At 36.0% G+C, this 63,936-nt stretch overlaps 2 protein-coding genes across 5 annotated transcripts in view; one reads left to right on the top strand and one right to left on the bottom strand.

Moving 5' to 3' along the window:
* Positions 1 to 3,333: 3,333 nt before the first annotated feature.
* On the bottom strand, positions 3,334 to 30,418 carry HSPH1 (heat shock protein family H (Hsp110) member 1). 3 transcript variants are annotated; one of them, XM_074303537.1, is made up of 18 exons: positions 29,865 to 30,418; positions 27,244 to 27,301; positions 25,667 to 25,807; positions 24,427 to 24,549; positions 23,327 to 23,426; positions 20,817 to 20,950; positions 19,618 to 19,862; positions 18,430 to 18,658; positions 16,305 to 16,411; positions 15,905 to 16,038; positions 14,224 to 14,432; positions 12,551 to 12,682; positions 8,864 to 9,001; positions 7,627 to 7,752; positions 5,633 to 5,740; positions 5,414 to 5,533; positions 4,944 to 5,105; positions 3,334 to 4,249 (listed from the first exon to the last, which is right to left on the bottom strand). In XM_074303537.1, the coding sequence occupies exons 3-18, from the start codon at positions 25,691 to 25,693 to the stop codon at positions 4,046 to 4,048; spliced, it is 2,298 nt and encodes a 765-aa protein (XP_074159638.1). In that variant the 5' UTR covers positions 25,694 to 25,807; positions 27,244 to 27,301; positions 29,865 to 30,418; the 3' UTR covers positions 3,334 to 4,045. The 3 variants fall into 3 exon arrangements, with proteins under 3 accessions (XP_074159638.1, XP_074159636.1, XP_074159637.1); XM_074303535.1 differs by having other exon boundaries at positions 29,871 to 30,401; XM_074303536.1 differs by lacking the exon at positions 12,551 to 12,682 and having other exon boundaries at positions 29,871 to 30,401.
* A 20,878-nt stretch (positions 30,419 to 51,296) lies between these two features.
* B3GLCT (beta 3-glucosyltransferase) overlaps positions 51,297 to 63,936 on the top strand; it is a 135,984-nt gene continuing 123,344 nt past the window's right edge. The window contains exon 1 of one of the 2 annotated variants that reach the window (XM_074303539.1): positions 51,297 to 51,756. In XM_074303539.1, coding sequence (XP_074159640.1) covers positions 51,426 to 51,756 — 331 coding nt within the window. In that variant the 5' untranslated portion in view covers positions 51,297 to 51,425. The remainder of the gene's footprint in view (positions 51,757 to 63,936) is intronic. The other variant, XM_074303538.1, reaches the window with a different exon arrangement.

Raw genomic sequence — 63,936 nt, 5'->3', positions numbered from 1 at the left:
TAGTTAGACAATTAATGGGTAGAGTACTAGACCTGGAGTCCATTTAACCTATTTTCCTCAATTTCCGCATCTGCATAATGGGGGGATAATAGCAGCACCCATTACTTAGGGTTGTTGTGAGGATCAAATAAAATGATTGTAAAGTGCTTACCACAGTGCCGGGTAAATAGTAAGAGATACATATTTTTATGTTCTCATGTGACCAGGAAATCTCATTAAAGGAGACCTTTGTTGCTTTTAGGAGAAAATTAACCTCAATTGCCAGGAAATGGGAAACTGCACCTACCACATATGCATCCTTTCCCTCCTTTTTTGAAATAAAATGGGAGTGGGGGTGTAGGGGTCAGAAGGTATAGACTGTCAACTTTCTTGATATCATTCCAAAGAGCCTTCCATAGTGGCTGGATTGATTGACAGGTCCACCACTAGAGCCAGTGGCTGTGTCACTGAAGAGAAAGGAGTAATCAGAGATGTGGCTGGAGATGGTATCCATCCCCTCCTTCCCCTCTGATCTGGAGGACTGAACTTCCAAATGCCTTCCTTTACAAAGTGAAAAAGCCAGATTCCAATTCATTCCACTCTGCATCTGTTGCTCTGGTAGGTTTCAACCCCAGGTTTAATGCTCCCCCTATTTCTCTTTTTGAGTTTTTTCACCCTATTGGATTATAAAGTCTTTGAAGGCAGAAATGGTTTTTACTAATTGCATCCCCACCATTTAGCACAGTGCTTTACAATACATAGTAGATACTTGATAATTGTTTACTCAACTGTATTGAATTGGATGTGGAGGTAGAGTATTCAAAATTTGGCAACTGACAAGATGAACAAGAGTGAAAAATAATCTGGACACCAAGTTTGTGAACCTGATAACACTAATATGGTGCTAGGAGAATTTGGGGAAAGGATTGATTTTAAAGGAAAGGAGTACCTAGTACCCCAACCCTAAAATACTATAATTGCAGCAAATCTATTAGAAAGCCTGATGTTCAATAAAGGAACACATGTTACTGAAGAGTTTTCTATGACACATCCCTAGGATTTAATTTATGACAGTTTTAATCAGAATCAAGTCCTTACATCATGAAAGCAAGTTTCATGAGCCAAAACTATAAAAATAAGAGCCATGCCTTCCAATTGACATATAGTTAAATAATAGCAGGCAGTTTTCAGAAGAAATCAAAGCTACCAGTAGTAACATGAAAAAAATGTTCTAAATCACTACTGATCATTAGAAAAATGAAAGTTAGAACAACTCTGAGGAACAACCTCATACCTATCAAATTGGTTAAGAACAGAAAAGAAAAATGATAAATGCTACTAAGTGAAAAAACTGGGATTCTAATGACTGGTAGTGGAGTTGTGAAGTGATTCAACCATTTTGTAGTGCAATTTTTAACAATAATCAAAGGTCTATAAAACCAGATAGATCCTTTGACCCAGCAATACCACTATTAGGTTGATGGCTCAGAGATCAAAGGGAAAAACACCCTACTTCTATAAAAATGGCATTTCGTTTAGTGGTGGCAAAAAACTAGAAAAGGGACATCCATTAATTCCAGAATGGCTAAACAAGTTGTAATTTACATTTGTGATGGAGTATTATTGTGCTTTAAGAAATGACGTGCAGGATGCTTTCAGAAAAACCTGGACTTACATGAAATGATGTAAAGTGAAGTGAGCAGAACCAAGAGAACATTGTACATGGTGATGACTTAGCTATTCTGATAAAGACAAGTTATCTGCCTGATGAACTGAGTGCACATTGAAGCATATTTAAAAACAAAAAAAACAACTTTATTTTTCTTGTTTTATCCATTTTCTTTTGCCATGTAGCTAATATAAAAATGTTTTGCATGACTTCATATGTGAATCTGATATCAAATTGCCTTCTCAGGGTAGGGGAAAGGGCCAAAAAGGAGGAAGAGATTTTGGAACATGATCTTTTACAAATATCTGAAAAATGTACATAATTCAAAAATAAAAATATTAAGGAGAAAAGCAAATTTCAATTACACTTTCCATTGCAGCCCTTCATCCTTATACTTCATATCATCCATAGCCCTAGCTAAACGTATTCCTCATACAATATTTTCCCCCCAACAAGGCCATAAGCTGTCAGTCAAGTTTCTTGAGACCAAAGACAGTTGGTGTATATTCCTAGGACCTAACATATGTGCTAGGCACATATGGTAAGTGGATCTGACTTTTCTAATAAAACAATCTTACACATTCTGATGTTTTCTTCCTGTGCTGCCTCTTATTTTTTCAAACTTCAACTCAAAAGATAATTGCTTAGAGAGCAATCTTGCCCCCAGTCCTCTTAAAATCTGAACTGGCCCTTTTGCCTCTATTAGATATGCTAGATTATACTCATCTACTCTTTAATACCCTTCTCTTTCATTATTCTAGATTCCTTAAAGGGAAGAAAAAAATTAATTTTTAACCCCCAGAATACTGTCACATCTGACTTTTTGTTACCTCATTTGGGGTTTTCTTGGGAGTGGTTTGCCATTTCCATCTCCAGATTATTTTACAGATAAGGAACTGAGGCAAACAGAGCTGACTTGCCCAGGGTCATCAGCTAGTAAATATCCAAGACTGGATTTGAACTCATGAAAACAAGTCTTCCCGATTCTAAGCTTAAGGCACCAATTAGCTGAACAATATGCACTTTGAATACAACAGAGACTAATGTTTGTAGAACTGAATTGGGGCAGAAGAAAACAGGACAACTTTAGAAGACTTGGAATAAAAAGTTAAAATCTTCAGTTACTAAAGAACTAATGGGCTAGTCTCTATTGATTCAGGAATAACTACCTCAACAATAGAATATTTAATTTTTGGATTTGTTAGTAACTGTATTATTATTTGGTATTAAGCTTGTCTTCCTCTAATATCTTCTAGAAATGTTGAATTAATTCTATGTGGAGACCCTAACGGAATAAGTGAATACTTCAAATAATGTAAATATGAAATTACTAATTTTCTATTACCAGAGAATATTTTAGCTTTTTGTTGTTGTTTGTGTGTGGAAGGGAAGGAATGGTCGAACAAATAGGTCATCTTTTCGAAATTTATCTGTTTTTATAAGTAATAGTAGTAAACATAAAACTAATGCACCCTTTCCTCACCAGGTTGCTCATTTTACACTTTACACTCAGTGTTCAGTACTTACTTACAGATGCCATCTTGAATTAAAGAAACAGGTGCTATAACTGCTACAAATTGGAAAAAAAAAAAAAAAAGAAAAGGGTACTGGGGTTTCACAAGAGGTGGTTATATCTGTCCTATAAGCTTCTAGCTGTGTTTAAAAATAACCAACAAAGCCATTGGTTTAGAAATGACACCATTATATGAACTTTATTATTAAAGCTCAATAAATGCTTCACAATACCAGTTACAACAGGATCAACATTTTCTCCATTGGTAAATCTCCACAGGACAATGTACTGTTTAGCAAGAGATAAAATTTAAGTTTTTGTTCTGCATGCTACTAATACATTTCACTATCTTTTGTTTTACCCAATGAAATTTAAATAATAACAAAGAAAAAAGTCCTACCCTATTAAGACAGTTTATTTTGGAAAGTCTTCATGAAGTCAGATTTAACCATATTTACACACATACACACCCACACACATGCGGAAATGGAGGGTAAGATGCAAGAAAACTACCTTGGCAGAAACAAATGCTTAAAGATTTTTAGTCACAACCCTCTTGAATGAGCAGTACATTTTTTTTTTTTTCCAGAAGACAAAGTCAATTTTCATCCTTACTGATGCAAATGGTTAATACTGCACAGAAGCTTAGTATGAATTCACAATTCCACAGGAATCTGAAAGTTACCAAGGCAATTTTCCCTTTTAGGATCATAATGACTACAGACTTAAGCTTTGCATTTTTTCCATATAATACACAAAAAGTTTCTAAACATTCTTAAAAAAGAAAATATAAATAAGTCTCAGTATGTCTTAGAATTACATACTACGGCAAAAATATTTTCTTCATCATTTGTTGGTAGTGACCCTGCTTAACTCCAAGTGATTTAGTCCAAATCCATATGAATAGTGCTGTTGTCACTGGGATGACAGTCTCCGTTTTGATGCAGGCCTTCAGTATTCAGGTTGTTTTTTACTTCAAAACCTTCATTCTTATCCATGTTGGGGCCATTCAATGTTTTTTCCTGCTTGGGAGATTCTACTTTTGGTTTTGGTTGTGTTACAACTGGTTCACAAATATGGGATAATTCCTGAGGCAAAAAAAGAAAAAAAAGAAAACAAAACAAAAACAATAGTAGGTAAGCTCTGCTTCATGCCTCTTTGGAAAGACCTTTCTTTTCTATTTTCTAATTTCTCATCCAATGCCAATCCTACTAAAATGGAATTTTACATATTAAACTCTTGAATAAATTTTAGTTTTGCAGACTATTTTCACCACATCATTTTTCTGTACACTATGCAAGGAAAAGAAAGCAAGAGCTTGACTGCTTTCATTAAGGAGAAAACCAGTCTGCAGTGTTACTGGTAAGAATGTAGCAAGGAATTCAAGTTTTGGAGGGCAACTGAGAACACTGAAAGGTCCTGGATTAGAATCAAAATGTGGTAGAGATGGACCTAAAACCCAGACCACCCTTTCTGGCTCCATGGCCAGCTCTTTAAACACTGCATCACACTACCTGTTATTATTTAAGACTCTGTTTATTACATTGAATACTTTCTTTCCTTTTTTTTCTAGATGTAAGTGCTAAGGAGTAAGGAGTGCTCAGGCAGAGATAAGAAGACAGAAGGGCAGGTCCTCAGAGGCTCATTTGATAAAAGAAGTCTACTTCGTTGAGAATGGAGCTCCCTTTTCATGACCAGGGAGCTCCCTCTGGGGATACATCTCACAGATGGATATGTACTTAAGGTTTAGGGTAGAGAACAGGGTTACAAAGCCACTCTCACCTCTATCTTCATTTTTATTTCACTGCCACGTACAACAGGGTCCTGATCAAGGCTTCTTTTAGCCTGAGCATTCATGACATTATTCATCCACTCCATTGTTTCATTGACAGACTTTTCAACTTTCTTCATTTCTGATTCATCGATGTGGATATATTTCTCATCCTGAATAGTGAGCAAAATTGGTTACTCTATGTAATTAAAATGCTGAAAGTACACCTGAAATAAAGGGCACAGTTAATAAAGCACATGCAGTAAATTAAAGTATTTAAAGGAACATCAATTCCTTCCCAGTATAATTGGGTTTTGGGGCAAATTCTCAAGTGTGATTGATGGAGCAGGGGGAAGACAATCAAAATCCAAAGTACCCATTTTTTCCTTTGTTCTGAGGGGAATTTTGCTAGTTATGGAAGTTTCCCCATTGGCTCATTTGCTAATGTTAGTTTCTAGGCACTAAATGCAGAGGGACTCACTTTATTCCTGTAGTCGCCTGCTATTTTTGCATAGTGTTGCAGTCTCCGTCCCAATTCTTCAAACATTCTTGGTCGTTCCTCAGCTTCTTGAAACCTAATCTTAATTGGAGTGCCTAATTTCTAAGCCAAAACAAGACATGTGACAAACATTTCATTTATTCCAAAACTTATCTAAGTTTCATAAAACAAAAGAATAGTCCCCCTGCCCAGCTATCCTACCATTAACTGGTCCAACTTGTCAACATATGCTTGTTTGGCTTGGTCCTCTCCTTCCTCATACAGCCAGTCTTCAGTCTCTGTCAAGAGTTTCAGGAAATTTTGATGATCCTAAAAAATGAAAGTTGAGTATTGAGTCTAGGCATTCTTAATTCTTAAGAAGCATAGAAGTCGGTAAGTGTAGGTCTTGTTTTATGAAGTTGACTAAGCAGTATTGAGCTCTCTCTCACACACACACACACACACACACACAACAACTTTAGAAAGGAAGAGTGGGAACTAGGATGACTGATGTTCTGCCCTAGATATATGGAATTTTTCTTCATATGAAATGAGTTAGTATAAGAGTATTAAATGAATCACCACCAAATAACAGTAAAGTATATAGTATTTATTTGTTACACGTAAATTCTTCAAGAGGATTTAGAAGAATCATGATGATGCTTCTAATTAAGAGCCTGATAACACCATAACCTTGGGCTTTCAATTTTTCACCTGAAAAATTTGAGGAATCCAAGTAATTTATAAGTAGTCCAACATTACTACACTTGGCTCAAGGGATTTTATCACTAATTTCCTACTACAAGGCAGGTTGGAAGAAGAGACTAATAATTCTTCCCAATTTATATTTGCATATTGACACCTCAAAGTATTGTTTTCATTAAGCCTCACAATAAACAGCCTTATGAAGAATGTAAGTAATAATGATTGTACTACAGTACTTTAAAACATATCAATTCTACCTATCTTTAATTTTTTATTTTCCCTTCCTGAGGCAATGTGACTTGCCCAGGATCACACAGCCAGGAAGTGTTAAGTGTTTGAGGCCAGATTTGAACTGAGGTCTTCCTAACTTCAGGATTGGTGCTCTAGCCACTACATCAACTAGCTGCCCCCACTCATCTTTAATTAAGATCCACTAAGATTCAATATCTTGATTCTTAACCAATAAGTCTATCCACTAAGTTATATCTACTTCCTCTATGCTTCCAAACTCAATAGGTACTAGTACTTAAGAGATTGTTATGTTCAACTAAAGGAAACTTAAAGTGAACTGGAACCTAGGAATAGAGCTGAAATGCCCAACATTAGTTCCAGAAACATTCCAAGTCTTCCCATGATCTGTTTTAGACCCAGGCTTCCAATTTAAAAAGAAACCAAATGAATACTTGAGATATGAGTTGCTTAATAAGCATGTTATATGTTTATTTGTAGCTATTTTTTCAAATATTATTTCTCAGCTTCTTGAAACCTATTCTTAATTGGAATGCTTAATTTCTAAACCAAATGAGCTACATGATAACCCTTTCATTTATGATGCAAAACTTATAGAAGTTTTGTAAAACTAACCAATAGGCTCTATATCTAAGTGTGCTACCATATAACTAACTGGTCTAACCCATCAACTTATCAAATGCAGATATTTCTCTACTGACATCAAGATCAATCTATTTGATTGATAGATTAATTGAACCCATGGGAGCTGATGAAGAAATCCTAGAGAAAAAAAGAGCCCAGACCAGATTTGGAGGTATGTTTACCTTAGGAGTTAAGATACAAATGATGACACAGTCAGACTGAGAAATGGCAGTCAGAAATGAGAATCATGAAAAGCTTCCTTCTGTAGTATTTCTCTTCTGAATTGAATTTGGGGACATTAAAAAAACAAAACAAAAACAAACAAAAAAACTCAAAACCCTGAATCAAAAACCAAAACCAAAAATCCCTAGAAAATTGCCAATGACAAAAAACTATAGAATTCCAGTTTGTGATTTTAGTTTCTGGCAGTCAATGGGTATCAAGTGAGATAGGACTACTTATTATCAGTACTCCTTGCCATGAGTAAACAAACAATTCTGACTGATAAGTTTCAAATATATGGGGCTTTCAGTTTCTAGTAAGTTTAAGCTACACAGTGCTTTGCAGACCAGAAAACAAAATCTGACAGCCAAAAGACTATACCATCAGACATTTAATTGTTTAGACAATTACCTTACCTGTTCACATATGAACTTTTCATAGGGCCCAGATAGCTTATCCCTGAATTCATAGACATATTCTTCTACAGCATTTTTGGCATCATTCCTTTCTTTCTCAAGCTTGTCTTGCATGATCATCTTGCCCTGCAAAAAGAAATAAAATTTCTCAGATTTTCTGCTTATTAAACCTTGCTAAAAAGAGCCCAAATAGACTTACATTTTTAAAACTGACTGCATAATTATAAGTATCTAATATACTTCTGGTTTATGCCAGCCAACATACTTTGTTCTTCGGTTAGAAAAAACTATATAGGTGAATAACTTAATGACATTTCAAAACCATAGCAGTAGCTATCCTTCTTAATTAAGACAGCTATAAATAAACTTAATTCATGACCATGAAGAAAATAAGTACAACTATTTAATAACAAGACTTGTTATTCTACTTAAACAGTGACCTTCTCATCATCTTCAATAAACACTGTTGCAGCAAGAAGAAACACTAAATCTTCAAAAACTCTTATTTTAAACTATTGTAGTTTGATTTGAGATAAGACTTCAAAACCTGTAGCCATTCCAGCAGTCTCTTAGCATAAAATTTAATAATTAACTATCATGTTTGTCAAAATATCATCCACACCAGAGAAGGACTTTGTCATTTACTTTTCATACATGACTTCCAGCAAATCAACCTGTATCCCTTTGCAAGGAAGGGATTAAGCTTTCTCAGGTTCTTTGCTGATCAATTTGAGTCTAACGACACAATATTTTAAAAGACAAAGTTAGTAAAGTGCTTGACATACATTCTCATAACTCTGATGTAGGTATAACAGATTATTATCTTTATTTTGTTGACGAGAACACTGAAACTTAAGTTGAATGAGTCCAAAACCTAGCAATCTGAAACAAGGTTATCGTTAAAGTTTTTTTTTTTCTTTAAAGCCTCATCAAATGTGAGCAATACTTATCCATGCACAAGCAGTTCATATCAAATATATGCTTTAAGAAATTCTATCAAATATAAGAAAGTTTAATTGTGGATACTAGAAAATTTCATTAACATAGTAAGTACTGTTTTAGTTTAAGGGTCTGTTTGACTCACAATTGTGAGTCAAACAGACTAGTATTTACATATTTTGCTTGTATTGTTCAAATTAAAATAAACTTATTTGAATACACACACATGAAATCAAATAAATACATTAGCCATAATTAGATCTGTATAAAAAAAAAAAAAAAAAATTAAGACACTTACTTCTGTCTCAATATACATATTGAGAAGGTCTTTCCCCAACTGCCAGACCAAATTTGCTTCAATAGGAAGCTCAACATTCACCACCTTTATTTTAGGTTTTTTAGCTTCTGGAGGTTGATCTACTTTCTTTTCATTTGCCTTCAAGAGAGAAAATAATTCTTAAGTATTCCTTTAAAAAAATAATTCACAGACACATTTATAGAAATGAAATGGGACTCATCACTAACTGAGAAACCATCTCCAGCTTTAGTAAGGGTCATAATCATAGTCAGAGATAGGATAGTGTCTTATTGTTGAACTTTTGTACAACTACTAACAATCATGTATTCTAATGACTAACATACCTCATATTCAGAATTTTTCGTGTATCTACTTAAAATCTCTCCTACGATGCTTATGCTATCCTCCCAGAATTATGCCTCAGGCCCCTTATTTCTCCATCTTTGTGGCTCTTCTGTGATCTCTTCAAATTCTTAACATCCTTAGTTTAAGAAGAATGTGATAGTATTTCAAATGAAAATTTAATCAGAACTACTTACAATTATTACTTCTATATCCCAGCTAAAATTAGCTTATGTACAAAACTATGAAAGATCAGATCTGGATAATAACTAATGTGACTTTCTGGAATTTTGCCCTAAGGAAATAAATACTTAATGGAGATTTGAATATTTCTCATTTCAGCTACTTTGGCCTCCCCTCCTCTTCACAATTTAGCCAGCTTTGCAGTGACGAAAAGGTCATAAAATGGTCTGACTCAGTAGCTACCAAATTTGTTTTGTAAATAGATAGTTCAACCTAGAGTCAAAAATCCCTCTTCTACTTGTTTGCTGTCTATGCTTCTCCCCCACTACTAATTTAAGGGTATATATTTCCACATCCTGCAAGCAAGAGAACAATTTACAAAAATTCTGGCTCACCAACTAAATGCAAGGCAAGCTGATCAGGTAACAAATATGATACTCAAAGTAAGAGTAGAGTAGCTGGACCATAAGATATCATGGGATATGATGCAAAGGATATTAAGGAAATTTATAGATTAAAAGTACAGGATAAGATGGAAATTCATAGATCATCTGAGACAAGCCTGGTTAAGTTACAGAAGGGACTAAAGCCCAAAAAGTTGGGGACCAAAGAAAATTCACAAAGCTTATTAGCTAAGTTGGTTCTTAAACTGACCAAAATTATTTCTACTAAAAACTTCACTTCCTTTTGAAGCACTAGAAAATTTCAATAGCAAGTATTAGTATTTCTACTTAATGAACAGCTTATGAATGCTATAGCTTCTTCCAAGCAAAGAAGCAAATATGGCTAATGTAAAAACAGTCACCCTTTACTGACATCTGAGTTATTACAAGGATGCACAAGAGTGAATAAAGAACAAACTATTTCCCTGAGAGATTAAATTGTCTAATGGCTACCATGAACTGCAAAATGTTATCTAAATAAAGACGAGATATAGATGCTGACAAGAAACTATGTTTTGGCATTCCACTTGGACCAGGCAATCAACATCTCCCAAAAAGAATGTTATCTACAATTTGACCAGCCAGATAGCCATCATTAATACTGGTACTGTTTAGCTGTTGCTACCACTATTAATTACAGGAGAGAGAAGGAAGGTTAAACTGTTATTGAAAGGAGCAATGTTCTCCTGACATACAAAAAAAAAAAAAAAAAAAAAAACGACAATAAGAACATTTAAAGAAAACTAAAACTAAAAAAAAAAAAAAAAAAAAATGTGATCAGTGAGTGAAAGGTCAAGTCAGAGGAGTGACACAAAGATTAAGAAAAGAATGATTATTTCTACCCACAGCTCTAAAGATGGCATGAGGAATTATCTACATTTTTAATACCTCAAGTAGTATAAAGGATCATTTCAGGATCCTTTTTAAGAGTAGATGAAACACTGCTTCTGCTGTTTGGGATTAAACTGTCAAGAACAGGTATGACAAACCAACTTGAGGGAACTACTGCTACATAATGGAAAAAAAAAAAAATTGACAAAGTTACTGGATCTGACGGCACTACATTAAAGTAAGTTAGACTGAAAGGGCAAAGGTAATGCTTACATGTCTGCATATTTTAAGAGATTTAAAGATTTAAATGACATTTAAAGAGCAATAGTTTTAAGGTTTAAAAGAATCCATTTTGTACCTTAATAAGGAAAGAATGGCTAATATTTTATTATCATATAGGATATGAAAATTTGCTATTAGATAATTTCTAGAAGTGTGGCATAACATGTAGCAATCAATGAAAACTTGTGATAAGTATAGATATTGTCATCCCTTATCTAGCAGAATGGAGAAAGAAAAGCTATATAACGAGACGTAGCTCAATGTTTCCATATAGCTGTTTTTGATGCTTATCAATAGCCTGAAGAATTGAGAAAACTCCATAAACTTTGTTTACAAAAATAATGTCCCTGAAGCATATAAAGATGACTTTAATCATAACCTATAAGAGTGCCTCCAAGAACTTCATCAGAAAAACAAAATTGAAAACTATAAATGATTTTTACTACTATCAAAAAGCATATGGAAACAAGATCAAGACCACTACAAGGACCTCTCAGAGATAGATTTAAAAAGGTCTATACAAAGGAATGTTAGGCCTCTATATAACATGATTGTAAAACCTAGATTTAATACAGACAACTGAATAGCTTTAATTCTATTGATCAACCTTGTTTAACTGGGGATGGGATGGAGAAGGGAAGAAACTTATAACCAAACTCCAAAACTTGATTATAAAGATAAATGGACAGCAGAGATGATGGACATCCAAGATACTGTGATATCACAAGATGAAACATGGTAAGTAATTGAAGACTTGACATTGGAATCATTTTAAGATATTAACTGAAAGAAAGCCTGAAGCAATATGGTAGAAAATATGAAACATGCACCTGGGAAATAGCAGAATGTCAGGAAATTCTATTAAAAAAATGGAGTTACTTTCTTTTTGAATAAAAATTCTGGACAAATAAAAGCAAAAAAGCCTTTTAGAGGGACAGTTATTAAAAGACAAATTTCACATGCATTCAGTGCAAAAATGACAGAGTAGGAAGTTAGTTTTTAGTTCTACTTGCACATGCAGACCATTACCAACTGAATATATCAAATATTCTATTAGAAAATATTGAGAGGTGGCTGTATAAATGCAAACAACTTCATGGTGTTGCTGCTTATTATTATACATATAAATATAAAAATCTATATTATGGGGGAGGAAAGGACTGTTTTTAAAATATTTTGCTCATTATTAGTTCTTCATAGTTTTCTCAACACAATACAAAATGACTTTAGGAGAAAATATACTAAGAATCAATCTATCTACACATTTATTTTCTGCTAAATTAAAAAGGTAAAACTTAAAGTGATCAACTAAAAAAAGATAAACACACCTCAGGGACACATGCAATACAATTATTATCTATGTCTGTTGCCATCAAGAGTTAATATTCCAAGATAATGAATTAACTAATTTTCTACTATTAAATGGCAGCAAATCAAAGATTGCTTCAATTAAAAATTTTTGAAATTAAAGCAAAACATTGGATTGACTTAAGTGTTGCTAGTTGATAAAAAGTTAACATAAAAATCCTATGTAAGAATAAATTAACCTGATAATGCTTACACGGTGTAATATTGTCTAATGGAATGAACTAGAAGAATCACTCACTTTGTCAGCATCAGGGATTTTGTTTTCTTCAGAGGGAAGGTCAGGTGAAGGGGGACACTGTGGAGTTTGTTGACCATCAGTTTGTACCTGGGGCTGTGTTCCAGCGTCACTGTTGTCTTGCTGGATATTTTTCTGAAATGAAAGCCCAGGCACAAAGGATGTAGAAAGCATGTGTACTTGATTTTATTAAAGCTAAAGGGCATCAAAAGTCAGTACACTCAATCTGCTATACTGTAGGGGAAAAAAAGATGTCTGATCAAAGCAAGCTGAATACATATTTGAAACTGAGAAATTTCTAACCTGTAAAAAAAGTTGGTTGAAATTAACATAGCTGTTTTAAAAATTAGCAATGTGATGATGACAACCACCAAGTGTTAACAACATTATTTCAGAATCATACACAATTCTCCAAAATTCATAATGCCATGCTCTCAAAAGTGACAGCCCTTATTCTATGCTCTGGTCTCTGGTGTGGCTCTCATTGCTAATATTCAGAGTATATACAGCCAACTCTCAATTACATGGAGAGAATGCCTTCATCCTTGAAGTCTATAAATTATGCAGAGTCCTTTATTTTTCAACGTGGCCGTGAACACTCCACAAGGGTTACAAAAGCAGAGAGAGGCTATTTTGCTTAGTAGACAAAGCAAGGAAATGTCACTAAAAGTTTAGCAGGGAAGATTTTTGGACTTTTTATAGATAAAAGTCACCTTACATCACCAGATGATTGAGAGTTGGCTATAGCTTCTTTTGTTCTGAGGAAAGCTCCAAATCCTTATCTGTTAACCTACTTGTGACTCCCTTTCAATCATGTAGGCTTCAGCTAAAGCAATACATGATTCCTATCAACTTTACTAGGAGTCTAAAAGGCAGGGGAGAGCAAATTAAGGCCAAATATACCAATAGAGATGTTTAGAGCTAATGAAAGAATACCTGAAAAAAGATTGGTAAGTTTATCTCCTTTGATTGAAGCAACTGCTACTTGCCCAGTATCACTGAGAATTGATTTACGGTTTTAGTTTTGATATATGAGTTTCCCTAACCAAAATCAATTTGAAAATCCCTAATGAATATATTAATTAGTTGCTATGCTTTGGAATTTTTTCTCAACGTCATTACTGGCTATGCAGGCTATTATTCTGAGACTTATGTTACATACCCGTTCTTTGTCATTGTCATTCACAGTAAGTAATAAGTTATGCTTTTAAAAAAACTAGTGTTTAAAATCACAAAAAAAAAAAAAATTCATTCAGGAATATAAATGCCAGGGTTTTGTTTTTGTTTTTGTTTTTTTTCCATGCAGGGTGGTAGGGTAGAAAATCAGCTTTAATATTTATTAGACAATCAAATAGCTTTTTCTACATAGGTGAGGTAAGCAAAACAACATTCAATAAACACTAAATTATTTCAACCTGTGTCTAGCAGCATATGAAATTAACAAGATCTGGAATAATATTTAAATTAAAAACTCTCCATTGCTTTAGGTAATGGTTTAAAGATAAAAGACTAAGTAATAACTGTAAAATTATTATTTATTGCTACTTCTACTAAACTTTTATAGATTAGAATAAATTTTATTTTTAACTCCCTCCAACCCCATAAAGTGGGTCATATCACTGCAAATACTTCCTATACACCCCCCTCCCCCCCAATACCCATGTCCTCAAACTTACATCAACATCTGCATTTTCAGGTGGAGGTCGATTCTGATGCTCCGTATCTGTTTCAATGGAGGAACCTTCATTTTCTTCTGTTGGAATTTTCTCTACCATTGATGCAGTAGATATTGTAAAAATGCCATGTGTGTTGACACGTACTTTAACTTTAACTTTAGACTTCTCTCCATCTCTCTGAGCTGAAACATTTTGTACTACAAAGCGGCCTAAAACAGAGGAATACATTTGGAAGATTGACAAAGACTTGCAGTACTGATGTCACAAAAACTTTAGAAAGAGAAAACAGATACACACCAAATCTAACAGGCTACTCTTCTCCCCTGGCCTTCCATTACACTAGTGTTACATTTTTTTCCAGGCTTACTTGACACATCCTCTTCTTTTGGGAAAAAAAAAAAAAAAAAAAAAAAAAAAAAAAGCCTTCTTGAACTACTCTAGTAATTCAATTCCTACTCTCTTAAGTTATGCAGCACCTGCAAGTTGTATCAAACATTCTACAGCCTGGAATACACACTAATTACATTCTTTAAGGCTTTTTTGAATTGGTTGACCTATACTCATATCTTAAGTGGCTCCTAACTTCAAGGTCAATAATTTCTCTGTACTTCTTCCTAACCAGGGCAATAAAATAATTATATGAGTTAACATTGATATTGCACCTACTATGTGTTAATAGCTTTATAAACATCATCTCCTTTGATCTACCCAACAACTTTGGGAGGTAGGTGCTATGAATGTCCCCAATTTAGATAAGGGAACTGAGGCAAACAGAGGCTAAGTTCAGGATTACATAGCTAGTAAAGTGTCTCTTAGAAAGTAAGACTAACAAAAATTTAGATCAAATTCAGCATGTATATAATACTTTTAGGTCACTTCAAACACTACTGTAACTTCCACTACTGGATCTTTTAAAGAGTAATTTTAAATAATTATGATTAGTCAACTCTACTCCTTCCCTCTTTTTTTTTTTGATGAAAGTGTGGAAGATTTATAATTGAGAATAAAAATGTTAAAAGTAACTTTAAATTTTAATTGTCGTGGTGAACATTTCAAAGATAGCCACAAAAATAAAGTGATTACTGTTAAAAAAAACAAAACAAAAACAAAAAAAAAAAAAGATTATTATGGGTTTGGGATGTATATGACATCCCAAAAGTTTGGGGCAGGGGAGCAAATTCTATGTAAGAGTTACTTTCTTGCATCACCAGTCAGTTTCCTCAACCATAAAATGAGGGCTCATACTAGATGATTGAGAAGGCGACTTGCATGAGACATTCTTGAATCTAGGCTCTAACACTTACTGTGTGACCAAAATCAAGTCATTCAACATTTGAGCATCACCTTACTCATCCGTAAAAATGGGCCTCTTTCCAGGGCTATTGTGAGGATGAAAAGAAAACAAAGTGTTTTGCAAATCTTGAAGAACTAAATAAATGTCACACACTAAAATGAACAGAGTAAGAACCAGTATCATAATATAAAGATGGTGCTTTGGGGGTGTTTCACCTTCTGAACTCAAAAATATTCTCTTCTGTTTAAAGAAAGTGTTATTAGTTGCAATATCCAGTGTCATGCAGTTGTTAATTACAACTCCAAGATTTTTTTTTTTTTTTTTTTTTTTGGCGGGGGGGGTGGGGGGGTTAGAGGGAGAGTCAACAGACTAGGACCTTGTACTTACCAATTTTTGCTTCTGGGTATGGAAAGCCTTCAGGATCAGAGTAAAAGGCTTCTAACTCAAAGGGACCTTTCCTATAAAAAGTGAGAACTTTGGAGAACGGAGCAGCATGATTCCTGCTGAACACTTCATGAACACTAAGATTAGAAGAGAAGACTAAGGTCATTAATAGTTCCATTTAATGCAGTAAAATAACCTTCAACTAAATCCTAATAGTTAAACTGAAAATAATGCTCCTATCTCATTGTTTCACCTAAATAAATTTAAGAATAGTAACAATTGACTCAGAGAAGTTTCTATTAGACATTATCTATGAAAATCTACTAAAGCATATTATTCCTTTTTTTCTCCTGTGTATTAAGGAAAAAAACTGTCTTTATGTGGAGAAATATCAACTACTTACCCTTCCGCATCTTCTGAGTCATTATTCCAGACTAAAGAGATTGGGAAAGGAACTGCATCTGTGACTGAAAACTCTCGTACTTTAAATGCTGGTGAGAGGATGGCACACTGAAAAAAAAAAAAAAAGAATACAAGTTATCATTGGGTTGTCGTGGTTCCTTACAGATTTCTGTCAAGTCATACTTGGTTTTAATGTTCTTTTTTGGTAATACAAAGATAGGATAGGATAGAAGAGTCTGAATGTATTTATTTATTTAGTTAAACACTCTGGTCTCCAAAGGTCTTTCCAGAATCACCCATACAAGTAAGAGAACATGTAGACTCATCTCTGAAAAGTTCTGCATATATTTAATAGTTTTAAACCACAAGACCTAGATCCTGTCCTCAACTTAAAATAGACAAAGTTTCTAAAATAAAGATATAAGAATAACATATTCTGAACACATTTAACCTACAGGGTTATATATTCAACATTCAACTCTATGCCAGAATGTTCAATAGTTTATTTTGCAAATTGGAGAAAAGGGTGACTATTAGGGTAAACATAAGCAGCTCCTAAATTCTGTAAATAAAATGAAAACTTATCTGACTTATCAGAAAGGCATTATGTATGTGTCAATAGTGCTGTAGTGAAAGAGGACAAAGTCCAGGTCTATACCTAATTGTTTTTATCATTCTAGGCAAATCATTTTACTTTTGAGAATTTTAATTTCCTCCAAGACAAAACAGGCAGTGGGGAACACAGACTAAAGGTCTGCTAACATTAGGAGAAACAGGATGGCCAAGGGAGATAATCAAATCTGCTCTGGAGAGGTTTCTAAGGGACAGAATTTAGTTTCTTTCAAAATGTTTAAGTTAGAATTTTACATACTACGAATCAGCATTTTTCTCCAAAGTTCTTGATAAACTTTAAAACAGTGACAGCTCTGCTATTATCACTTGTATTAAGCATCCCACAAAAATAATAGATTCCCTTCAAAGATGTAATTTTCTGCAACTTTTGCTTTTCAAAGATAGGATAACTCTGACTTAACAGAACAAATCCAATTAACCATTAACTTTATCACACACTAACATATGCTTAAATATTCGCATGTATGTACATTTCTAACCATTCTATTGTTCCTTATGTCGAACACTCTCTTGAAACATAAACCTCATCTTTTAAGGTTTAGTTCTGCTTCTAAGTGTTTAGTCTATCTGGTACCTAAATAAACCAGGGAAACTATTAAAATATGTATAATACTTAGCAATACCAGATCTACACACCAAAGAGCCAAAAATCAGGGAAAAGGACCATATATACAAAAAAATGTTCATAGCAGCTCTTTTTTCCCCTAATGGCAAAGAAGTGGAAATTGAGGAATTGCCCCTCAATTAGGGAACGGCTGAATAATAAGGGAATGGCTTCAGAAAAATCCTGGGAAACTTGTATAAACAGATGCAAAGTGAAAGGAGCAGAACAATTTATGTAAGAATAACACTATTATAAACAACTTTGAAACATATTTTACCTCTAGATATAGAGCTGATAAGACTTAAGAGTGCAGGTTAAAATATATATATATACTAAGTGGTTTCTGAGATCCTGAGTTGAGGAACTCAGTCTTATTTTTATCTGCCTTCCCTTGAGACTTAAAAACAACCACTGCCACAAGTAACCCAAAGAGAAATTGAGAGGAAATACATTCAAAGGCTAGGCACGTGTAAGTAAAAATAACAAAAATTTCCTATCACTCAGTCAGCAAGCATTAATTTTCAAGATGATAAGAGTCATCGGTTTGAAAGTGGAAAAAATGATAAATTATGGTTAAAGTTGGCCAAGGGAAAAGAACTGCTGTCTTGAGGCAATATGATAGCTGGGCATAGACAGCAAAGGTTAGCTCTGCTAATGTCTGAAGAATAAACAGCCCCAGGAGGTAGCAAGATTCTCCCTCAGTTTTCATGCAAAAGTTGAATGACCATTTGCTGATTATGATGTAAAAGTAATTCTCTTTCAGGGAATGATTTCTGAAGTTCAAAATTAAGTACTTAGTCTGTTATTTTTATCTGCCTTCCCTGGAGAGCTTAAAAACAACCACCATTACAACAACCCTGTTTTTAGAGACATGTCAGGCAGGGCTTACCTGCAGTGCACAACCTCTGGCCACAGCTTCATCAGCATTCAGAGTAGTGCTGATGTCTTTCCCAAAAAATTTGGCAATCTTCTCTTTCACTGCAGGGATTCTTGTAGTGCCTCCAACAATCTCTACAGCACTTATATCTTCTACTTGGAGCTGGGTTTGTTCCATTAATGAGGTAAGGGGCTTGTCTATCTTTTGCAGGAGATCAGCACATAACTCTTCAAACTGAGCTCTGGATAAGGAAAGTTTATTTTTGAAAAAACAAAACAAAAATGACCCAGTAACTCTAGTGTTTCAGGATTTAAATGTGTATACAGTGAAGTGCTTTCTAAATTTAGAAAACCTTTTAATATATAACCCAGAAACACGATTCACTATTAATTGACTTAATTCTTAAACCAGCTTTTACCACACACCTTTGTGCTAGAGGTTGGGAATATCAAGACAAAAATCAGATATCCTTGGTCACACCAGAGTTTATATGCACATATTTAAGTATAAACCATCCACTATACAAATCCAAAAAAGCCCTTCTGTTGGGAGTAGAGGAAAATCAAGAAAGGCTTAATGTAAAAATTTTTTGGTGAGAAATTCTATCAGGTGAAGATGAGAGAGAATATTCAGACATGGGTGAGGTAAGCTACAAAAGTATAAAACCAGGTGATGGTGTCACACATGAGGAAGGACAAGTTGTATCATGGAAAGAAAGAAGCAATATAGAAGACTGCAAAGACGGATTAGAGGGTAGATTGTGAAGGCCTTTAAAAGTCAAGAGAAGCTTCTATTTGTTCCTAAAGACAATGATGGATGGAGATTAGAGAAAACTTTAATAGAAGGAGTGAAATGGAATGATACTTGAGGCAGAAAGAATTACAAGGCTATTTTAACACTAACTAGTATGGTAGCTTTTTGAGTAGTAAGAAAGGAATGACGACACACTACTCATTCTTTTCAGTATCTAAGTCAGTTCATCTCAAGAACTTTTGAATAGCCAACATTTATAACTTCAAAAATAGTTAAAAAAAAAAAATCCAGTCAAAAGACTGCATTAAACATTAAAATCTAACACCCTTCAACACAGTTTGGCACTCTTCAAAATTGTTTGTTAATTTTGGCTTTAGTTCTGTATATGAAAATAACTTAGGGGAATGTCTTGATTCTCTTGAAAACGATTTCACATCAACAACTCACCTGTTCATTTTCCCAGAAATATCTATGTCATTCATAAAGCACTCAATATTCAGCGGGAGGTCCATGCTATTAGAGCTCATCAGCTTTTTCAGTTTCTCACATTCCTGATAGAGGCGTAGGAGCGCTCGAATTTTAGATTTGGCATCTAATTTGTATTTAGTTTTAATTTCTGCACAGAAGTGCTCCACCAATTTTTCATCAAAGTTTCTCCCTCCCAAGAAAGGATCAAAAGCTGTTCCTAGAACCTAATTAAAAAACAAAACAAACAAATAAAAAAAGACCCATTAATTTGTTTGGAGTCAAGTTTTTAGCTAACATTCCTACTCCCTTAGATGTCATCAAAATGCTCTTCTAAAGAAACTTAAATACTTCCCTGGATAATTTACTTCTGTAGAACATGTAGAATGGGAAAATGTTAAAAACTTTTTTAAACTAGAAAATTGTATCAACTACCATCTGTCTCAATTTCTTAGAATGAGAAACTATCAGATAGTGAAAGGAAGTTCAAGATCATCAGTGTAAGCCTTGACCTGAAAACATGAATGCTTTCTATTACATTCCCAAGAATGAATAACCCAGCTTTTGTTCTTGCAATCTCTTATGACAGGAAACACTAGTTCTCAGAAGTTGTTGGGAATAAACAGAACTGAACTCAGCCATACAGTAAGCTCTGCTCTCTGGCCTCAGTTCTGTCCTTTAGAGTCAAATCCTAACTTTAACCCTTCTCTACAGCACCCTTAAGTACTTGAGGTTTTCTTTTCTAGGCTAAATATGAGCAGGTTCTTTAAACCACGGTTCACAAGATGCTTTTCCATCCCTCCACCCCCAATAATGGCAGCCTTCCTCTGAATTCATAGTAGCCTGTCAAAACTTTCATAAAATGTCTAGAGCTAGACATTACATTCCTTCACAGACAAGATGATCATACTTGCAGGGACTCTGAATCAATAGGTAAACATGAGAGGACCTGAGTCAAAACTTTTTTTCTATATAAACAGCTTTCTGGTCACAATTCTTCTTCTTATACTTTTTTTTTTCCCCTTTTACTTGCCAGGATTTGAACCCCATCACTGGGTACAAATGAATAGAAGAAAATACTGATCCGGTTATGATCAAATATTTGTTATAGATTTGATTGCTTAGTTTCACTAAGTTACTTTAATTTGAACTTGTGACTTATCTTAAAGAAATGTAACTACCTTCACTTTACTCTTGTTGAAAGCACAGGCAGATACTTGGAAAGCTGAATGTCCCATATCAACAAAGACCACAATTCGTGGTTTTTCTTCTGAGCCTGGAAGATCTTGTTTGTAAATTCCATAATTCAAAGCAACTACAAAAAAAAAAAAAAAAAAAAAAAAAAAAAAAAAAAAAAAAAAAGAAACAAGTGGACAAAAGAATTGAAACAAGTTACACAAAACAATGTAATTTGTAATAGGATGACATGCAGAAATAATACAAAACACTAAGATGAACTAACTAAATGAAAAACGTATCCTTTTTCTAGAATAAAGGTCACTGTTTAGTTTTATTCGCTTTTGAAAATATAGCATTGTTGCAATAAATTAAATATGGAAAATCTTTGAGAAATTGCAAGAAGTTCAAATTGGAAGTGCAAGAAATACAAGGAAAAAAAATGGATGATGAGGGCTTTGAATGTCAGGATAAGTCTGGGCTTCATTTGGTGAAATAGGCTGTACTTTCTTGCATTTCTCCACCAAACCCCCCAAAACCTCATCAGGGACCCTAAAGACCCCCGTATAATCCCCTCACTTTGCAACTTGCTATTTTATTTACAACTTGTTTTCATTTGAAGGGAAGCTTCTTGAAGACAGAGGATGAGTTTCTTTTTCATATTTGCATAGCCAGCCTTTCACTACAGTAAGTACTGCATATAAGTTTAACATCTCTACAAAATGAAGCTGGTTTTTGAATAGGGAAGTAGAATAGAAGTTAGCAACAAATGAATATCAGAAAGATTAGTTTGGTAGTAGTAGGCAATTTGAGGGGACAAATACTGGAGTGGGACATGTAAACTAGGGGAAAAATTTACTGACAAGGTTTAATACTCCAGTAATGAGGACCTGACCTTGGTTATTTTAGCAGGAAAAAGAACTGTAGAAATCAGTAAGTCACTCAGGCAAACCTTTTTTAAGCACTATGTGCTATGCACTGTAGCTATAAAGAAAGGCAAAAAATAGAACTTGATTGAGATTATGAGGAACCTTGGAAAATAGTACCAAAAGTCCAGGGAAGAAAGAATATACAAAAGGAGAGGCAAAGTAAAGCAGGTGTCACTAGGTTTGACACCAGGAAAAATAAAAGTTCATTGAGATTTCTATAATAAATTGATCATGTGTACTTTGAAAGGATAGTTTCAGTAGAGTAGTTGGTAAGAAAGCCAAAACACAAAAACGATTATGGGATAAATAATGACAGAAGTGAATATAGATTACTCTTAAATATAAATAGAGTAGACTATCTAGAAGTTCATAAGAATAGTTTAACTGTAGTTAAAATGGTTAAGTAGATCAAGGCTTGAGGAAAAGTTGGTATAGAACAGTTCTCAAGGTGTGATGTGTGGATTTCTGGGGGTCTGCAAGAACATTTCACACTATTCACAAAGTCAAAGATATTTTCAAAGAAACATTAAGATAGTATTTGTCCAGTAAGAATTTCTTTCGGGGCAGCTAGGTGGCGCAGTGGATAGAGCCTTGAATTCAGGAGGAACTGAGTTCAAAAATCTGGTCTCAGACACTTAACACTTCCTAGCTGTGTGACCCTGGGCAAGTCACTTAACCCCAGCCTCAAAAAAAAAAAAAAAAAAAAAAAAAAAGTTTCTTTCTTTTCTAACTACATACCTCTATGAGGTAAATTTTCTCCAGATATTTCAAATAATAGATTATAGCAGATTAAAGGCAAAAATAGATATAAGAATCTAGCTGCCTTCTATTACTCCACTAAAAAACATTAAGAGATATGCAAAACTATATTAAAAATGCCTTTTTGGGGGGAGTTTTTTATTTTGGAAAAGTTTTTTTTCCCCCCATAAAATGATATTCATGTTAAAATATTATATTAAAAAAAAGTTATCATTATATTAGTCTTAACTTACAACATGGCAAATATTTTGTTTATAAACAAAAGCTCTTTGGGGTCCTCAGTTTTTAATACTCTGAAGGGAGAATCTGAGACAATCTAATTTGAATTCTGAAAGAAAGCCACATCAATTCCACCAGTTAGTTCTATCCAAAGTGTAGGTATTTATCCACTTAAAATCTAAGGGATAATTTAACATTTACATATTAACCAATAATTACAAAGTTTATAAAGTGGAAGGTAGGTTGTTCTTTAACCATAAATGACCAAGAGAGGCCTTAATCTATGGATGAATTTAATCCAAGAGCAGAAAAATCCTAAAAGGTTTCCTTATCTCACACTCTTTGAGGTTGTTTTTGTTGTCTGAGACAACCTGTGGCTTCACTGCTATAGGGAACCCCTAGGAAGCAAATTCCCTCTATCAGTGCAAACTGACACCTGCATGACAATTTAGAATTATCTTTTAACATAATCCAAAGTCCACAAATAAGGTCTAAAAGAGTGCATACTAATAGCAACTTTGTTTATATTTTACTGTTCTAACCTTCCTCCTTTGACAAGTATTTGAGATTTTTTTTCTAATGCCCATTCTGCACTAAAACTTTCTTACCCGCTGTCATGTCATTCATTAGTCTTAGGCAGTTTAAGCCAACAATCTGAGCAGCATCCAATACAGACCTTCTTTCTGCATCTGTGAAAAATGATGGAACCTGAAACAAGATGATTTGAAAAATTATTTTCTTTGTCAATCTTATCTAGGTTGAATGTCTTTACAATCATCCTATAAAATAAAACAGCTATTCTGTCTCTAAAGAAATTAATAGTGAAGCTAAAATGTAAGTGTGGTCCCAACTACTGGATAGTTTATATTTGGGAATTCTAGAGCAGAGTTTGTTGGTTAAGTGTCTGCCCTGATTCTGCCACCAATCTGTAGAGCCTCTGGTAATAAGGGGTCACCAATATTATCTAACTAGGGGCAAACTAGCCCATTTTGGGGGGAGAAAAAAAGGGCAGAATGAAGCATCTGTACTGATCAGCAGTGAAATTAGGCCTACAAGTGGCCAATGAATTTTCATCTTGGGCAAGAGCAAGACCCAGTCTCACACTTCCTTAAAATATCAAATCATACAAACCAGTGGCAAAATATGGGTCTATTTCACCACAACTTTTTCCAAATAATACTTTTGGGAGGTGAAGTAGCTGTCCCAAACAAATATATTATCTTGCAAACTGATGCCAGACTTTAATGGCATATTAAGTAACTAACAGGCAATTCACATAAATGGCACATTATTATTATTTTTTTAATATCATACTAAGCTGTTATGAACTGTTCCAAAATACAGACCATCAATCAATTCAAAATGTAGACATAAAGCAAATGATACTTTCCACATATCTGGAATATTCTGGTTTGCAACTGTCTAAAAGTATGTAATATCACAGAGACATGCCCAAATAACAGCTCACAAGATGATGATTTTTCAATTGTGCACACACAATTGTAGTTAATAAAATATATTTTCTATGATAGGATTTAAATTAGATTATGAGTAGTCTCCAGCATATTCTTCAGGGTAAGGAAAGAGGCAATAGCTAGAACAAGATTGGCAGATACTAAAAAAAAAAAATCTAAATTTATCACTTTAATTTGATGAGCAAAGCAGATAATTTGTTATCTTTCTGATCTACTATAATACAACTACTTACTGAAATAACGCAGTCTGACACAGGTTTTTTGAGGTTGTTCTCAGCAGTTTCCTTTAACTTGGTTAACAACATTGCAGTTATTTGTTCCACACTAAAGTAATGTTCTTCATCCATGTACATTACCTATTAGGGAAAAAGAAAGCAAAAAGGCCAAATCATTTAACTTACCTTCCATAATTAGTATATGCCCTATTGTTTTCCTTTCCTCTAAAGGTGTTAATATTGACAAGTCACAGAACATAAATTAGACATCAAGTACATTTTCAATGGTACATCCATTTTTTCCCCTTCCAAAGAACTGAATACCAATGTCCAGAAAATGTTTATTATGAACAAAAGATTCATCTGTTAGATGTTTTCTGTAGTTATAACAAAATTATCCTTAGAAATTCTTTTGTAGCTTACAATTCAAGAAAAGTTCAAATCCACCAACTACATTTATTATATACCTTACTATTAGTAAGCCAAAGTTTTTCTGCAGTTGTCAATACAAAACTGTTCAGGTTTGTAAAACAATTTTAAAATACCAGGTAGAGTTTTAATGTTTTTAATTCTTTAGATTTTAAACTCTTTAAAGTCTTAAGATTCTGTAAATTTAGAACATCTCATTTCTCACTTGAATTGTAGAATGTTTGTGAGCCTGAATCATAGGCACATTTTCCTTAAATACTTAAACTACTACAATCTACCTATTCTGTTACAAAATTATAATTCACTTATTTTAATACTTCCAACTTTCATTATATTTAAACGTTCATCTCACTTTTCTCCTAAAGGTTCAGGTACTTTTCAGAGGTATCTTACAAGTAATATAGTCATACACAATTTATTTCCAATCCTAGTTTTATGAATGAATATTAGGTTAAGCTAACACTATATAATAAAAGATAAGTTGGGGAACTGACAAATTGCTTTAAGAGTATGTATAATTTTGCATAACCTATATCAAGATTCTTGTTATCTTGGGGAAAGAGGGAGAAAATGTAGAATTTAAAATCTTACAACAATGAATGCTGCAAACTATTTTGTAACTAAAAGAAAAATTTGGAGTCCAATTCCTATAATGATGAATGTTGAAACCCATCTTTACATGTATTTGGGAAAAAAAAAAAACAACCCAAAAACCCAAAAACTATTAAAAAGGCAAGCAAAAGGCCAGCTCCTACAATCAACTAGCTTTCAGTTATGTTTTCATTGCGAATAATTTCTTTACCAGATTAAAAAAATTCAATTACATTACCTTTATTCCAACTCCTCCATTTTTCATGGGAACCAAGTCGAAACTCAGATTTTCTTTTTCTTTTTGAACAAAAGGGTCATTAAATGCTCTGCCATGAAATCTCTTGAAGTTATATACTGTATTGTTCGCATGAGTGATTTGCTGAAGGAAAAAAAAAAATGTTTAAGGTGTTTACTCTCCTTCCTTCCTACCTCCTGGGAACAATACCCTACAGTAGCAGTTAGAACAACCCTGGTGATGACATACATGTAGATCCCAGAAGATCCAAGGTCATAAAACTTCCCTGAGCAGTAAACTTGCTTATACCCATTCTTTCAATAAAAACAAATAGAATGACTGAAAATTTTTGTTATTTTTTTTTTTTATCTGAAGCAAAGTGAAAAGGAACCATAGGAATGAATTCTTTGCTGCTTTAAAACCACTAAAAACCACATTGTATTCTATAGCCTAAAATAAACTTTCAGAATGAGGGTACAGTCTAACAAGAAATTATGTATTGGTACAAAGCCATTATAAAACTATTGTTGTATTTTACAAATTCTCTAAAAAAAACCCCCAAAACCAACCACACACACACTCACACACCCATAAAACAAAATAAATTTAATAATTGTGGGGGGAGAAGATCTATAGGTATAGACATTTATACTTATATTTGTGATCAAAGATTCATTAACTTGAAAAAGCTCCTCTAATACAAATTATCACAAGGCTACATTACTTTAAATCCTGGTAACTCTTAATATAATCATCACTTAAAAAACATGCTATTCCCTTGAGTTAGTTCTGTGGGATTCCAAATCAAAGTAATGTTTTAATTAGAGGCCTTTATATCACCTCCCCCCCCCCCCCCCCCGTCCCTAATTATTTTATTGGGGCCCAGAAGCTAAATTACATAGAATTAAACATTATCAAAAATGAAACAAGAAATTCCAACTACTGGAAGATAGAAATGTTAACTACAGTAGGTACATAATATCTCATTCAATAAAATAAAAAAAACATTAAGAATTGATATAATGCCCTAGGATAGCCCCCAAATCCTTGTCCCTAGTTGAGTATGATAGTGTGAAGCCTAAGATATATAAGGCTTGATGATATTTCCTTGGCACCCCTATATGCTGATATACTCTAAGTAGGAAACTTCTGTTTCATGAAGTAGAGCAAGGTCCTCTTGTCAGGGAATGGAAACCAATCAGATCCATCTGCAACCCCAACCCCTCTATAAAACCTTGACTGGGTAGACCTAGATGTTTCTGATATCAAAGTAAGTGGGTAGATTGCACAAAGCCTCAGCTGACTTTCTCACTTTTATTCTCTTTCTTGGCATAAGGACATGATGTCCAAGGAAACATGCTTTATTGTTCTTGCTTGCTTTGACTAATTATTAGGCCTTGTGGTAAGAAGGGACCAATAAAAAGGTTTATTGCTTTCAGCATTCACTGGTATATCTCACACAACATACATTAATTATTTAAAGACAATCTTAACTTGGACAATTCTGATGAACATTTTCTATTTGCTCTTTGCAATTACTTAATAAGTGATCAGAACTATTTCTTCCCCAAAGGACATACCTGATTTTTAGCTGCAACTCCAATTGTTCTGTTTTTTGATCCAAATGATATTACTGATCTGAAAAAGAAATATATGCCACATTTAAAACTATATGAAGCAACATTCTAACAGGCACTGGGAGTAATCATCTAATTGTAACCATAGTTCCAGGAAGAGTTCCAGAAACTAGGAGCTCCACAGAGTAATGGCCATGCTTGCCAGCCTATTTTGATAATGCCTTTAACATGGTGTCAGAGCAGAAGTTAAGTTTTTGATTTAGAGAATAGAGAATTAATAGGAATTCCACAACTATGTGCTCTATAATAAGTTAATGCTGAAGGTTCCCGGTCCCCAACATATTTAGTAATATCTTTCAGTAGTAATATCAATTTATATCAATTGCCATAATATCTGTGTCATGAGAAATATTCATCTAAGTGATGTTTAAATATCTTCTAAAATATTTGACCCAGAACTCTTTTCCTCATCTCCTTTTGAATGGAAATGGGAGCAGGGATGAAGACAAGGACAATGTCCTGAAGTCATTCCCTTTCCCATTTCATATACTGTATTCCATCAGGGACTGGAGTATTAATCTTTCTCATTCTTTATCACTACTAATACTTTCATAATCTTTTTTGGCATTTATGTATAATGAAATAAGCAAGTGGTATCTCGATTACCACGGAAACTAACCTATCTACAGGATACATGATCTACATGAAAAGAGGGGAAACAGGAATAGACAGAATGGCAAGTAAGAGGCAGAAGACTAGTAGTAGAATGTTACTTAAATGGCATACCTCTATTTCTGACCTATATAGAGAATTTACCCTATCACTAAAAATAAAACCACTCACAGTAAAGAAAAAAAAAAGGGGGGGGGGAAGATTTCATTGTCTACATAATTTATATATAGGTTTAAAAAAAAAAAAAAAAAAAAGACTTCTAGACTAAATGCTTTAAGGATGGAGAAAGGCCTGAAGTAGAAGAAACTGGAAGATGAAAGTTTGGAAAAACACCTGGTTAAGTAAGGGATTTCAGAGCACTTTGGTGAAGTAGCAAGGCCTACATAGTTTCTTACTCAAGCCTGTATTAGATATTTCAATTTTAAGATTCTACCATTTTAGACCGGAAGTTAAAAAGTACTTTCACAAAAGGGTAGGAGGATTCCATTTATTTACTCATTTTACTTAAAAACAAACAAAACATAAGAGGAGACATTTAATGCAGGTAACTAAACACATTTTCAAACTCTCATTAGACATTTCTAATCTTCATTGAATTTAGGAGGATAAAAGCTAGTTTTAATTGACTAGCTAAACATTTATGATTAGCTTGGGTTGTTTTTTTGTCCCTACGCCAATCTTTAAACAAAAACTTTGGCTGGTTTAGAAGAGTACACTTTTGTCGTCTGACTCCAGTGTTGAAAGCTTCAGTCTGCTCCTCCAGTTTTCCAATACAGATCTATTAGAGGTGTGCCTTGTCCTAATAATAAGTCTCTCCAGACTTTTGCTTAGAAAACCACAGCTTTCTGGTTTTATATCTGCCTTCACAAAATGGTGGTGATACCTAAGGAACAAAAACAAGGGCTGCTTTCAGCCGTGGTTTCCTCGGGCCCCCTCAAGCAGTCCCCGTGCTCAGGGAGTCGGCTGGGACAATGTGTTGGACACAATCTCGTTAACTCGCCAATGGGGGGAGTCTTTTGCTAGCCCATCACTACAGAAGAAGCGTCCAGCATCTTCTCTCCTAAGTGTTTCAAATTTCCCGAATGGCTACAGAGAGGATTCTGGCCAAAGGCAACCATTCTGCATTGTTCCTTTGGCACTCAGAGCACGACAAGCGTGAGCAGTCCGCCCTCTCGCTCCCAAACTTTCACTGACCCGGGGGCATTCCGTGCCCCGTAATCAGCGAAGGCTACAGCCTATGGCCCCTCTCTCGGGGAAGGCCCACGGACCGGTTTGCCTACGGTCGCCCCTAGCAGCCGCCCCGCAACAGGGCGGGGACGTCGGGGAGAGAAGAGCCCCTCCCTCTCGTCCGCACCCCAGGGGGACGGCGCGCTCTGGAAGCTTCCGAGGCAGAGGAGCGAGAGCAGGCGCGGCAGGTCACGGATGCTCCGCGGTGCGGCGCTAAGATCCACGCTCCGGCTGGCAGCCGGGGCGGAGGGAAGGGGGAGGGCGGGCAGGCAGACAGGCAGCCTGGAGGCGGCTCCACCGCGCTTAGAGAGCAAAAGCCGGGTGGGGGGAAAGCGGGGGCGATCGGAGACCGATCGGAGGAAGCTCCCTGGGGGCCGGCCATAGAAACCGGGGCAGAAGCTCGGGCTTTGTTGCAGTCACATCGCCCGAAAGTTGATTTAAAAAAAAAAAAGACAACGAATTAATTATTTTTTTTCACCCAGAATCACCCCTACGCCCTAGAGTGGATATCCTGGAGATGAGCTCTCCATCCTGGCATCCCCCCATATTCTAAAGGAATCACGCCCACTCCTCCTGGCCCTAAACTTAGGAATGGGGAGATTTGGGAAGCGGAGATGTGCGTGGGGAAGGGAAAAGATCCCACACCTGACTCTCGGGCCCGTCCCCGAGCAGATTTTTCACTTGTCTCCCCTTCCCCCCACAGACGCGGCCCCTGGGGTACGCACACTTACGGGGTGCACCGGTCGCTGAACTCGTTGGCGATGGTCTCGATCCCCCCTGCCCGGGCCACTGCAATGTAGCAGCTCTGGGAGCCCACGTCCAGCCCCACTACCGACATGGCTGCAGCCGCTGTTTTCTTCTACTGCCCGCACACTGCTTCTCGCAGGGTCCGCCCGAGCGCTACTGCTGGCGCTGTTGCTGTGGCTAGTGCTGCTGTTGCTGCTGCTGCTGTCTCGCGCCTGCTCAGCGAGAAAAGGCTCTGACAGACCCGACTCCCGGTGCCGAGTGGGGTGGGGGGAGGGAGAGAGGACAGATGTGCTGGTCCGCTTTGCCTGCTGGTCTAGCTCGCCAAAAAGCACGCGCACCTGCTCCTTCCTTCACTATCGGGTTAGTACCGCAGACCCGGAATGACTGGCCGAGACAGAAAGGAAATCCTGCCTCCTGTGCTTTATGTAGCCTTCTGATGAGAACTTTCCAGAATCTGCGGCATTTACTCCCCGGCGCCTCCGCCGGCTCCCTCCCCTAAACCCTCCCCTTACCACGTGCCATTTCCGCTTCCGTCTTCTCGAGCCTTCTCGAAAGATTCTAGCCAATAGGCGGTCGTTCCTTCCTCTCTACTTACAGCCGTTGCCATGGCCGCGAAAAAGTCGCCCGTTTGCCATAGGCTTCGGACACAAAAGCTTGACCCGCCCTCTGTCCCTCCTCCCCTTCCCGTTTTCCTCCCCGACCGGAAGTAAGGGAAATGGCTTCCGAGAGCTAGGGCCTCGTAGCGGCTCCTCCTCCGAGGTGAGTCGTTGGCGCTTCGGAGAATTGGTCTCATACCCGTAGTCAAACTAAAGATAGAAAACGAGCTGTGTTTGTAAGGATTACAGATCCCGGGACTCGATTCTTGGTCTGACCGTCCGCCTCTCAGAACGCCTTTACCTGGGCGTTGCTTTGGAGGGGATCTGGAGGCGGGGCCCTAGCGGGCCCACACCCTGGCGTACCTGCTGCCACCTGAAGCGCCAGATTACCTCTGACAGACTTCCTAGGCTGCGGAGCTCCACCCAAGCATTTTATGTTGTGGTGAAAGCCGGGGAGGGGGGGGAAGAGAGAAATCCCATGTCACTTCCAGGCCGGCCTTCCCGGTTCTCCCGATCCGGGTGTCTAACCTTACGCGAGCTTTTGTTTTTGCGTGTTTTTTTCTCTCCTTTAAAAAGTTTTTTTGGGGGAAGCTTTTGGATTCCCCTACTCACTTTATTATCTAGACTTTTACATTTAGAAACATTAGGAGTTTTTTTGTTTTTCTCCTGAAAGTCAGAGATGCCTTTGTCAAGTGCCCAATTAAAGGGCATTATTTAGGAGTTGATTTTTTTTTTTTTTTTGGCCCTCTGTAAAGGAAAAGTAAGGTCTGTCTCGACTAAACTTGATCTCGAAACTACCCTATGAGTGAAGGGCAAACTCCTTTCTGAATGTGTTTTCTATTTCTGAAATAAATTCACTCTACCTAGCTGATTTCTGATGAAAAGATGAGCCTTCTGGAGGCGGCAATGGATAGAACACTGGGCCGGAAGTCAAAACCTAAGCTCCCGGATGACCTAATCTTGTAACTCTGGGCAAGTCCCTTGGCTTACATTTGTCCCATTTTCCATAATTGTTATATGGGAGTGATGGCGCCAACCTCCCAGAAGTGATTGCTCCCAGTTTCTTTTTTTCTCCTTTGCTTCCTTTCCTTCTTTCCTTTCCTTTCCTCCCTCTTTTTTCCTTCCTTCTTTCCTTTCCCTTCTTTTCCCACCCTCCTCTCTTTCTCTCCGTTTTTCCTTTTGCTGAGGACAATCGTTCTACTTGTACACTTGATCCCATCTCCTCCCATTTGTGATTGTCTCACTTAAAGTCCTCTCTCTCTTTAATTTCTTCATAACTTCAGTCCCTTCCTACAAGCACAGTTCGGCCACACTGACTTGCTCTTGTTCACTGGGATCTTGTACTTCCTATTTCTGTGTGTTGATAATAACTTTCCCCTATTCTTCGAATGCTCTTTTCTTACCCATCCTGGCTTCCTAACCAGGCTCTCTACCGTTAAATGTTTACTTTATTATTTCCTCTTATATTCTCTATTTTCTAGTCAAGTTGTTATCTTCCTCCTGCTGTCCATCATCTTTATTTATGTCATTTCCCATGTCTAGAATTAAATTTCTTCCTTCAGGTAGATTCATAGGTTTAGAGCTTATGGACCTGGAGTGATCAGCTAGAAATATCCTTCAAAAAGTTTTTCCTGACCACTTGCCCCCTGAAAGTATCCAGACCAAGCAATTCAGTCAAGTGTTTGGCACTTTCTGCCTAAAAGGAATGTACATGGGAATTATTACATGATAAGTTTTAAATATAAAATTCAACTAAGTTCCATGCTAAAGTTATTTTAAAAATAATTTCCCCAATTCTTAGCATAAACTCAGCTCAGTGCTACTATCCTGATCTGGATCTGTAGTCAGGCAAGTAGAGTTCAAAAAGTTCTTAAGGGCCGAATGACCCTGACCAAAGCTCTTAACTGTCTCAGTTCTCCCATTTATGAAATGAGGATAATATTAGTACCCACTTCCCAAGATTGATTTAACAAATAAGCGACAATAAAGTACTTTATAAACCATAAGTCATCATAAAGGCTAGCAATTATTGGTTTTTCACTGACAAAAAGTCATTGTTATTTGCTATAACATAATGAAAAAAATGGGGAGGGAAATATTGGAAATTAAAAACCAAACAACAGGAGGCAGCTAGATGGCACAGTTGATAGAACACCAGCCTGAAGTCAGGAGGACCCGAGTACAAATCTGTTCTCAGACACTTAACACTGCCTGGGCAAGTCACTGGACCCCAATTTCCTCAGAAAAAAAAAAAAAAAAAAAAAAAAAAAAAAAAAAAAAAAAAAAAAAAGAAAAAACAAACAACTTGTAGTCCTATTTATACAGGGTGGGAATCACTGACCAGTGGTTCTGCTACTTCTATTGTCTCTAAATAAGGGAGGGCAGGGAGGAAAAGGATTATGGAACCTCTAGATTTCAGTTCTTCATGACTTTTCCCCAGACCACATAGCAAGTAAGTGGTAGTGCCAGGATTTTGAACCTATGTCTTCTAGTATCAGAGTTATTTCTACTACATAGATATCAGGACTCACTGCTTTCTTAACTTTGAACTTCTGTAGTCTGAATTTTGTTTTTTTAGGAACACAATGTTTCACTTACAGTGGTATGAGAATTGATTGGGACAGTCAAATAATTAAAATTTTTTGACATATATAATAAATCTTTACAACCATTTACATCTTTTAAGACTTTTATTTTGCACAATTTTATGTTAAGGTTACAAGATTTTTAACACAGTCTTTAATTCTTCATTATGAAATCATACTTTTTCATGACATTGGATCTTAAGTATATCTTTGACAAACATTTTTCCAAAGTCTATCTTTCAGGGCCTACAAATGCGCCAGGAACTTTACTAAGTGCTAGGAATACAAAGAAAGGCAAAAGACAATCCCCGCCCCCACAGAGCTCACAGTCTAAAAAGGGAGAGACAAGCAAATATGTACAAACAAACATATTCAAGATAAATAGGAAGTGAATAAGGAAAGAATGCATTAGAATTAAAATAGTTTGGGAAAAGTTTCTTGTAGAAGATATCTAGCATTTATTATAGCCTGTAGGTTTTAAAGTCCATCATTCATTCAATGGGGATAAGATTTTCAGATCCCTTATAAGAAAAAAAGAAAAAAATCCAAAGAAGATTTATTGTTATTGTGTTTCAGTCATGTTCCATGTTTGGGGTTTTTTGGGCAAAAATATTAGTGGGATTTGCCATTTCCTTCTCCATCTCATTTCCCAGATTAGGAAACTGAAGCAAACAGATTGAAGCAATTTGCTCAGGGTCATTCATACATCTAGTAAATGTCTGAGGCCAGATTTGAACTCATGAAGATGTGTTTTCTTGACTCCAAGACTGACACTCTCCACTGAATCACCTAGATACCCCAAGAAAATTTGTAGGTGGATGTTTTACATTCTGAAGAAAATGCCCCATATGGTCTTCCAAATTTTTCTGGAATTCTGACACCAGTTTTGACAAAGACTTCAATTAAAAAGTGGTTACATATTGTATTATCCCAGGTGTCTAGCCTCTGAAGTTATTTATTTTTGAAGGATTAAATAGACTGTTTTGCAGTAATAACTTGCAAGTTCTAACGTTTTTTTTTTCTTATGCATTTTCCTTTGTACTTTCTTAATCCCATGTCTTTATGGGCTTGAATAATCTTTGAAACACTATGCAATCTTACATCAACAGTTATTCCATTATCTTTAAAGTTATGAAAGTAGGCTCTTTAGAAGCTATAATTTGCACATTGACTTGGAGTAATATCCATTTTTGTTCTAATTCTAGAGTAAACAGTGAAATATGTTGTATGTAACACAAAAAATCCAGAATTCAAATGACAGGTGAGGAAACCAGGTTAATCTGGTTTCATCTAGTCATAATCAGGTATTTGGAATCAGTTTAGTGCCATTATACACAGAGGGTCATTGCTATTACAAAATAAAGTATCAGAATTGATGCTTATCCCATGTTAGTTGCATACCATTGTATAACTTTCTATGGAATCCATCAATAGACATTTATTAAGCTTATATGATTACATGCAATATAAATGCAAAAGGAATAAATACAAAGTAGTTTTAAATAAAAGGTAATTTGGGAGAAAGGGAACTACAAGTTAAAAGAGATTGAGAAAGGCTTTAAGCAGAAAATGGTGCAGGAATTGTACCTTGAAAGAAGAGAAAGACTGAAGGGGAGTCAAGCATAGATTACAAACGTGAGAGGTTGGAAAGATGGTGGTACCTTCAACAGAAATACAGAACTTTGAAAAGGAGATGGTTTGGGGGAAAAATAATGAGTTCAGTTTTGCGCATGTTGTGTTTGACTTGTATTCTATGACACCCAATTGAAAATGGTCCATAGGCAGTTGGTGATATGGAACTACAATTGCTTAAAGGAGGCTGGATGGGTGTGAATGTATGTGGGTGTGCAAGTATGTAGAAGTGCACATATTCATTACCTATGTGGAGATAATTGTTAAACTCATAAGAGCTAGTGAGATTACCAAAAAGTATGGGGGAAAAGGGAAGGCAGCTTAAAATAGAATTTTGGGGAACACTTAGAATATGATATACATGATGACTGAGGAGCAGTCAGATAAATAAGAGAACCAAGAGTGAGTAGTAACATAAAATTCTAAACGCAGGATGAGTAATGAGAAAAGACTATTAGATTTGATAATTAAGGATCATTAGTAATTTTGAAAAAAGCAATTTTAGTTGAATGATGAGATTGGCTACCAGAATTGCAAAGAGTTATAGAGAAGTAAAGGTAGCAAATGGAGACAACCTTTCAAGGAGTTGAGAAGGCAATGGTAGAACCAATAAAGGTTTTTTGTTTGTGTTTAGTATAGGAGAGAGACCTGACATGTTTGAAGGTATCAGGAAAGGAATTAGTAGCTAGGAGGAAGTTGAAGATTTGAGAAGGTTGGGGGTTGATTGAGGGTAGAATCTAATGTAGATGATGAGAAAAAGCAGAATCAAATGCACATAAGATTAGTTTCTAAGTAAGAAGAAGGGTCATTTCTTTGTCAGAAACTGGGGTAAAGGAGAAAATGGGAGATGATGTCAAGGGATTTTGAGATAAAGAGAATGGGAGAAGGAAGATCTTATGGCATAATGATCCACAGTTTTCTCAGAAAAATTGAGGTAAGATGCTTAGCTAAGAAAGATGAAGGAAGGAGAGGAAATGATATCCCTAAGAAGGGAAAGGTTTTGGAAAAGCTTCTCTTGAGGAACGAAATAGGGAATTGCTTTGAAAGTACCTTGCTGCATCAAGGGATCAAAAAGCTAAATCACAAAATTTGTAACAGACCTAGTCAGCAAGGTTATGGGACTTTGCCTAGATGTTTATTCATTCAGCTCATGGTGCAGCAGATTGTAGATGGTGGAGGTAAAAAGGGTTAAGGTTTGGCAAGAGGTGAATGGTAATAGGACAAGAGGGCAAAGGGCAAAGGACAGTGTTGAGTTGAAATGGCTTTCTACTGGGATGAATTGGAGAGGGGAAAAAAGTGAAGCCAGTACTTGGTGCCTGGAGAAGTACTAAAAGGGGCAAAGGGATTGGAGCTTTTGATGACATTTCAGTGCATTGGTTGCTTCAACTAAAGTTAAGTTCAGGGGAACCAATTAATGAGATTGTTAGGTATGCTTTATGTGAGATTTTTGGAAGGAAGATACCTAGACCAAGTTGAAGGAGCATCCTCAAATCCTTGAAAATTTTAGACTGGCCTCACACCCCACTTCTTCCCCCCAGATACCACAAATTACTCTTTACTTAGGGGTCTAAGATGAAAAAGAGGAAAGTATGAACAAAGGAAGTCATCAAAGATGGAAAGTACAACAGTATGAAAAAGAAAGACCAAAACATAGATAAGGTATGATATAACATGCAATTTATATATGACAATTGAGAAGTACACATATGTGTGCTTCCTTGGACTATAAACTTCTAGGGTCGGGGGCAGCTAGATGGTGCAGTGGATAGAGCACCAGCCCTGAATTCAGGAGGACCCGAGTTCAAATCTGGTCTCAGACACTTAACACTTCCTTGCTGTGTGACCCTGGGCAAGTCACTTAACCCCAGCCTCAGAAAAAAAAACAAAAACAAAAACAAAAAAAAGCCTTCTAGGATCAGTCCAGTATTTGAATGCTTACTAGAGTTACAGAAGTATCAGTTATGTAAGAACTAGTTTTTTATATTTTGTGTGAATATAGTTGTGTTCAGAAGTTTTTTAAAACACAAACTTAGTGTCTATCCTGACCTCTTGGAATATTTGCTTGCTAAAATAAATTTAATTTTTCTGATAGTCCTTTCAGAAGTGATATTTTATAAAACTGTGGATTCATTTAGTATACCATTTTGGCATGTGGCTACATTTTCAAAGAGTAATGCAATGATATACTTTAATAATTAAGTGGCTCCATAATCTTATTAAATCTCAATCACAGTTCAGATCACAGTCCATCCATACCTAATTCTGTATATATTTTCTCCCCAAACTTTAAGGTGGCAATGGTAGATTCTAGTGAAAGGTTTGTTTTGTTTGTTTTGTTTTGTTTTATTTTTAGGATAGGAGAGACTTAGCATATTTGAAGGCAACCAGAAAGTAACTAGTAGATATGTAGAAAATTTATGGTTTCCTCAATTTCCTAGTTCTATTTGGATCTTTTTTCCTATGGGTACTTGTGTTATATTCAGGCTATCCTTTCCCCTAATCTATCTCTCTCCACCCCCCTCCCCGTTCTTATTAACAAAAACTTGCTTCTTATACATTTATTGGATGTTTTTTTAATACCATTTACATTTATTCCTGTATACATTTGGAAAATATTGTAAATTACTCCCAATCTGAAATAGTTTGGTTACGTAGGCGGAGCACAGAATGACTGTTAGATATTTGGCTATCATAATCTTCGACCAGTAACAAGAGGAACCATTTATTAAGCAGATACTATACTCAATATTGAAAGGAACCAATCTGGAGGCTTGGCAGGTTATAGTTAAATATGTATATATGTGTGGTGATAAATGCAAGGCAATGCATGGAATTTCTGACATTCAAGTTTTCTCCTGTCTTTTCTAATGTTTTAACTTTAAAGGCACCATAGACCTTGTATGTGCATTTATTATATTACTAGGAAACAGTAGTAGGAAAATAAATGAAACCATAAAGATATCATAGAAGCCTCTTTTTAAAAAATTTTTTTACATTTTTTTCTATTTGTTTTTATCTTATAGAAGCCCCAGAACTTCATTGATTCAGCCCATACCTGAACAAGAAAACACTTAAAATACACTGGAGAAGTGTTCATCCAGCATTTGCTTGAAGTCCTCGAGTGAGAAAAGGAACAAGCAGCTAAATAGTAATGAATATATGTTTGAATAATGCAGAACTCCTTTATTGTGAATTCTAAAATGATATGTTGCACTTAATGCAAACAAAAATTCAATTAATGTGACATGTGGAAACTAGCCCATGTTATTAACTGATGATAAATCATCAGTCTGTATTTGCTATCATTGAGCCTAGGTGTGATGTGCCATTGTATACCATATTAGCAACAGTTCTATTAATTTTTTCACAAAATTTATATAAAATGGACAAAAGGAAGATTACTTCAGATGGCAACACTGCCAACACAAAGAAGAAGAGACTTGTTATTACATTAGAACAAAAATTTGATGTAATTGAACGGCATGAACGTGGTCATAGTAATTCTAAAATAGGAAGAGATATAGGAATGCCTGAATCTACAGTACGGAATATTATAAAACATGCAGGTGAAATAAAAAAAAAAGGCAAAGTTGCATCAACTTTTTGTGGTTTGCAAACAACTACGAGAAATAGAAGTATTACAATGATAGAAATGGAGCGTCTTTTAGCTGTATGGATTGAAGATTGCAATAAAAAATGCATTCCTCTTACCAGAGCAGCTATTCAGACAAAAGCTTCAAGTTTATTTAAGGCAGTAAAAGAAAATGGAAATGAAATAGATAGTGAAGAAACTTTTGCTGCTAGCGTTGGTTGGTTTAATCGCTTTAAAAATCGACTTCAATTGCATAATGCTAAAATTACTAGAGAGGCAGCCAGTGCAGATAAACACACCATTGTGTGGAAGCACCTTTTGCCATGCTCTGCAGATAGTAATTTTGAGAGTTTCCCTCCTCAAAAACAAACTGTTATAGAAGAAATAACAAATATTGGAAGAAAGTTTGGTTTTGATGAACTGGAAAATGGTGATGTCCGAGAATTACTCATTTCACACTCTGAAGAATTGACTGATAATGACCTTCATTTAGAACCACAACAAGCATTTGAAGAAGCCAACAATGACCTTAAAGAATCAGATAATAGGCAAATGAAGGAATTTACTCTCAAGGAATTTGAAGATCTCTTTCAAGCTGTAGAAGTCATGAAGCAAAAGATTATGAATGCTGATCCTAATGTCAGTCGAAGCATTCAGATTCGCCAAAATGTGGATAGAGCTCTCTGTACCTACCAACATATGTATGAGGATTTAAAGAAAAAGACAATTCAACCTACTTTGCTAAAATATATTAAACAAGAATAAAGACACTTTTGTCATATCATTGTAGGCTTATTTTTGAATTTAATATTCAGTGATTTTAAAATTTTCTTTCTCTTATTCCTTTGAAACAAACTCAAATCAGAAATACGTTTTTCTTATTCTTTGCAGTTATATTAGATTAACAAACTGATTAAAAACTTATTTTTAAAAAATTTCATTGTACATTTCCATTGGGATAGAACCAATTATCATGTTTTACATATGACTATAAGTCAAATAATGTAAATATAGACCATGTTACCACTTGACAGGATTTCATTATTGGGACCTAACTGAATCTTTTGATTATGTTAACAGATTACAAGAATTTAAGCTGAACTTTGAAAGAATCTATTGAATCAGAGGTAGAAGTTAAAAAAGTTATGAAGAACTGTGTAAACATGGGTTTTATGTAAAAGTAAGACAGCTGAACTGGAAGGTAGAGTTCATAAAGGGGGCAAATGTAAGTTTGGGAAAGCATGTTAGAGCTAAGCCATAGATAGTTAAAAATATTAGATTGAAAAGTCTGTATTTTATCTTAGAAATAATAGTAAGATACTGAAGATATCTGAGCAGGCAAGTAACATAGATCTAACTCTTTAATGTCCTATTACCATCTTTTTCATCTTTCTCCAAGGGTCTGTCTTAGGTCCTCTACTTATTCCTGATAACCTCATTATTTCCTATAGGTTTAACCATCATTTCATTATCCTTTATAAAATGTAACATTCAGAACAGAAAACAGTACTCTAGATGTGACTTGACCAGAAGAAATACAGCAAGACAATCATCTCCCTCCCTTGGGTTGTCTACATGTTTAATAACAACACTAGGCTTTTATCCAAGTCATTGATAAAAAATTAAGTAACATTGGGCCAAGACAGACTGGGATTTTGCATTAGAGATTTCCTTTTAAGGTGATAAATAGCAATTTAAACAATGTACTTTGGGGGTTAGGCAATTCAGTCAGTACCTACTCAATAGATAACTGTAACATGTCATTTGACTGTCTTTTCTAAAAGTATTATAGTAAAAATTTGTCAAACTGTTAAAATGTAGGCAAACTATATAGCTTTTTTCCTAATTCATTATTTTGATAACTTTGTTTAAAAAAGAGTCTACCATGACCTGGTTTTGATGAAGCCATCCTGACTCTTATGATCATTGCTGCTTCTTTCTAGGTGCAATTAGATGATGAAATAAATGGTTCTCAGCATAACTTTCAAACTCTACTCTCCTGGTTATTATTCTCTCTTCTTTTGGAAGTTTGTATAAAGCAGGAATCCAGCTAGATATTCCAATACCCAAACTTGAGGAGGACTTTGAAAGTGTTCACTATCAGCACTCTGTACAGGAGAATACTCCACATCATTGGATAGGAGAGGGGTTAAAAAATGCAGAGGTCTTTTCTCTACTAATATTAGGTTTTAATTCCCAATTTGCTCTCCCGGACTAAGACCATTCTCCTTGACAGGAAAATCAGAAGAAAAATTTAAAAATGAGCAGTTCTGTTCTCATTCATCATATTCCTTCTTTGATCCCTCTTTTATCTGCATATAGATACATAAATGCATCCCCTTGTCCATAATTTGATCTTTTAAAAATATAATTACATTTTAAGGTATCCCTAAAACCACTAATCTAAGGCTTTCTGTGCTATATACACATCACCCCTCCCCCTATCATTTTCCATTCTAGGGATTTACATTCCTCATCTTGTACAGCCTAACCATCTCTTTGCACATGTAGTCCTAGACCAGAGAGCATGTGATTGTCTACTCAGCTCTGGAACAAAAGTTTATGCTGTTTTGACTTTTAAGTGCATCCTTTGAGCTACTATCCAACTTTCTCCATGACCATTTTCTTGTCTTTTACCTGCTGTTCTACTTTGAGCCATTAAAACTTAACATTCCATTCTTCTGCTTTCTAACGCTAAACCACAGTTGCTTTGCTGTTGGAAAAGATATGTCAAGCCCAATTATGGGATTGGTGATTTCACAAATCAAAACCTCTCTGCTTTCTATGTCTCCTCAGTTAAAATGACAGCTCTTTAAAGGTATGGTTTTTCTTTTTAAAAATATATCTTATTTGTTTTAATCAGCTAAAACCTGCTTTCTCATGCCCCAACCATTCCTAACTGAGAAGATAAGGGGAAAAAAAACCCCACATTGCAAAACACATTTCCACATTGGCTATGTGTAAAAAAATTTTTTTTCTCTCATTCTGCATCTTCAGTCCTTCATCTCTATATAGGAAGTGGATAACATGTATCGTTAGTCTTCTGGGATTCTGCTTTGATATGACACCAATAAAAGTTCAGGATAATATTATCACATAACATATTGTTAATGGATATTAAGGAGTCCCCTGAACTTGTCTTTTTGATTTGCCATATTTTCCAGAAACAATGAACTCAGAGCATGCAGGAAGTCTTGAATGTGTCAAAGATGAAGCTCCCCCTGAGCTGACCTAACATGTATCTCAAGATGGAATTGCTGTGTGTCTTTGGGAGGCAAGACAAGTGACAGCCAGTCTGTGCCAGGCTAGGATAATACTTGTGCAACCGGAGTTCTTTGCAGAAAAGCAGGTGCTCCCATTTTCCTAATGAGACTTTTGCTGTTACCTTGCTCTTCTCAATGGAGAGTGGTCTTGTTTTTTTTCCCCACCTTTGCTGCATGCTTCCTGCTCCCATATCACTCCCTTCCCTGGTATGCCTTCTCCCTTTGACCTGCTATTATAAAAATGTAAACTTCTGTAAAGATTGGTAATCCTTTGATTCCATATAAGTCTAATGATTTTGTGAATACCTGTTGACAGTATAAAAAGCATAATTTGTTTATCCCTTCCTCAGTTTGTGAGCACTCCCTCAGATACCCATTCTTTGACATCTCAAAAGGAGTTTAAAATAATTTTGTAGAGTTTGTTTAACTTAGGACAAGTTATACTATCCTTACTATATAATTCCTCCTCACTTCTTTTTCCCTCCTATGTTCTTATTATGAAATAGATTTTTGTATCTAATTCTGTGTGTGTTTGTGTGCATTCCTTCTTTTGACCAATTCAAATAGTAGGCTCAAATGTTAGCCATTCCTTCTCACTTCTTCCTCTTTTATATTTGTGTAAATGTCTACTTGTGTACCAATTATGTGAGCTAATTTCCCCTAAACTTTCTTTTCCCTTCTTCCCCGATACCCACCAATGTATTGCTCTTCCTTTTTCTTTCCATTCTTAAGATCATCAAGACATAACAGAACCATTCCCAAGCCTTTTCTAATTGGATTCCTTTGAACCCTTATAATTATGTTTCTAGGGGACAAGTATGATCTCATATTTGAATGTAAGTGGTTAATTCTTGTTTAGTCCTTTATCATTGTTAGATCATATTTACCATTTTATGTTTCTCTTCACTCCTGTGTTTGAATTTCAAAGCTTCTCTGCAGCTCTAGTCTTTTCATCAGTAGTACTTCAAAGTCCCCTTTCATTAAAGGGTCATTTTTTTCCCTCTGAAAAATCAAACTTAAACTTAGTTTTTGCTGGGTAAGTTATTTTTGTCTATAAGCCTATATCCTTTGCCTTAAATAGAATGTCTAGGCTTTTTTTTTTTTTTTTTTTTTTTTTTTTTTTTTTTTTTGCATATTGCTTAGACAACCCGACAATTATTCTTTTCTCCTTGATCTGTTTTCCAGGTCAAGTTTTTGCTATGAGATATATTTTCTAACATTCTTTCTCAAGCCTTTTTATTATATTTTAATATTTTTATTGACTCATGATGTAATTGCTTTTATTTGGTCAATTAGAATTTTCAGAGTTTGTTGCTTAGGCAATGTTTTATACTTTTTGGGCCAAGTTGTTAATTTTCTTTCCAGTTCTTTCTTTCATAACCTGGATTTTCCCCATTTTTTTACTTCAAGGACACTCATCCCATATGTAAAAAGTTTGGTGGTTTTTTTTAACTCTTGCTTTTTCTCTTCTAGAAAGTCTAGTTCAGCTTGTATCCAAGCTGTATTTTTCTTTCAGGCATAGCTTTTAGATGGTTTGGAGTCATTCTCTTCTATACTTGTCTTGAACATCCATACCACCATACTAGCTCATTGTGATATGGTCCATTTGTCCACTCTTCCAGTTTAACTCCTGACTTCAGACTTGGTGTTAGGATTCTTCTCTAATACACTTCTGGAGAAAGTTTCTGGTTTGGTTCTGTTGCTGCTATATTTCACAATCTCAGAGACAGAGGGCTTACAAGCTTTCAGGGCTCTCAAAAGGGTGGGTACAGGTATAGAGGCAGGTGCAAGTAGGTATGAAGGCTGATTGCTGCCTCCCTAGTGTGAGCTCTAAACATTTCTGATCTGGGTTGGGGCCTGTGCAAAGGTCAACTGCTGTTAGACTCCATCCCATCAATCAGCTGGAAAGCTCTATTAGTTTAAGTGATAGAATTTTGTAGATTCCTCTGGTTTGGATTTTCTGTTTCTGCTTTTCCTCTGCAGGCTGGTCTAGAAACTGGAAATGAGATCCTCTTGAGGTTTTCCTATTGAGGTTGTGATTCAGGATGAGAACAGGCAGAATAATATGTTTTCTTGATTAATTTGGAGTAATAAATAAATTGTAGATCAAGGATATAACTATTTTGGTGACTGAATTGAGGCTTAGAAGTGGGTCATGAAAAGTGAGTATATTGAGGAACTGAATGGTTGCGGTGTTGCAGTAGAGATAATACATATGTAGAAATCACTTAGCATGATGGCTTTACTTTAGTCAGTGTTACTTTTCTCAAGATTATGTTCTTAAGAATCAACCATGTATAATCCTTCTTTAATAATGTATATATTTCTTCAGAAAACTCTAACATGGCTCCCATTAATTAAATAAAGTAGCCATGGTCTTCAAGCACAGGTATTTGGTATGTTCTAAGTACAAATAAATGCCCAAATACAATCTAGATTGTAGGATGGTCAATGGAAAGAGCTCTTCTTTGTGCATCAGAAGACCTGGGTACAAATCCTAGTTCTGATGTATTCTAGCTTTGTGATTAGGTATCGTCCCCTCAGGCTCAGTTTTCTCCTCTGTAAAGTGGGAATAATCTACACATATTCTACCTCAAAGATTGTCATAAAGAAAATATTTTGTCATTTATTTCTTATTTCCCCTGTATATTAGCTTGTTGTATATATTTCTTTGTTGTCTCCCTATTAGATTGTGAACTTGAGGACAGGATTATGTTTGGTCATTTTTTGTATCACAAATATTAGATGCAATGCTGGGCATATAATATGTGATAAAATAAATGTTTATTGGCTGAAATTGCAAATTTAGTGGTGGTTGGCATTTTAGTTGTTTTGAAACTATCCTGGTTCTTACAAATTGTAACAAAAATGATCAAGACCTTCCTGTTTTTGCTTACTTATCCCTTGAACATATCAAGTGCTCTCATACTATCATGTCTTCTTGATGATCCCTACTTGAGTTATGAGCTATAGAAATAAATGAGTCTTACTTTCAGAGGTGTTTATAAGAACTAACGTCTTAGCTTATAGTCATAAAGTCTGTTTTCCTTCCCGCTTTTTTTTTTTTTTTTTTACCTCCACCAGTCCCCATTTTAGCAAACCCAAGTGATCAGATAGATGTCTTTACCCTGAGATCTCTAATTAAGTCATGCTTAGACTTTAATATTTATTACTGGTTTATCACGTTTCCTTCCAAACTTTTTTTTTTTTTTTTACAGGTCATAAGACCTATATGGCTAGCATTTATAGAGTATTTTAAATATTGTAAAATACTTTACAAATATCTCATTTGAATTTCATATTAGCCCTGAGAGATAGATATTGTTATCATCCTCATTTTATGGATAGGGAGATTGAGGCAAACAGACATTAGGTGATCTGCCCAGGGTCACAAAGCTAGAAAGCATATGAGGAAGTATTTGCCTTTATTTTTTATTACTATAATTATTAGAGCTTTTTATTTACAAAACATGCATGGATAATTTTTAAACACCGACCCTTGCAAAGCTTTCTGTTCCAAATTTTCCCCTTCTTCCCCTCACCTCCTCCCCTAAATGGCAGGTTTCCAATACATGTTAAAATATATGTTAAATCCAATATATGTATACATATCCATACATTTATCTTGCTGAACAAGAAAAAACAGATCTAGAAAGAAAAAAACACAAACCTTCTAAAACCTGAGAAGGAAAACAAAAATACAAGCAAACAACAACAGAAAAAGTGAAAATGCTATCTTGTGATCCACACTCAGTTCCCACAGTCGTCTCTCTGGGTGTAGATAGCTCTCTGCATTACTGAATGATTAGAACTTGAATCATCTCATTGTTGAAGAGAGCCATGTCTGTCAGATTTGACCATCGTATAGGTCTTGTTATTGTCAGTTATGATGATCTCCTGGTTCTGCTCATTTAACTCAGCATCAGTTCATGTAATTCTCTCTAGGCCTTTCTGAAATCATCCTGCTGATCGTTTCTTCCAGAACAATAACATTCTATAACATTCATATACCATAACTTGTTCGGCCATTCTCCAGTTGATGGGCATCCATTCAATTTCCAGTGTCTAGGCACTACAAAAGGGACTGCCACAAACATTTTTGCACATACAGGTCTCTTTCCCTCTTTTAAGATCTGTCTGGGATATAAGCCCAATAGAAACACTGCTGGGTCAAAGGGTATGCACAGTTTGATAACGTTTTGAACATAGTTCCAAATTGCTTTCCAGAATGGTTGGATTTGTTCACAGTTCCACCAATAATGTATCAGTGTCCCAGTTTTTGCACATCCCTTCCAACATTCGTCATCTTTTCCTGTCATCTTAGCCAATCTGAGAGATGTATAGTGGTGGCTCAGAGTTGTCTTAATTTGCATTTCTCTGATCAATAGTGATTTAGACTGCCTTTTCAAATGACTAGAAATATTTTCAATTTCTTCATCTGAAAATTGTCTGTGCATATCCTTTGATCATTTATCAATTGGAGAATGGCTTTGAACTAGTATAAATTTGAGTCAATTCTCTTTATATTTTGGAAACGAGGCCTTTATCAGAACCTTTGAGTGTAAAAATGTTTTCCCAGTTTATTGCTTCTCTTCTAATCTTGTCTGTATTAGTTTTGTTTGTATGAAACCTTTTTAATATTTAATTAATAATTTAATATAATCAAAATTATCTATTTTGTGATCAATAATGATCTTTAGTTCTTTTTTGGTCACAAATTCCTTCTTGAGGAAGTATTTGAATTCAGATCTTCCATATTTACAGAGGTTCTTTCTGTTTGTCCTTCCTGGAAGAGCACCATGACATCAGGGTGATGCTATGACCTGCAAGGGAATGGATTTAAGTGAGAGAGGGCTGGCAAGCCCATCTGCCTTTTCCCTCTAGTCATCAGGGTCCAGTGGCCAGATTAAGATCAGGACGATTGGAGATGGCCTAGGATGCAGTGGGAGACCTTGGCTTTTTTATTTTTAACAGTTCTCGGTTTGACTAAAGTAATGTCCAATTAGTGATTAAGACTAGGAAAGAATGGCCACTTTTACCTAGTCTTTGTCTCTGTCTTTTGTGTATGATACACACACACACACACACACACACACCCTACCTCTCAGTTGGAAGGGAAAGACCCTTAGGATTTCTGACCAACAGAAACAATTGCTACCAGAGCCCAAACAATGACGAAGTGGGGCTTAACTTGGGACATATTGTTATCCAATCAATGAGAATCAGAATGATTTGGGTTTAAGGCATGGTCCTTAAGAAAGAAATGTAGCCTGTAAATCCCAAGTTACTTTTGGAGGTTTCAGTGACCAAAATTTACATTGCTTTGGGCAAAGCATATAAAAGGGTATGATACCCTATGTGGACAGAGAGAAGGGAAGAGAAAGAAGAAGAAAAGAGAAAAGAACTGGTTGCATAACTGGCCAATTTAATTGAATCCTCAGTGAGATAGGTCCTATGACTATTCACAAAGGCTGGTATCTAAAGCACACCATCCACTGCACACCTACTTTTCTGATTTCAGGCCAATGAATTTCTGGAGAAGGAAATAACAAACTACTTCAGTACCTTGGCCCAAAAAACCCAAATGGGGTTACAAAGAGTTGGACATGACTACATAAAAAACAAAAACCAAAAAAAATAAACAGGAATTATGTAATTTTATAATAGATTTTTAGAGTGGGAAGGGACCTTAGCAATTACATAGTTTGATTTCTCAATGTAGAAATCCCATTTATAACATTCTTGATTAATGGTCACTAGTCTACAATTTAACATTTATTTTTACTTTTTTTTTGAAGTTTTTATTTTCAAAACATATATGCAAGGATAATTTTTCAATATTGACCCTTTGAAAACCTTGTGCTCCAATTCTCCCCTTTCCTCCCACCCCTTATCCTAGATGGCATATAATTCAATATATGTTAAACATGGTAAAATATATATTAACAGATATTTAAAGTTGAGATTAATGTTTAAGAATGTATTAGAAATTGCATCTTAAGGATAGAAGTGAAATTATTCCAGTTGTCACATGGACAGAAAGAAAAAGTTTTATTGATGTCTTCTGTTTAAAACTATCATTTCCCAATATAGTGCTCTTTGTCATTCCCTTCACCACCCCCACCACCCCCAATACCCAAATCTTGGGTTTTTTAACAAAGAAAGATATTTAACCAAAACCAAATGATAGCATATGCTAAACTATATACTTGGACCTTTCCCACTCTTCTTTCTTTTTTCCTTTCCTTTTGAAAAAATAAAAACTTCTCTCCTGAGATTACAGATAAGGAAACTGAGGCAAAAAGAAGTTATATGACTTTTCCAGAGACAGACAGCTGTCTGAGGCCACATTTGAACTCTAGTCTTCCTGACTCCAAGTCTAGCACTCTGTCTACAGAGACACCCAGCCTTCTCGAACTACCTATCTGTAAGTACGCACAACTTGTCTGTCAACACAAGATATTCCATATTTCATTGTTCTGATGATTGAATCAATGTGCATCAAATATATCAATACTAATTTCTATAATGCATATTGCAACTCCTCTGGATATTCTCACCTGACTTTGGTACACAATTTTTTAGCAATAAAATACCAGAAGTGAGCATCCATGAATTGGCAATTGATGAACAAATTGTAGTACATAGAGAAATGTAATAGAACTCTAATGCATTGAGAGAAACAACAAACATAACAAATTACGAGAAAAATTCAACATTGGGAAAAATCGTATGAAGTCATGCAGAGTGAAATAAAGTGGAGGACCATGTATGTGCACAAGCACTACAAACATAAATCAAACATTAAAAAGACAGCCAGATTATAATTGTAATTAATAAGCTTTATCTCAGAAAATAAATGATGAAATACAGCTACCTCCTCTCAATCTCTGCTGCTGAATCACTTCACTGCTTGGCAAGGTCAATCAGGTCCCTTCCCCAGGGCTGACTTCTTACCTACCTTTCCTATTGCTAGTGACCAGCAATGGACTCCAACTTTAGGACTTCTGGTTACTATTTTACATTTTGAAAGTTCACAAAGTTGAAATTTGGTCTGTTCTCTCGTTAATATTCATTCACCTAAGATCGGGATATTCTAGACACAGTGGAGACAAAGAAACTTAGATGGCCATGGATTCATGGTTTCATGTGAAGCTTATGGCACCCAGCAGCAGGACCTGCTACCTCTTTCTCTACCTAAAGACTTAACATGGTTCTTGGTCTTCTTAAATCCCTGGAAAAGAGGGAGATTTTCCCTGCTGGAACCTTTTATATGAACACTCAGTTCCAAAGCTTTTTGTCTTCTTAAGAAACCCAACAGTAAATAGTTACAGAATACCTAGATATACATGCTCTGAATTGAAGAAATGCTGTTCCCTCATGTCCCTCCAGAAGCAGGATCATGATATTTTCTTTAATTTTCTTTTTATTATTTAGCAAGGCAATTGGGGTTAAATGACTTTCTAAGAGTCGCAAAGCTAGGAAATATTAAGTGTCTAAGGTCATATTTGAACTTGAAATCTCCTTATTCCAGGGCCAATGGTCTATCTACTGCGCTATTTAGCCACCTCTGGGATCATCATATTTTCACATGGAGTGATACTAGATAGAGTATATAATACAGGATTAAAGGATTAGTGACACAAGAATTTTCATATTATTAGCTGCTTGAAGGCAGGGACCTTACTACTTTTTTCTTATTATTTACAATGTTTAGCATTGTATCTTCCCTATACTTTGCCTGAAATCTGTTTTTGAGTTGATGGTTATCTAGGTCCTAATATCATCTCTAATGATAAACTTCAGTAATTTGAGTAATTTGAAGTTGAGCTTGTGATAGATTTACAGCAGGACTGTTAACACATGTTGGAAAGGTGCTAAAAAAAAAAAAAAGAAGAAACTTAGGGCAGCATAGACTACTTACTACATATTTGCAATTCAAAGGATAAGGACTTCTTTATTAGATAATATATTCCTTGACTTGGTACTGCTATTTTTCATCTTTGAATACTCATTGCCCAGGTAGTGCTTTGTATCTAGTAGATTTTAATAAATGTGAATGAATTTCATCCTGGTATCACATTGTAATGTGAAGAACCAAAGAGGTTTTCAGACTCACAATAGTAAGTACTGGTTAGAAGTTTTATAACACTTTCCCATTAACCTTCTGGTGGTAAAGAGGTATAAGCAAGAATCAAAATGGGAACATAATGTTCTTTAGTATTAAGGTGCTTAATTGTGCGAGTAGCCAAAAAAGAAGAAAAAAAAAAAAAAAAAAAAAAAAAAGCTAAAACCAAGCTCTTTGTCATGGAATCTATATCTTTTTAATGAACATTCTCCATTCCAGTAAGCTCTCTAAACTTATTCACAGAAGGGAGGACTCCCAGAAAATCCATTTATCTTATGACTTAGAGTAATAGTGATAGCTAATAGTCTTTTCCCCCAAGTTACAGAGCTCTGTAACATGCCATTTATCTATGTCTGAATTAGAAAGAAGGAATACAAGGATAAGTTTATTATTGAAAAAACACGGCTTTCTTTTTTTAGTTATCTTTAAGACTCTTTTAAAAAATTTTATTCTAATAGATACTATCACTGTTACCCATGAATATTAGTTAATATTAATAGACAATTAATCACTTGTAATCTTAACTGAAAAATGCTAGCAGATAGCTAAATTCCTCAATTAAATCAGTTCTTTTTATTTCTAATCCTACACACACACACACACACACACACACACATACACATATACATAAAAAACAGGTATGTGTATATTTATGTCCATCAATATCCATTAAACATTTATCAAATGCTTACTGTATATGGAGCACTATTCTAAGGGACAAAATTTAAGTGATTTGTCCTAAAGGAACTTCGAGTTTAATAAGGATTAAGACATCGATATAAGTAGCTATCATGATTTGATTGAGTTAACAATATGTAATTATGTTAAGGTCTGAATGGGAAGATTGTCAATCTATAGGAGGATTGGGGAAGGCTTCTGGAAGAGACAGCATTTGAGTTGGGATTTATAGGAAGGATGACAAGGATATCATCATTTCTTTAGAGCATTTCAGCCATAAAAAACATCCTGAAGATAAAATCATGAGAGCATAATGCATATTCGAAGGGCAGAAAGTTATCCAGTTTGGTTGAAGTGTATCTTAGAAAGAAGTCAGAAATATGAAATACAGCTTGAAAAGTAGGGTGGCGCCAGGTTAAGATCTTAAATTTCAAATAAAGAAGTTGACATTTCATTTGAAACTAATCTATAATAAAACTACCAATGTAGTAAGGGTAGGGACTTGGTAGAGAACAGCCCTCTTTTGCATTCATTTGTTAATTTTTTTAATTTGAATTTTGGTTTATTTAATCAGTAACTATGGCTATATTATCAGGAACTCATGGCTATAATGTTAAGGTATTGTAAATCCATCTAGTGTCAGAACACTTCGGCCAACATAATTAAGAGTGGAGTTACTGGTTTATAGCAGAAGAGAGAGGGATTAGCTCTCCTCCCACTTTCCCTGGCTCCCTTTCCTTTCCCTCCACAGTACTCCACTCTTCCCACTTCTCCAGTGCCACATCCGGGGTAAGAAGTGGAACTGTTCCGTTAGTGCTGGAGAGAGAGAGGCCGGGCAAAGAGGAAAGGGAGAGCGAGCTGCGCACACGTGAGGACAAAAGTAGAAACCTGCCATGCCTGGAGACTTAGGACTGGCCGAGGAAAGGAAGGCCGGGGCAAGGAGGGGTTAAAATCTAGGGGGAGTGAGCCGTCGGGTCCCTAGCCTTTCCGCCTCATGCCGCGGCGTCCCGCCGCCTGCGCCGCGGCCTCGAGCCTCGGGCCAGGAGTTGGGGGGTTCGCGGGAGAATGCCATCCCTCTGCCTGCCGCTAGAGGGAGCGTCCAAACTCGCCGGGAGGAGGGGGCGAGCGGGCGGAGACGGTAGCCCCAGCAGCAGCAGCCCCAGCGGTCCCAGCAGCAGAAGCAGCAGCAGTAGCTGGAGGAGCAGCCACGGCCACTGCCACGACCACGGCCACAGCCACCGCCGCGCAGCTCGGGCTCCAGTGCCAACTGCCCCTGCCCGCAGATTCAGACTCCGCGGACAGGCGGAGAGCTCAGCTCCAGGCGCCGGGATGCGGCCGCTTTCTGGCGGCCCGTTCGGTGTCCCGGCCGTGATCGCGCTTCTTACCTGCTCCCTGGGTGAGTAGCGAGCGGCTCGGGGCAGGGGAGAGGAGAGGAGGCGGGGTCCCGGGGCTAGCTTCCTGCCGGCCCCGGAGCTCTGGGAGGGCGCGCGCGAGGCACCGAGCCCCACGCTTCTTGGGGCAGCGCTCCCGGGCTCCCTGATCTGCTTCCGTCCCGTCCCGTCCCGGGCTGCCCAAGCAGGGCCCTCCCTCGGTCCAGCTGCTCCCAACTGCAGCCCACCCGCTCGACTCCTCGGGACTAGCCTGGCCACCGCTACCGCCGCCACTGCCCTCTTCCAAGCCCCCGGCCGCTCCGTCCCGTCCGCCTCCCCGGGAACCCCCTAACCCCCTTGGCTTCTCCCCTGTTCCTTGCTACCTCCAAAGAACTTGACCTTGGGATTAGAGTTGCTGGGGGAGTACTCAGTCCCACGAGGAGCACCGGTGTCAATGTGGAACTGCGAGAAACTTTAAAAAGGGAAACCGGTTGTGTGATCCCCGCCCCATCCTCCTCTTTCCGCCTTCCTTCCTCCCTGCTCCCTCCTTACACCCACCCCGTAAGCTGGAGGCAGATACTGGGGTGAGAGATGATTCACTCCCCGCGGGAGGGACCTCTTTCCTCCGAGCTAACTCCCCGTGACTCCCTCCCTAGTTAACCCTTCCTGCCGCCGCTGTCCGGACTGGCGGGAGTCCCGCTGGCGCGGCCACTCAGCTCCGCGAATCCCTTTGCTCTCGGTAGGGTTGTAGGGGAGATGCTTTGGATCCGGGCCCCCCAAGACGCTCGTGCGTTTTTAGTTCCTACGGCAAGGAGGGGAGAAGACATTCACCTACTTGCCAGTTAAGATCGGGGTGAGGGTGGGGAAATAGGCGGGGGAACTTCCCAAGGAAGTCTTTGGAAATAGAGTCCCGTCTGAAAATAATGCTCTCTAGCCATTTTCTGCAATATACCCCCTCATTCTAGCCCCCCCTTCCTTTCCAAAGGGTATTATTATAAAATGCTGGTATTGGGGGGGAAAAAGCGGTTGCGAATATTGCTGTCACAGATTGGTAAAAAGTTCGAAATCCTTTCATTTTGTAGAGTAATAGAGATAGGTGTTTCCATGTTAGGAATTAGGGTAGTGTTCTGAGTCTTGATTTTTTTCTCTCCTTTCTCTGAGCTAACGCCAGGAGAGAGAAGTGTGAGTGTGCTTCGGGTTCGGTTGGTTTGAGCCTTTAAAAATGCAGTAAATTGAGTTTTTAATCGTGGCAGTCTGATGCTATTTAGAAAAAAAGATTCAGTATCTCCCTGTTGGCGTTTGGCCCACGAGAACCTGGTTTGTTCGGATTGTCAGCTCTTTAGTTAGGGACTACATTGGTCTCCGCTGTATACTATTTATGGCATTCTAGAAGCGTTCAGTAAATGTGAAATAATAGAAGGTTGATGAATTTGTCATTAAATGTTAACATGCACGATCAACTAAGCAACAATAGAATTAAAACTGGCATAATACTTTGGGTAGAGAAAGCTGTATGCAATGGTAGAAGGAAGGTGATTTCATCAGGAGATTTGTTTAAAACAGAGAGAATATTGTTGCCATCCTTTTTCTTTAAAAGAAAAGATTGGCAGTTTAGGAAACTGACTAGAGGACTAGTTTGTTCATTGTCTTATTGCCCAGGACTTATCATTACAGCAGAAAAGGGCTAGGAAGTGGGGGAGGTGTCAGAAATTGGCAATTATTATTGTTGCTAATAATAATAGTAATTACTACTCCAATTATGTATTTTACTACTAGTAATGCTGCTAATAACTGACTTTATCTTTGCTTTCTTCATAATGATCTTATAAGATTGTTATAGTGTAAAGTACAAATGTGTGTAAAATATATAGATATAGTTTATGTTATAAAGCCAATCAGTTGGGATACAAGCTTTCCTAAATTTGTTAAAAATATTAAACATAAAAAAATCAACTGAATTAACAGTATTTGAAAAAGTGCTTTTAGTGCAATTGTCTGATTCACACAATAAACAAAACTGAAACCTGTTAAAAGGTACTTGTGAGACATTCCAGATTTTGGGAAATAGCTTTGATGATTTGACAGAGAAATAAAGCAGAATTATTTCCCACTAAGGGCAAGGTTTTTGTTCATGGTAATGGTTGACATGCAAGGCATTATTAAAGCCTTTGCATCTACTGTTTCTTGATCTTCAGAACAATATTGTAAGATAGGTAGTCCTAATGTTTTGATCTTTATTTTACTGTCAAGGCAACTCCTGACTTTCCTGGCTTCCTTCCAAACTCAGCTCAAATCCTACATACTGCAAGAGGCCTTTCCTGGTCTTCTCTTCCCTCCCTTATGGGGACTCTTGAGCTTATCTGCTTCTTATATTACATATAGCTTGCATGTACATTGTGGTTTGTTTATATGTCATTTCCTTCATTAGACTGGGAGTTGCTAGAGAGCAGGGAGCTTTCAAAACAATAGCACAGTGTCTAGAATATGGTAAGTGCTTCTTAAATTCTTCTTGGCTCCCTGATTGACTGATGAAGAGGTGGTGAATAACTAATACATGATCACAGTTAGGAAAGTAAATCTTCTGGGTTCAAATGTTTTTCCTCAGCCATGTCATGGCTTTCTCAGTTGAGGAAATCAAGTGAATTTTTTTTTTACCTTTACTGCAGTCTAACATTGCTAGACTTTTTGAGGTGGGGCACTAATTCTTGTTGATTGGAGGACTGCTTTATGCCTCCTTTAATATAGCACAGATGCCTTGTCTGATTTAGCAGTGAGTTTGCTATGGAAATTAAAATATTGTCAGTGATTTGTCCCTGTCAAGCCTCTGAGAATAGCAGTTAACAAAGGCAATATTTAAATCCCATCCTCATGATTTGGAGCTGAAAGAGATACTAAGGTTTTAGTATATCTTCTCCCTCACAAGCTTTGGACTGTATGTATCCTTTTAGCTTTCTTTTCCCATTCATGGTTATCAAAAGTAGAATTTCTGCAGGTCTAGGATAAAGAACAGGGATTCAAAAGATCTCTGCTCCAACAATGGCTGACACTAACCAGCCCGTAGACCAGACATTTGAAGATCTAAGGTTTCATCTGCATTTTTAACATTTTTCAATTACTCTTTTATACCTAGAAAATCAAAAGAACAATAAATCAAGCCCTGTTGTGTAGTATTTGCTGATTACTAGGGTATAAATGATCTTACTGAAAATTTAGCCAATAGGCTCTTCTTTGAAGCTGGTGGGAGCTATCTCTAGCACATTCCTAGATGTTGGAGATCATATAATTTACTCTGCTCATTTAAGAGATGAAGAAGTTGAGAATAATAAAGTGTGATGATTTGTTCACCATCACAGAGGTAGTAGAGCTGAGATTCAAAACCAGGTCTTCTGATTTTAATTCCAAACCCACTAGGCTTCTCCTTGCTTTTTCATTATACTTTGTAGCTGAGTTTGCTGATCCCTAAATTATTCCTATCTGTTATTCATATAGAAAAGATAGAAAGAAGTTGACTAAACAGTCTAGTCAAGTGGATTCAGGACAGTCTGTCATGGTTCAATGTCATCTCAGGTCTCCAGTGGTGTGCTCTAGGGATTTGATTTGATAAGGATCACCTTGCTACTTAATGTTTTTTCATTTCTCTGAAGAAATCAATCAGCTAATAAATATTGATTCCTAATAAATACTGGATGATATGGAGTATACATTCAGTTGTAAGATCACTGGTTTCCAATAGTTTATAATCTGTTATGTTATAGGACACAGAAAAAAGTAGCTAACTGAAAAAGCAGCAAAAAAAAAGTCTCAAATAAAAGATATAGTCAACAATTGAAAGATGATTTTAGAGAAGAGAGAACAAGCAATCCTAATGCATTTGAATGTCTTAAATGTTTTCTTGGAATTGTGTTTACCTAACTGGTAGACAGGCTAATTAGATAGATAGAAGTTAGGGAGCAGGCAGAGCAGGAGCAGGAGGAGCTGTGAGAGATATCAACTTCTGTGATAGTAGCTTTCAAAATGTGGAGGTCCTCAGGGCCTTTTGGGAACGTGTCTCAGCAAGCAAAACTATTTTCATAACACTAGAAAGATATTTAAATTTCTAATCTATTAAGTATCGATGAATATAATCAGTATAAATGGAAACTCTTTTAGATGTGGTACTTTATATGTTTAAGTGTGTGGGTGTGTGTATGGACTTATTGGCTATGAGATTTAGAATGACAGTTTCAATTCTGAAGTGACAGAGAAGCTTGTCTGATCCAGTGTTTAATGATAAAATAAATAGTACTAGCTTTCCTTTTATTGGCAGCTTAGGTGGTACAGTAGAATAGAGCATTGGATCTGGAGTAAGTAAGAGCTGAATTCAAATGTGGCCTCAGAAACTTACTAGCTGTGTGGACCTCAACAAGCTACTTAACTTTTACATGCCTCAGCTTCCTCCATTGTAAAATGAATAACACCTACCTCCCAGAATTGAGGATCAGATGCCCAATTCTCGGTAAATAGATACTTTAAAATGTTTCTTTCTTTCCTGTTTTCTTGCCTTCTTTTCTGCCTGCCTTAATTTCTGTCTTCCTTCCTGTCTTCCTTCTTGCCTTCCTAACTCCCTTTCTTTCAGCCTTTTATCCTTACCATTCAGCCAAAGCCCTAATTGAGATGCTTTTTACCAAGCTCACCTCAATGAGGAAAAGGTAGTTAATTAGAAATCATGAGGTCACTTAAAAACACTATTTATCATAAAATGTCACAATTTTAGCTAGAGCAAGATGATTTAAGCTTTTCTTCAAAATGTATGTTTACAAAAACGGTTCGTGGTAGACTGTGGAAAAAAAAGTAGTCTTTTATCTAAGTGATTACTACAGTAAAGCTGCAGGTTTTGACAGAAGAATGATTAAAAGTACCATTAAATGAGATTAAAATTTATTAACCTTCTTATTAAAATAATTAATCTCCAACTGTTTTTCACCCTCACAAAATACAACAGTGTTATGTTTTTCTAGGGAGATGACTAATTTCCCTTCCTAAAGGAATATTTCATGGAACTCAAATGATAATATATTTTAGTTATCTTGCTTTTCTGCAAGAAGCTCTAGGCTCTTTATATATTACATCAAATTAATCTTCACAACATTCCAATGAGCGTAGGGATAAATTATTGTATTTAGTTTCTAAGGTGAATGAGGTACAGGGAAACAAATGACCTGTCCAAGACCCTGAGTGATGGAGTAGGTGACTGAGCAGAGTATATTCTTGCGTTCAGTTCCTTCAGCTTCCAGTTCAGGTTTTCGTAGAATCAGACTTGGAGGGAACCTCAGATTATCTATTTCACCTCATTGTTGAACAAAGCATTTTGCAGTCCAATAAGGAATCCCCCCTGCTTAAAAACCTCAAATGAAGAGGAAATACCGTCTCTTGAGCCAGTCCATTCTAGTTTTGGAAAGTTCTAATTGTTTGAATGTATTTTTTTCTTCATACATTAGTTGGTCTTAATTATACTTTATTCAACCAAATGGTTGATAATCCTCCAAATACTTGAAGTCTACTATCAGATTCTCTTCAAGTCTTCTCTTCCCCATACTAAAAATCCCTAGTTCCATCAATCCATCCTTTGTCATCTAGATTTTCCTCTTTGAATACTCTCTAACTTATGTCCTTCCTAAAATGTGGTGCCCAGGACTGAATTTATTGCTCCAGATATGGTCTGAATATCGGACAGTATGGTATGTATGTCACCTTTCTAGTCTTGGGTATTAGATCTCAATGCAACCTAAAATCACATTACCTTTTTATTATTAATCAGTTGTATCATATAGTCCAGACCTTTTTCAGACAAATTATCTCTACCCATGTATCCCTCATCTTGATTTCTTGAACCTATATATAAGATATTTTTATCCACTCCTATTAAATTCATCTTATTAAATTTGACCATGTGCTCTATCCATTCAAGATCTTTATAGATCCTGTTACTCAGTATACTAACTATTCCTCCTAGTGTTGTTATTTGCAAATTTAATAGTCATGCCTTCAATATATTTATTCATGTCATTGATTAAAATGTTTGACAACCCACGACTGAGTGCAGATCTTTAGGATATTCTAATACAGACCTTCTTCTGAATTGATATTGAAACATTAATAATTATTCTTTTGGGTCAGACTATTCAATCTGTTCTGAATATATCTAACATCACTCTGTCTTTTCCACAAAAATAGATGACTATAAAATATTTAATAAAATAAAATTATTCTATATAAAATATTTAATAAAATAAACTTATTCCTACAGCATTTTTATGTTCTAGTGACCCTAACATAAAAGAAAATGAGATTAGTTTAGTAAAGAGATTCTTAACTTTTTTTTCATGAGCCCCTTTGGTAGTCCCTTCTCAAAATGTCTTTAAATAATTGAGGGGCATGCTAAATTTCAGTTTCTAGTTAGTGAAAGATAAAATTTTTTCTTATCCAAATTCTCAGATCTTTAGAAATTTATCTATAGACTCATGTTAAGGCGCTTTGATCTTGAATGACCTATTTTTGATGAAGTCAAGCTGGCCCATTGCAATCATAGCTTCCTTCTCTAGATCTTCAATTACTATCCATTTAAAATGCATTCTAGAAGTTTTTTTTTAATTTAATTTTTATTTTTAAGAACTAGAAGTTAAGCTTACTGATCTAGGGTTTACAGACTCCATTCTCTTCCAATTGGCTATTTTTTCAAGGATCCATGGCCATAAGTAGCATAATTATATTTTGAAGTTCTTTTGGTACCCTAGGATGTAGTTCTGGGTTTGATGACTTGCATGTATAAAAGGACAGATACTCCAATTATTTCCTTACTTACCTTTAAAAACAAATTTATGTTGATCATTTTTATTCTGTTCCTTTCAGTTCAAAAAGGGCTTCTACCTGACAAAGAAAATAGAAGCAAAATGAAAGTTGGGTGATCCTTCTTACAGGCTTTCTCCCCATTTCTCCCCATGTGTTTGACAAACCCAAGGACCCCAGATTTTGGGATAAGAACTCAATGTTTGACAAAAATTGCTGGGAAAATTGGAAATTAATATGGCAGAAACTAGGCATTGACCCACACTTAACACCGTACACCAAGGTCAGGTCAAAATGGGTTCATGACCTAGACATAAAGAATGAGATTATAAATAAATTAGAGGAACATAGGATAGTTTACCTCTCAGACCTGTGGAAGAGGAATGAATTTATGTCCAAAGAAGAACTAGAGATCATTATTGATCACAAAATAGAAAACTTTGATTATATCAAATTAAAAAGGTTTTGTACAAACAAAACTAATGCAGAGAAGATTGAAAGGGAAACAATAAACTGGGAAAACATTTTTACAGTCAAAGGTTCAGATAAAGACCTCTCATTTCCAAAATATATAGAGAATTGACTCTATAAGAAATCAAGCCATTCTCCAATTGATAAATGGGCAAAGGATATGAACAGACAATTCTCAGATGAAGAAATTGAAACTATTTCTAGCCATATGAAAAGATGCTCCAAGTCATTATTAATTAGAGAAATGCAAATTAAGACAACTCTGAGATATCACTACACACCTGTCAGATTGGCTGGAATGACAGGAAAAGATAATGATAAATGTTGGAGGGGATGTGGGAAAACTGGGACACTGATACATTGTTGATGGAATTGTGAATACATCCAGCCATTCTGGAGAGCGATTTGGAACTATGCTTAAAAAGTTTTCAAATTGTGCATACCCTTTGATCCAGCAGTGCTCCTATTGGGCTTATATCCCAGAGAGATCTTAAAGAAAGAAAGGGGCCTGTATGTGCAAAAATATTTGTGGCAGCCCTCTTTGTGGTGGCCAGAAACTGGAAACTGAGTGGATGCCCATCAATTGGAGAATGGCTGAATAAATTGTGATATATGAATTTTATGGAATATTATTGTTCTGTAAGAAATGACCAACAGGATGATGTCAGAAAGGCCTAGAGAGACTTACATGAGCTGATGCTAAGTGAAATGAGCAGGACCAGGAGATCATTATACACTTCAACGTCACTACTGTATGATGATTAATTCTGATGGATGTGGCCATCTTTAACAATGAGATGAACCAAATCAATTCCAGTAGAGCAGTAATGAACTGAACCAGCTACACCCAGTGAAAGAACTCTGGGAGATGACTATGAACCACTACATAGAATTCCCAATCCCTCTAATTTTGTCCGCCTGCATTTTGGATTTCCTTCACAGGCTAAATGTACACTATTTCAAAGTCCGATTCTTTTTGTACAGCAAAATAACTGTTCAGACATGTATACATTTATTGTATTTAATTTATACTTTAACATATTTAACATGTATTGGTCAACCTGTCATCTGGGTGGGGGGAAGGAGGTTGGAACAAAATGTTTGGCAATTGTCAATGCTGCTAATTACCCCCGCATGTATCTGGTAAATAAAAACTATAATTAATTAAAAAAAAAAAAAAAAAAAAAAAAAAAAAAAGATTTGGACTTTAATCCCTGGCTGCATTTGGAGTGATTACTTAACTGAAACTAAGGCAGCCTCCAGAAGCCTCCCAAGAAACCTTCTCTCAGAGAACATTATATTTTAAAGAGAACCTTACAATCTATCACAGATTCTATGATGAGAACTTCCATCCAGGTTCCCAACATTTTCACCACAGTGGCCAATTACTTATTATTTAGTAGGAATCAGATCTAGGATAGATGTATGTTTTCTTTATAGGTTCTTCTATCTTTTGAAGAATGAAAGTATCAGTCTGTTCAATCATGAAGTGATTAACTACTTATATTTTTAGTAATGAAGGGAAGGGAAAAGGAGAGAAGGGGAGAAGAGAGAGAGACAGACAGAGACAGAGACAGACAGACAGACCCACAAATGGTTGCATATTAGAAATTCTTCATCACTGAAATCCCCATTATTAATATATCATGTCTCTATGTTACTTGTGTTATTTCCAAAATTTTCATCCATTTCCTTTCTCTAGGTAATTTGTAATATACCCTGATGATAATATTGCTTATTTCTACATCCATTGATCTTCACCCACATATACTTTGACATGCTTTCCCCCCTTCTTATTTCTTAGTTTCTTTATATTTCTGTAAAGTCTTGAGATAATTTATTGTTGGCACTTATGTCTTCAGTACTTAACACAGTACCTACCATATAGTAAATGCTTAATAAATACTTGACTGATTGATTATTTGGTACATACAGCTACCCTTCCTCCTTTCCCATTCCAACCCATACAACTTTTACCTATCCTTTTCCTTTTGAGTAAGATATGCTCGGAATACCTTTTTCTAGTAATGATGATCTTATTTATTTTTATAGCTTTTTATTTATAAAACATATGGATGGGTAATTTTTCAACACTGACCCTTGCAAAACATCTGTTCCAAAATTTCTCCTCCTTCCCCCCACCATTTCCCCTAGATGGCAGATAGTCCAATACATGTTAAATATGTTAAAATATATGCTAAATCCAATATATGTAAAACTATTTATACAATTATTTTGCTGCACAAGAAAAACCAGATCTAGAAGGAAAATAAAAAATGCAAGCAAACAATAACAGAAAGAGTGAAAATGCTATGTCATGGTCCACATTCATTTCTCTTTTCTCTCTGGGCTTAGATGGCTTTCTTCATTACTGAACAATTGGAACTGGTTTGAATCATCTCATTGTTGAAGAGAGCCATGTCCATCAGAATTGATCGTTGTATAGTCTTATTGTTGCCATGTATATGATGATCTTATTTAAAAAAAATGAAATGGCAAAGAAGAAAGAGCCACTCCATTGAAACATATTATAGGAAGAGGGAAAACCGGGATTCATCTTCAGAGGAGGACACTTTAGTTTAAAAAAAAAAAAAAAAAAAAGCTTCTACCCCAAAGAGTAACATGAAATGGTTCCTTGCCCAGAAAAAAATTTATAGAACTCAAAAAAGAATTCAAAAATCAAATGAAAGACATTGCAGAAAAATTTAAAAAAAATTAAAACTATCCAAGAAAAACAAAAAGATTATTGACCAATTAGAAAAGGAGGTACAGAGTCACAAAGATGAAAATAATACTTTGAAAATTAGTATTGGGCAAGAGGAAACCAGTTAAACTATGAGACCAAGAAAGAACAAAACATAAAGAATGAGAAAATAGAATGTGAAACAACTCATAAGAAGAACAACAATATGGAGAACAGAGCAAGAAGAGAAAATATAAGAATAATTGGACTGCCTGAAAGTTGGGACCAAAAAGAGAATCTTGATCTAATAATGCAGGAAATAATCCTAGAAAATTGTCTTGAAGTGATAGAACATGAGGGGAAAGTAGAAATAGAAAAAAATCTTACCCTGAAGAAGAGATAACTTAGAGAAAATATAATAGTTGTCTTCAAGTATTTAAGGCCAGAAGAAGGATTAGATAGATTTTTCTTGGCATTGGAAAATATGACTTGGAGAAGTGGGTTCATATTGTTGAGGAAAATTTAGGCTGAAAATCAGGAGGGAATGGGTTCATATTCAAGAAGGATTAGTCACTAGTCAAAAATATAGTGGAAATCTCTGTTTTGGTGCTGTTTGGACCAGATGATTTCTAAGTTTCTTTTCAACTTTTTAAAATTCTGTTGTTTTTTTCTTGTTGTTTAGAAGAATAGGCTATCAAATAAGCAAGTCTTGGAAAAGAAACAGAAAGATTTCCATGATAGTATAAATGGATGAATGCTATACCCCTTAAATATATATATATATATATATATATATATATATATATATATATAAAGTTTGAATTTACTGAATCACACATTCAATATGTGGCAGCCAAAAAAAGGTTAATAATATACCTCATGGGAAGGCCTATTTAATGGAACAAGGGAGATAGTAGCCCCACTGTAACCTTTACTATACCTACTATAAGTAGTTTTGGAAATCACAAAAGCTGGGAAGAATCCAGAAGAGTAAAGTTTCAAAGCCCTATGTTGTACTTAAAGGTATAGTTGAAGGAACTTAGGGGACTTTTATCCAGAAGAGAAAACCCAGTGGGAACTTGATAACTGTCTTCATGTCTCTGAACATCTGTCAAGGATTTAACTTGTTCATCTCAGTCCCAGAGAGCAGAACTGCCAAAAGTCAGTAGGAATTTCAAAGAGGGAGATTTTACCTTAGGCATAAGGAAACTTCTGACTAGTAGCTATTCCCAAATGGAATGAACTGCCCTGGGAGACAGGGAGAGGGTTCTTACTTCAGAATCTTATCCAGGTCCCCTGAAGAGGGATGGATGCCCATTAGTTGGAGATGGTTTTAGAAGTCATTTTTGTTTTTCTGTGGTTTAGACTACAGAACTTCAGAGATTTTTTACAGCCCTTAGTATCATGATTCCCCACAAGGCTCAGTAGGATCAAATCTGTGAAACTATGGATGCTGAATACATACGATCTTTCTAGTTCTTTTCCTTTGAAAATAAAACAGTAATTGATTTTGCAAAAGGAAAAACATAGTATCTTAATCTCGAGTTTACTTCCCTAATGTTTGTTGGACATAAGAAATCTGGTTGCAATAACATTTGTTCTCATGGAGGGTAATCAATCCTGTGGAGCGACAATGTTTCTTGAAATGCTGTCTTTTTAAAGTTATGGCAGAAGATTGGCTATTCAGAGTTTTGAGTCTGTTTCTAGTTTCTCTGTGCATTCTTTATCATGTTAGAGAAATAAAATCTTACTATTATTAAGTTCAGCTTCTTGAACAGTGGATAAATTTCATTTTTTTTAAATGTGCCTAGCACTATGTCACTGTCACATAGTAAGCATTTAACAACTGTTAATTAACTGACTGATCTACAATATTCTTAAAAGCAGTTATCCAAGCTTGAACATTGGTGTTGACAGGAAAGTTAATATCTCATGAGCTATTCACTATCTAGCAATTATATATAGTGCTTTAAAGTTTTCAAAGTGCTTTCCTTGCATTGTATCATTTGGTCATCACATAAATCCCATGTGCAAGTATAATTATATCCATTTTATGGACAGGGAAACTGAGACTGAAACTAATTAAGGAACTTGCTTATGGTCACACAGATAGTAAATGTCAAAAGTGGATTTTCTAGTCCTCCTGAGTCTGAATCCAGCATTTTATTCACATTCACTATGTAAACTAGCTGTCTACATTTTTAGACAATTTTAATTATAGTGATAT

The sequence above is a fragment of the Sminthopsis crassicaudata genome, chromosome 3 (assembly GCF_048593235.1).
Source record: "Sminthopsis crassicaudata isolate SCR6 chromosome 3, ASM4859323v1, whole genome shotgun sequence".
NCBI lineage: Eukaryota > Metazoa > Chordata > Mammalia > Dasyuromorphia > Dasyuridae > Sminthopsis > Sminthopsis crassicaudata.
Note: the sequence above shows the minus strand (reverse complement) of the source record. Positions and strands in the feature narration are given on the sequence as shown.

Bases quoted from the DNA above. Each gene is read 5' to 3' on its own strand.
- HSPH1 (XM_074303535.1), bottom strand. From the start codon at position 29,977: ATGTCGGTAGTGGGGCTGGACGTGGGCTCCCAGAGCTGCTACATTGCA. The intron at 24,550-25,666 runs GTAATGTAATTG...TTTCCCTAATAG, and splicing joins ATGGAGGAGTTGGAATAAAG to GTAATGTACATGGATGAAGA. The intron at 14,433-15,904 runs GTAAGTACAAGG...CCTCTGTTTTAG, and splicing joins ATACCCAGAAGCAAAAATTG to GCCGCTTTGTAGTACAAAAT.